The sequence below is a fragment of the Humulus lupulus genome, chromosome X (genome assembly GCF_963169125.1).
Source record: "Humulus lupulus chromosome X, drHumLupu1.1, whole genome shotgun sequence".
Classification (NCBI taxonomy): domain Eukaryota; kingdom Viridiplantae; phylum Streptophyta; class Magnoliopsida; order Rosales; family Cannabaceae; genus Humulus; species Humulus lupulus.
Genome location: NC_084802.1, coordinates 189,948,847 through 190,020,935, shown reverse-complemented (window position 1 = coordinate 190,020,935; position 72,089 = coordinate 189,948,847). Strand labels below are relative to the sequence as shown.

The 72,089-nt window shown below is 36.3% G+C and overlaps 3 protein-coding genes across 3 annotated transcripts; all 3 read right to left on the bottom strand.

Moving 5' to 3' along the window:
• Window positions 1-24,828: 24,828 nt before the first annotated feature.
• Window positions 24,829-27,550, bottom strand: LOC133803431 (uncharacterized). Its single transcript, XM_062241475.1, has 7 exons — window positions 27,335-27,550; window positions 27,052-27,121; window positions 26,890-26,949; window positions 26,114-26,228; window positions 25,823-25,938; window positions 25,543-25,667; window positions 24,829-25,294 (listed from the first exon to the last, which is right to left on the bottom strand). The coding sequence occupies exons 1-7, from the start codon at window positions 27,409-27,411 to the stop codon at window positions 25,171-25,173; spliced, it is 687 nt and encodes a 228-aa protein (XP_062097459.1). The 5' UTR covers window positions 27,412-27,550; the 3' UTR covers window positions 24,829-25,170.
• An 11,270-nt stretch (window positions 27,551-38,820) lies between these two features.
• LOC133807020 (uncharacterized) lies at window positions 38,821-39,595 on the bottom strand. The gene is made up of 2 exons (XM_062245137.1): window positions 39,055-39,595; window positions 38,821-38,971 (listed from the first exon to the last, which is right to left on the bottom strand). The coding sequence occupies exons 1-2, from the start codon at window positions 39,543-39,545 to the stop codon at window positions 38,830-38,832; spliced, it is 633 nt and encodes a 210-aa protein (XP_062101121.1). The 5' UTR covers window positions 39,546-39,595; the 3' UTR covers window positions 38,821-38,829.
• Window positions 39,596-55,816: 16,221 nt separating this feature from the next.
• LOC133806533 (uncharacterized mitochondrial protein AtMg00810-like) lies at window positions 55,817-56,358 on the bottom strand. Its single transcript, XM_062244621.1, has 2 exons — window positions 56,114-56,358; window positions 55,817-56,069 (listed from the first exon to the last, which is right to left on the bottom strand). Exons 1-2 carry the CDS (start codon window positions 56,356-56,358, stop codon window positions 55,817-55,819), a joined length of 498 nt encoding a protein of 165 aa, XP_062100605.1.
• Window positions 56,359-72,089: the final 15,731 nt, after the last annotated feature.

The following is a 72,089-nucleotide window of genomic DNA, read 5'->3' as shown; positions in this document are numbered from 1 at the left end:
ATTTCCTAGTCATCTTAACTAGCTTCCAAGTTAGTGGATACTTATTGAATACGTTCTCAAATCGGATTAGATTAGATTAGACTCAAGGTTGTGACTTGTTGTTTCCTCATTAGTAGTTCTCCCATGCGACTATCTATTGTTTCCGCACTAGTACATCTCCCGAGTGACTAAGTTTGATATTTAATTAAGAACATCCGATTTCAAACCCCATACAGTCTGAAAATGTCTCAGTCATCATAACTAGCTTCCAACTTAGTGGATACTTATCGAATACAGCCTCAAATCAGATTAAATTATATTAGCCTCGAGGTTGTTATTTGGTGTTTCCTCATTAGTAGTTTTTCCAAGTGACTATATGTTGTTTATGCATAAGTACATCTCTTGAGTGACTAGGTTTGACGTTTAATTAAGACTATCCAATTTCAAACTTCTATATTATATCAATTTCTTAACTTGTTCAATATCAATTTCACTTATTTAATTAATAATTATATAAAATTATATGTAGTTATTTAAGAAATGAAACTTGTAAAACATCGCCAGTTGAGCTTAGCACAAGCGGTTAGGTGTATTGGTGTTTTTTTTTTTTTTGCCACCACAGCTCAAATCCCTAGTGAATCTCAAATACTTTTACAATTTTTATACATATTTACAATTGTTTTTTTAAAGCAAAATTTGAAAATGAACTTGCCCTTTTGTACTTTTTTTATTAATTTTTAGAAAATTAGAACTAATATTGAATTGCAAATTTAATTACCAAATTTTTTTTGACAAAAATAACCACATATTAATTATTTGATGAAAAGTGTTGGGAGTAATCCTTCCCAGTGTATGTAGCCATTATTTGATTTTCTCATGTTTTTAGTATGGAACCTATACCATTTCCCAATGCTTTTCCTTTTTCGAAATTGGCAAATTCTTTAATTAGGTTTATGTATTTCTCGAAATTGACAAATTCTTTAATTAGATTTTTTTTCATCAAGGCAACTAGCTATAAATTACATTAATTTACATTTCAAAAAGACTTTTAAATATTACATTATACTAATTTTTGGCCACCAACACCAACATTGATAACTATTCTTCATTTCCCTCTAGAATTTGTTATACATAGGGTGGTTGAAACCATGGATGATCTCTAAGAAAAACTTGCAGTCAATGAAGATCCCACTTGTTCAAAACATGGCCATGAAGAACGCAGAGAAGACACACAAATGGAAGGGGCAACCCAGGATGAGAAAGAAGAAAATAATGTTGTACATGACAGTGACATAGAATTGAATGAAGCTAACATTATCTCATGAAAAAATTTGCTTGATTATTTTAGAATTACTAAATATCTTGAAGAAATACAAGAATCAGATCTAAATGGTAAGGGGTTCATAAGTATGGAAGAAGGAAAGACATTTTATACATTATATTCGAAGGTAATGGGATTTTGTATTCAAAAATAGTTGAGAAGGAAAAACGATGCTGATGATGTTTACATTAGAAGTTGGGTGTGCTCAAATGAAGGATTCAGAGAAAAAAAATGGCTCCATATGGAAAACAGAAAACACGACCCTCGTTCTATAACAAGGAAAGGTTGTCGAGCTTCTTTTAGGATTTACAAGAATATGTGTACTTGATATTGGTTCACTAAATGTTTTGATACTCATCATAACCATTTGTGGGCCTTTAACTTTGGTAAACCATTTTGTAAGAAATAAGGAAAATTATTTCTAAATTCTTTATCTGTGTATATTTTACAACCTAAAGCAGGATATATATAGGGTTTTTCATATCAATCTCCTTTAATGCATAATAAACACAATAAATGGTATTCCTATAAAATAGGAAACTATATAGGAAAAACAAATCAAGAGGATTTGATTTCTTAGCTGTCAACATTCCCCCTCAAGCTAGACTGTAGACATTGATGAGTCCAAGATTGTTTACTAGGAAATAAAATACTCGCTTGGATAACCCATTTGTGAGAATGTCAGCCAACTGTTGATCTGTATGAACATATCTAATGCTGACAATTTTTCCATCAATCTTTTCTTTAATATAGTGATGATCCACTTCCACGTGTTTAGTTTTGTCATGATGTATATGGTTATGTGCAATACTGATGGTAGACTGATTATCATAGTAAAGTTGAATGGGAGCTTCATACTCAATCTTCAATTCTCCTAATAGGCGTTTGACCATATTGATTCGCACACTCCATGGTCCATGGCTCTATACTCTGCTTCTGCACTGCTTCTTGCAACCACTGTTTGCTTTTTACTTCACCATGTTACCACATTACCCCATACAACTATACAATACCCAGATGTATACTTTCTATCATCAAAAGACCTAGCCCAGTCTGGATCTATGAATACTTCAACCTTCTTCCCGGTTGTCATTCTGATGAAAAGTCCTTTTCCTGGTGTTTGCTTGAGATACCTCATAATTCTGTATACTACATTGAGATGTCCTTGACATGGATCATGCATATATTGACAGACCAGACTTATTGCAAAGCAATATCAGGTCTGGTATGTGAGAGGTAGATAAGTTTCCCTACTAGATGCTGATACCTTCCTTTGTCAACTGGACTTCCTTAAAACATTTTCCTCTTGTCTCCAAGTTCAATTGGCGTTTTGCTGGGCTTACTGCCTAGCATTCCCGTCTCTTTTAAGAGATCAAGAGTATATTTTCTTTGAGATATAGAAATACATTTTTTTGCTTCTAGCAAATTCCATACCCAGAAAATACTTAAGTGCACCAAGATCCTTAACTTCGAATTATTTTGCCAACATTTCTCTGATAAGAAGCATCTCTTCAGAATGGTTGCCAGTGACTATGATGTCATCCACATACATGATCAATACTGACATTTTCCATTTTTCTGAGTGTTTGATGAAGAGAGTATGGTCAGTTTGACCTTGTATGTAACCAAGTCCCTTGACTACTTTTAAGAACCAATTAAACCAAGCTCGAAGAGATTGTTTCAGACCATAGAGAGATTTGTTTAGCTTACAAACTTTGGTTGTATTGGGAGATTCTTCAAAACTAGGAGGCTGACTCATGTACACTTCTTCTTCTAGCTTACCATTCAAGAACACATTTTTTACATCAAGTTAATGCAAATCCCAATCCGAGTTGACTGCTAACAAGAGTAAAACTCTGATGGTATTGAGTTTCACAATCGGAGCAAATGTTTCAGTGTAGTCAGTTCTATAAGTATGAGTAAAACCCTTAGCAAATAATCAAGCTTTGTACCTCTCAATAGATCCATTTTCATTATATTTTACTGTAAACACCCATTTCCACCCTATTACTTTCTTGTTTGGTGGTAACTCTACTAAGTTCCAAGTTTCATTTTGTTCAAGTGCTTTTATCTCTTCAAGGACAACTGTCTTCCATTGGGGAGTACCAAGTGCTTCATTGATGTTCTTGGGAATCACAACATTTGATAGACTAGAGGTAAAAGCTTTAAATGGGGATGGTAATTAAGAATAAGAGATAAATTTTGAAATAGGGTGTTGAGTGCAAGATCTAGTACCTTTTCTTAATGCAATAGGAATGCTTGAGTTTTTGAGGGAAGAGTACCTGGATCATTTGAGGGAAGCGGTGTTGGGAATTGTGCCCTTAAAGCAATTGTAGTAGAAAATTGTTTTAAAGAAATAAATAAATGAATTGAATTATTGTATATATGTAGCTTATGTACTATATTATTGCTAATAATATTAAGTAAATATCATAAAATTCCCAAGTTCATCTACGTGGTCTCAATCTCATATTGGTATGAGAGGATTGAGGTTGAGATGATGAACTTAAATAGTTCGCAATAAAATAAAGTTATGAAATCTTTAGATTAATTACTGCTAGTGAGGTCACTAGTATTATGAATACATGTGACCTAGATCCGGGTTACTAGTGTAGTAGGACACTTTAGTGGAGGTACTTTACATGCTGAGAGTATGTAGAACTGGACCAGATGTGATTTAATAATACTTGTTTAAATACCGTTTTGTAGTATTATAAAACATATCAACTGATGATCATATACAAACTGATCTTAATCCTGAAGTTACTATGAACTCCTATATATGTCATTTGATCCTTTGATTGACGTGTTATGGTTTGTCAGAATGATCAAGCTAAGAACTATTGTTTTGGGGAGTCAATGATGTATATGGCTGGGGACATAGCTTAACAGACATGGAATCTATACATTCTTATAGATTGAATGATGATTCCCTATTGGGTTTGTTTTTGGAACTGAAAAGGTTATTGCCGTCAAATTCATAATCAGATTATGAATTAACATTCACTAGTAAAGTCGATGGTACACTAGGAATCAAGGTATAACTAAAAGGGTAAAACGGTAATTTTATTCTCACTTAATTATGAATCATCAATAGATGATTAATTTGTATGTAATGACTATATCAATGGACACTTTATAGTTACAATAAAATATCAGTAAATATATGTCTTTAATTCTCAAGAGTCCAGTCCCATATTTATAGTGGAATAATCATGAGATTAATAAATATGATTATTGAATCAAAGAGTTTTGATTAATAATATTTTATTTATTGGAGCATGAAATTATTGGTCCATAGGTCCCCGTGACGCATCTATCAACGCTAATCAATGTAAGAGTTGATACAAGGGTTAAACAATGAATGAGCTATTTGAGAAAATATTTATTCTTTAGGATAAATGTATAATTATTGGATAATTGAAGTTTCATAATTTATTATTGAAGTTGTGCAATTTTTCGAAATTGTGTAGAAATAGAAGAAATTGATTTTAATCAATTATTTTATTTAAGTGTGAATAGATAAATATGGATAGTCAAAATTGGTTTTGATTATTATATTTATTTATAATAAGATGATAATGGGAATTAAAATTTTAAATTTTGAATTTTGAAAATTAAGTTGTTATCTTTTCCTTAAAAAGATGATACCTTATTTGATTTTCTAATTATTAATTAATTAGAATAAAAACACATGAAAAAATCAAATCTCATTTTCAGGAATATGCCACACGCATAGGGCTTGGACTGCTTTATGCGTGTGGCACTTCTAATGTAATCAGTTATTGGTTTTTTATTTTTATTTTTAATTAATAAATAAAACATTTTAAAAGGGGTTTTAAAATTGGAATGTTATACTTTGTCTTTTATTATTACTGTTGACCGCTTTTTCGGCCAACGACGTGAGAACGTCAAAAACGATAAAACCTTCAAGAGAAAATAAACGACACATACAATTTTTAAAAGAAAGTAAATAACACACAATTTTTATAGTGGTTTAGCCCCAATATGTTGGTAATAGCCTAATCCACTTAGAGTTGTGATTATAGATCTGCACTCAAGATCAGATGAACCTGAGTCAACTGAGTTTCTTCAGTTCAAATTACAAAAATACAAGAATTCTCTCAAATGCAAATAATTTCTCTCTCTAGAAAACTCAGATCCAAAATTTCCAAAAGTCCCTTTCTGATCCCATAAGCCATATATTTATAGGCTTAGGATCATACATCTGATATCCCCTAGAATCGGGATATTTTATTATTCTTATTATATTTAAATTACAAAAATATTCAAAATGTAACAGAACACCAAATCTGTGGGAAGAATGAAAGATTCCCGCGTATGCCAAGACCGATTCTTGTTGAAGCCGTTTCTGGGAACCTTGACGTAGTCTGTTCTATCTGGTTGATGAATATCACCTTCTGGTCGGCCACACCTCTACTGGGCAGTCATGCACTTAACTGGGCAGTCATGCACTTATCATGCGCTTAGCTGGGCAGACATGTCCTTAGCTGGTCGGACATGCACTTGGCTGGTAGGACATGCCCATGACCGATCGACCAAGTTCATGCCTGGTCGGACAAGGTCATTCCTGGGCAGACAAGTCACTCTTGGGCAGACAAGGTCATGCCTGGTCGGTCATGACACTTCTCAAGCCAGTCAAAATTCTTCAATGGCCTACTCGGCTACTCCTAAGCTAGATCACTTTATCACAACTCTGAATAGCCAATATATTTATTGACTTATTAATGTGTCTTTTACGGACCATGTACTGCCACTTGTCACCTCTATTGCCACGTCATCGATCTCCAATTTTTGGGGATAACAATTACTATTATTATTATTGATTTTTTTTATTATTATGATAATAATGTCTATATATTCTATATAATAAAAAATAAAAAAGAACAAGTTTTATAGAGAAAACTATCATCTTTTTCACAAAACAAAAACATTTTTCTCTCTAGCATATACTCAAGAGTCTTATGAGTTAAGAATACTTTTGATTCACAAAGTTGATCCTTGTTCTCTATGTGCCCACCCACATCTTGAGGTGTAGAGAAGGTCTTGGAAGATCTAGGTGTGAGTACTCTAGCGAGGATAGGAATATCAAAATATATACGAAAAAATTCAAGGATTCTTTATAGGCTACAAAAGGTGAATCGTTTCGTATTATTTTTTATATATACATATTATATATTGATTAACATATTGCATATTAAAAGATCCTCCTATAAAATTGTTTATATGAAATCTTTTTGTTGTATACAATACTACCATTACCGCAATTTCTACTGTGCACTAGGAACTGTTCCTAACAAGCAGTTCTATCACCGGATCGGGCTCTTGACTGTGATGAGGATTCATAACTTGTTTATTTCTTTCTCTTCTGGAATACACTTGAAGTTCTTTTATGCTTGTTTTGATCTTGAGGAAGTATTTCTGGTTCCAAGATTTCTTTAGAGGATTGATCAATTTCTGACTCTGAAGGAAATGGAGTATCTAGGGGTAATTCTAAACCCCACAACCACTGAGCTTCTTGCTCATGATGACTATGCTCCCCCTGAAGCAAGGTAAGAGTGAAATATGGAGAATTTTCGAAGAAAGTTACATCACAAGAAATGTATGATTTTTTGGTTAAGGGATAGTAGCAACGATAACCTTTTTTGGTAGGAGAATAACCCAAGAAAATTATCTTTATGTCTCTAGGATCAAGCTTACTCCTGTGTTGGGAGTGAATGTGTACATAGGCAGTGCATCCAAAAACTTTGACTAGAAGAGTATTGGTAGAAATATGTGGATAGAGAGACCGAAGAACATAATACTGTGTCCTGAACTGAAGAGTCCTACTGGGGAAGCAATTAATAAGATAGGCATCGATAAGCATAGCTTCACCCCAAATATATTTTGGAATATGCATTCTAAACATAATGGCACGAGCTACTTCTAAGAGATGACGATTTTTTCTTTCTGCTACCCCATTCTGTTGTGGAGTATTCACACACGAGCTTTGATGAACAATCCCATTCTGGAGAAGATAGGGACCGAGGGTGGTATTGAAGTATTTAGTACCATTGTCGGTACGAAGAGTGCGAATAGATGTTTAGAACTGTGTTTGGATCATTTTGTGGAAATTTTGGAAGACTTGACAAGTTTCGAATTTATGGCTAAGAAAAAAGACCCAAGTGATTTGTGTGTGATCATCAATGAATGTAATAAACCAACGCTTACCATGAGAGGTAGTTACTTTTGAGGGTCCCCATAAGTCAATGTGAATAATAGAGAACGGGTTGGATGCATTTTGTGAGGAAACGAAACAAGAGTATGTTTCGCAAATTGACAAATATCACATTGAAAATCAACAACCTTTTTATTGATAAATAAAGAAGGAAACAATTGTTTTAAATATAAAAAACTTGGGTGTCCAAGTCGACAATGCCATAACATAATTGCTCAAGAGTTTGAATAAAAACAGAATTAGAAATAGAACTTGAAGTCAAACAATGCAAAGAAGGTTGCTCTTTTGTTGGATTCTGAAAGTAATAAAGTCTGTCACGAATCCTAGCACTGCCAATCATCCTCCCCAATGATAGTACCTGAAATTGACAAGAATTTGACACAAATTTAGCAAGGCAACGATTATCAGATGTTAATTTGTGAACATATATTAAATTGAACTTTAATGAAGAAACATAGAGTACTGATTTAAGAAGTAAATCAGTAGACAATTTAACAGTGCCAATTCCTGCAATGGTGAGTAAGTGCTATCTGCAATCTTGACACTCGATGTAGTAGAACATGGAGAAAGAGAATCAAATAAATGAGATAATTCTGTCATGTGGTCAGTTGCACCTGAATAGATGATCCATGGTGTTTGGAAAGTGGAAGAAAAATTACCAGAGTGTGCAACTGAGGCACTATGAGACTCGGGACTAGACTTGGGTTTCATGTTAGGAAGATATCAGAGTAACCAGGGATTAGACCACTAAAGAGCTGCGAGGAAAGTGATGAGGTACCTCTAAGGTACTAAGGATTACAGACTGATGTTCAAATGAACCGATAATCTGGAAGTAGTTGGCTAATCAGATTCAGTCTTTGCTGGTTGCGTTGACTCACGTAAATCAACCTCTGGTTTAGTGTTTATGTTTGTCAATGGAGCTGTGTCATGGAGGAGTACCAAACAGACATTGACTGCTACTTCTACTATGGAGGCCGAGTTCATTTCCTATTTGAGGCTACATCGCATGATGTATGACTGAAGAGTTTCATTTCAGGCCTTAGAGTTGTAGATTCTATTTCTAGGTCATTAAAAATGTTTTGCGACAATTCAGCTGCTATATTTCATGGCTAAGAACAACAAAAGTGGTAGTCGAAGCAAGCACATCGACATTAAGTACTTAGTTGTTAAAGAACGTGTTAAAGAAAATAAAGCTGTCATTCAGTACATAAGCACTGAATTGATAATAGCTGATCCTTTGACGAAAAGCTTGCCACCTCATAAATTCAAGGATCATGTAGTGAACATGAGACTTGGTTCCCTTATGTAGTTTTATTGTACAACTAAAGTTATTATTAATGAAACTCTTCTTTTGATATTTTATCATAGTTATGCGCATCTTAATTTTATTTGAGAAAATTTTATCTCCATAAGACCTGAATAAACATAAGATTTATTCATTAAGTTGCATCGCCACATAGAATTTATTGTTGAGTAATAAATACATTGTAATACATGAAAGATAATACTCATCATAAAAGAAGACATATCACTATGATTCATGTGTTTGTTACGTAACAAGGATAATCATTGAGCTTAAGTAGTACTTAGTTTAAATGCAGACTAAGTGGGAGAATGTTAGAATATTTTATTAAATTAATTAGAGTTATCAAAAACCATAATTCTAATTAGTTATGATTAAAGTCAATATTTGGATCAATTGACAAATATGTCAACATTAATGCAGTTACTCAATATTAAGTTACCTAATATATCATATCATATTGATTGTCATATATTCTGACATCAATTGTAACAGAAACCTTGATGGAATGTCTCACCTATATAAATATAGGGTTGTGTTCCCCAAGCCCAATGCTCATTCTCATACTACATCTATAGAGTTAGTGAGAGCTTGGAAGTCTTTATCCTCACTACTATAGTTGTTTCTTTTCATTTTGCAGATCTAAAGCTATTAGATTGAGGTTAACGAAATCAATGGCTTGAGGTATACTCGAACGATTTCCTTAAATTTTGTGCCAATCTTATTCAGTTTCTTCAACATATTAGAATTATTAAGCATCTAGATAAATTACTTCACAATCTATACTAAAATGACGTTAAACTTAACTTACATTAGATTAAATTGGAGATGGCCATCCCTTGAGTAGGAATATACTTGAACCTGACCCACGTACTTAAACATGGTCCCACTGATCAGTTATAATTTAATTAATTGAACTTAGGAAGGAATACGTTTAAACTTACCCAAATCGAAAGATAGAAAGTGAGAAATAGTTCGATATTTTATGGAAATTATTCGTCTTTTGTTCTATATATTACTTTGTCCAAAAAGAAACAAAAAGAAAAAAATCGATAGAATATATGGATACAAAAAGAGAATAGTAATATTGTGTTGTATATAAGGAATTATGATCCATCCCAATCGATCGAAAATGAATTGCTCCATCCAATATATGTTTATATATGTATATTTTAATTTATTTGCTGGTTTGCTTGGGAAGGTACTTTTTTAAAAATATTCCCGTGACACTGTCTGTCTCTCATTTTCCCATGGTTGTCGCCTGGACCACATTGCAGATTTATATATTTATATAAATATTATTTTGCTCAAAATGTAGCCTTGCATACATATAATTATATGTATATCTCATCCTTCAATTCGCTTCTGACTCCTTCTATTCTAACACTATTGGTTGAAACAACGCCGGTTTATGCTGGCAATTATCATGCTCCTCATCAATACCATATTGAAAAAACTACCCTCTTTGTTTTTTCTTTTTCTTATGTCAACATCAAGCGTTTGATTTTAGTTGTTGATTTTTTTTTTTTAATTATCAACATTTAAAATATATAATAATCAAACTTTTGAGTTAAAAAAAAGTAGAAATTTGCCATAAAAATTACTCTTAAATCTCTACGTAAATTTTTGAGCAATAAAAATCTTTACCGTTACATATTTTATGTGATTATATGTCCCTCGATTGTTAAGTGTGCCAAGCGATACATGTGGTAGCACTTGATTGACGACAAAATTTACTTTTGAGAAATTTACAGCATAATTGTTTATGTAGTTTTGTTTTGTTGTACTTTGATACTTAAGTAAAAATTTTGTCGGTAAAAATTAAATAAAATAATTTATTCACTTAAAAAAATTACTAAAATCTAGTTAATAAAATATTAAAATGTTAATTAAAGTAAAACATCAAAAAATTAATCTTAAAAAAAATTGGGGGTTGTGCAGCCAATAACCCAAAATGCATCTTAGTTTTTGTTTTAATTCATCTTAAAAACAAATTAATTCATCTTAAAAAAAATTTAAATTCTTAGTTTTTTAAGATGAATTTTTTATTGTTTTTGTTTTAAAAAACATTACAATAACATTTTAATTAGATTTTGGGTATATAACAGTTGGAGTCCCTATTTTCTTCCTAATGTATCCCTTTAATCCCCAAATGAAATTTTGAAGCACTTAGGTCCCCAAATTCCATTTAATGTCCCAAGTTAGTCCCCATTACACATTTTCTGTTAAACTAAGGTTAATATTAGGAATAAAAGAGGAATTATTTCTACTCCTTATATTAATATTAAAAAAAAAACTAATGAAACCCAAAACTAAGATAATTATTTCTACTCCTCATATTTCATTACTTTTTTTTATTCTTCTCTTAGTCTCTTATATCTTTGCACTCTTTATTCTCTCCCGTGATTTTCAAATAATACTTTATAGCTCTCTACATTTTTGCTGTCATAAGAAATTAAAACAAAAAGAAAAAATATTAGAGAATTTGTTAAAATAAAAATTAAAAAATTGTTCATTATTTTTTTAAAAAATAATTAAAATTAGCATAAAGAGAAATTAAAGAATACAAAAAAGAAAGAAAAAAAATTAAGAAAAAGTGTTATTAATAAGTTGAGTTTTTTTCTTTATATAATCCTAGTATTAGCATCGTTCCTAACTAAAATAGCCATAGAAATAATATTTTCCATTTTTAATTAAATTTTCTTCTAAAAAATTAAACTTTTTTTCAACTTATTTTTAACACTTTTTCTCCATTTTTTCTTTACATTCTTTAATTTTTTTTTGTGTTAATTTTAACCATTTTTTTAGCTTGTCTTGGTAATTCTCTAAATATATATTATGTTAATTTTTTAATAATAAATAGGTGTCTTAATTTTATTATGATGCCCCCACAAAGAAAACTAACATTAAAAAGAAAAAAATAACGAGAGAGAAAATAGTTTTAAAGAAAATTTATTAAAGAAATTAAAAAAAAAAACTAAAATGACAACAAAAATGTAAAGAGCTATGGAGTATTATGAGAAAATAATGAATGCAAAGATAGAGGAGAATAAGTGTAGTGAGAAAAGAAGAAAAAAAAAGTTTAAAATAGGAGCATCAGAGGTAATAACATTAGTTTTGGGTTTCATTATCCTTTTTAGATATTTTTATCTTTTTATTTTAAAATTACTTATTTATCCCTAGTATTAACACTAGTTTGACAGATAATGTGCAATGGGAACTAACTTGGGACATTAAATGGAATTTGGGGACCTAAGTGCTTCACAATTTAATTAGGGGACTTAAGTGATACATTAGGAAGAAAATGAGGACTCCAAATGCTATTTACCCTTAGATTTTAGTAATTCTTTTAGTCAAATAAATTATTTAATTTAATTTTAGGCAACAATATTTTTACTTAGGGAGTAAAGTGCAACAAAATAAACTATATAAGTATTTATGCCACAATTTTTCTTAAAAAATAATAATAATAATAAATAACAATAAGTTAATCATCAATCTTTTTAATTACAATTTTTTAATAGAATTTTTTTTTAAATTTACTATATTTTATATCTTTCACAAGAAAAATTGGGATATACAATATATATGTGTTAACCACAAATTTGGCCAACAATAGTGGATCAAATAAACGACGTTAAAAACAAGAACTAAACTAGAATAAGAAACTACACAAAAAGTTTTATAGTGGTTCGACTTCGATTATAACCTACGTCCAGTTATACTTTTATTACTATAGGGAATCCAAACTCACAATTAGATCATCTAGAATAAACTTAGTATCGTCAGCCTGAAAGAATACAAGAAATAGTGTATAAAAGCATGACAGCCATTGATTCACTAAGCTCTCTATTTATAGGCTTAGGATTTTATAAAATAGGCCATGAGCCTTATTCAAATTGTGTAACAAACTATAACAAAATAAACGAATAATTAATACAATTACATTTTGAATAGAAATATCTTATAAATATCCCAATAATAATAGATTCTAAGGACTTTTTCAGGAACAATCGACAAGTTATGGCCGAGTAAGTATCAACCATCATGGTCAATGGTTTTGTTCACATGTTGATTACTACTTTGACTAAAGGTTCAGTTGTATGATAAATTTTCCTGCGATTCTTTGCCATTTGGTCGAGTATCGACTAGACCTTTTGTCTGTTGCACTGTTGTTTAACTGCCACATGTCCTAGATCCTTGCCACGTCATCACGCTAGTTTTTAGGTAAAACATTTGTCCTCCAAGTTTATTTTGATGCGACAAACATCAAATAAACTTATTCAAGCAACCATTGTATACGACCAGTCCCTTCTAACTTGTACTTTTGAATGTACTTCTTTTTGTCTTAGAAAGGTAAATAATCATAATGACGCACTTTCCAAGGAGAAAACTTACGACTTCACAACTCTCCATACACGAAAAGGTGATGCTGATGTCACCTATCTACTCGAGTATATAAAGCCCTTTCTCCTTTCACTTTTACCTTTGTTTTCTCTCTCCTCAAGAACACATTTTTTTAGCAAGAACTCCCTTATTTCGCTATCAATTCAAGGATTTTTCTAGCAATCTTCGACCCATCTCTTCATCAATCTTCATCCAAATAAGTTCTCATACTCAAATATTCTATTTTTTTGCTATTTTTCTTAAATATCATGCACATTCTGCTGTGATTTTTTGAAATATGGAAAATTGTAAAAATCGTGTAGTGTTCTTGAGTTTTTCTTAATTTCTTGATGAATTTGTTGGTAATTTAGGGATTAGGAGACTAGTGAAGTAGTTTTTAGGATATGTGGAGACGATAGGCAAATTTTGTTGTTGTAGAATCGTAGATTTGGACACAAAATTTTGTTGCTCGCTCTGCTATACGTAGACACCAAGCAACCCACTCTTCCTGTAACGCCCTATGTTGACCCAAACTCTTAAGTCTCCTTGTTTTGATGATTAACAAATATTTGATTATTATTTTTTACTCATGATTTGTTGATTTTGTAGCAAAAACCAAAGTGAATTAGCAATTCAAAGTCAAACTTATGACCAAGGGCAAAATGGTCATTTTACCAAATTTTCCAGAAATGACCCGAAATGGATTTCAAGACTCAAGAAACTCAAGATAAAGGTTTAATTTCATTTCTTAGTCTTGTAAAGTGATTGCAAGTTTAATTTAAGTCATAAGTATAAAATTTGGCTCATTCACGTGCTAAAAATGGTGATTTTTCAAAATGAGAACTAGACATCCTAAATTCACTTTTAAGAAAATACATCCCGATACAGTCGTAACGCAATTATAATTTTTGAAATCGGATAAACGAGCTAAAAGTTATAAAGAATTGAAAAACGGGAAAATAGGCATATTTTGAACTTTTGCTCACTGCCTGCCATCCGGAATTCCGGTTGGCAACCGGAATTCCGGTTGCTCCCAGACCGGAATTCCGGTTCCCCATCCGGACTTCCGGTTCGCGGCAGGCAGCTTCATAAAGTAACCCCCAACGGCTATAAACGGCTAGTTTTTTCCCAAACTCTATCTAAACTCGTTTTTCACTCAAAATTAGGTGTTGGCTGAGCATTTATTACATATATCAAACCTAATCCATTGATTTCAAAGAGCTCTCAAAGTTTAAATCATCCAAACACATACTCACACACTTGAGCCAAAATTTGTATTGATTTCTTCTAAGTGTGCTTGCTAATCACTCTAGGTTTCTCATTGTATCATCATACTTATAGAGTGATTTTTGCTTGTAATATCAAACACATTCCCATATTGTGATTGAGGTGAGGTTGGCACCGGTTTTGTAAACAACCCGGTTAGAGTGAGATTGGCACTTCAACAATTCGAAAAAGAGGTTGATAGTCCTTGGTGGTGGAAAACTATTGTAAGAGGTTTAGAAATACCTTGGTGAAAAATTCCCGGTTGTAAGGGTTAGTCAAGCCCGTTAACTTGGCTCGATAGTGGAACTCAAAGCTAGGTCCATAGCTTTGAAGACCAAGGACGTAGGTGGCTTAGTTCTACCGAACCTTGTAAAATTCGAGAGTTTGCAATTTCTTAACCTTAAACTCTTTACATTACAAGTTTGATTATTTGCTATATCTATTTGATTGCCATATCTATTTGATTGCCATATTATTTGCTTTTACTTGATAAATTTGATTTATTGCATAATTTGGCATATTAAGTTTTAAATTTCCAATTCACCCCCCCTCTTGGAAACATATCTTGGGTTAACACCCTAAACTCCAGGGACCGTTACAGTGCGCATTATAAACAGTGATAAATTTGCTAATCGAGTCATTTGGCCATAAACGTGTAACTAAGTATGATTAGCGGTTTAGGGATTAAAAATTTTGGTTAAGATATAATGTTTCATTAAAATGTTTACTGTATACATTGGGATCCCAAAAATATGATTTAAAGGTCTATTACAAGAAAATATTTACAACCAGCCGTTCTAAGCGGAAAAACATGGTCTAACCCTAGTTCCTCTTTCAACCCTCGGCCGTGGCGGTCGAGCAGCTGCTTATGTACACATCGTCACCTAAGCTCTCCAACTTAAGGATGGTCCAGCTTTCTTTTGCCTTTACTTGCACCACATAGCACCCGTGAGCCGAAGCCCAGCAAGAAAACTCAATATGCTCATGAACAGTAATAACATGTCATCAGATCATAAAGTGCATGCCTAGCAATTACAGCCTTAATCACGCATGCAAATAAGTTCACGTAATGTTGAGTATAAAAGATCAATCGATGATCATAATAATCATCCAAGGCTTTTAGCCCTAAATAGAAGAGTGACTGTTGTAAAAGTCACTAAGGTGGGTTCTGTTCCCATTAGCCATGTGACGATAGAGTCACCTGGGCTTTACAAATAAGTGATCATTTCACTAGCTTAAATGAGATAGGTATCTGATGAATAGTCACCAACATAAACCTACCGAGTGACCATAAAGTCACTAACGTGGGATTCTGTTTCCCTTAGCCATGTGACAAAACAGCCACCTAGGCCTTTGGCCCTGGCTCTGAGTAACTAGTCGTAGACTAGACAAGCCCTTATAATTTTCATCGAACTTAGGGTCGGTCCAACATTAATACCCCATATGAGTAATTCAATGTCAATGTCGATTAGATCTAATCTTTTATCGGCTCTGCGTTCATGACGCTAATGCCGCTTCTAACTCTTAGGTCAGTAACACCCACACACAAGTAAGCAATGCTACCAGGTATATATCATATGTCAAATATTCGAATACAGGGCATTTAGCATGCTTACTTAACAATTGATAGCATAATTAGGATCATGCACAAACACAAAGACTCAAGATCTGACCAACCTCATATTTAACATTCATGACACACCCTAACCACATGTTCCTCGTGCATCACATGCATCACATTTATACACTCGACATGCCTCAATAATAACCACACATGTCACATATATAGGGTGCAGTTTTCTTACCTTGGGTTCGAGCAAGAATTAATAAAAGAACGACCCTTGAGAATGATCAATCCTTTGATCCTTTAGCGGTCACCTAGTCATAACAAAATATGGACTCCCATCAATAAAATAAATCATAAAAAGGTTTATAATCTAAAACCTCACTCTCGGGACCAATCCTGTGCTCTCGGGACTCCCAAACTACCCAAACAGGGTAGTGGAACCATCCCCCGAGCCCCCAAAGTCATCCCGAGCCCTAAAATAGGCTTGCTAGAAAATGGATCAGCGCTGGGGCGCTGCCCCAAAACAGAGAGAGTCTCACTCTCTGCCCTGCCTAGCACTGGGGCGCCAACTGCAGACCAGTTTTCCCTAGTCTTCTTCCCTGCGATTTCCCCTGAAAACTAAGCTTCCAAAACTAATCCCAAATATCATCCAAACCTATATTTTAACCCCAAAAATTCATTCATACCACAACCTCATCAAAACCCAAAAAAACTTTCTCAAAAACTTCCATTGATTCTCAACTAATCATCTCAAATTTCTCAACTGAAAACTAAATGAAAAACAGAGTATAAACCAAAGATTTTCATGGCTGAATTCCGTACCTCTAGCTTGTTTTAGATCCTCTTCAATGGTTGAACCAAGGTCCTAAGCCCCCAAGCCTTGCTCTCCTAGCTTGGATCCTCAAAGGGAGTTTAAAAAAAACAAAGGAAGAAGAAGAAGGATGATGATCGAGAAGAGAGAGAGAGAGGATGATAATGATGCTCTGTTTTGCTTTCAATTTTTCTATAGCCTTCTAAATGAATAAAACCCTTAGGTAAAAAGACAATATTGCCCCTAGGTCAATTAAATCCCTCTAAAGACTTCCAAAGGTAAAATCGTCATTTCCCGCCTATCTCATTAATTATAATTAACACCCTTTAATTCTCGTTATTCTCAATATTCTCAAATGCTAATAATTCATATCTCGCTACCCTTTAATTCCCGGCAACGTTCTAATCACCAAATTATCCCGAGACTCACCCCAGGCCCCGAAACTAACCCCATTATGACTAGACCGATAATTTGCATTCCATGATCGTCTCTTGCCAAATGGCTCGAACAAATCCACATATAATGTGGTATTATTTATAACTCACCCACATGCATGAAAATACACAATCACGCCCTCAACGGGCCAAATTACCAAAATGCCCTTATAATAAAATGTGGACCCATATGCATGCATTTATCATCATATAATAATATAATTCACATAAACATGCATATAATCATTTAATAATATAATAAATCAATTATGTCCCTCCCAGCCTCTTAATCAAGGTCTTAAACCTTATTAGAAAATTTGGGGCATTACACTTCCTCTTCTTTCTCAAACCCCACCTCTAGAAGCCACTAATAATACCCCACCTCCTAGATCTTTGACCAAGATGTCTAGGGTTAAACAAGTTGGTCATAGAAAATGGAGAGATACTCATGTGGGTCGTAGGGCGACCAGTGGGGATGCATTAAAAGCTACAGAGGAAGATGTTCTTGAGGTGCTTCTTTCTCATGCTAACGTCAAACTAGGTACCAAGAAGAAACAAATCCCTTGGTACGTCACTCCGACTGGACATAGTGGTGGCGAATTGTAATGACCCAACTATTTCTAAGACCTTGGACCATTAGATCTACTATACATAGCTATTATTTTGGGAAAGATACATAAGAAATAATATAACTTTATTAAATATCAAAATATTGTATCAAATACATAATAATAGAAAATATGGCATGGGTACCTATTGTTTAAAACATAAAACATAATTTTAAACTAAGAAAAATTGTTTACAAAACTAAATGCGGAAAAACATGATTTAAAAGACTAAACATAAATAACTTCATCCTCAATCGACACGCAGTCCACACATTCCATCCATCCCCAACACACAAGCCAAGCTACCAAGAATCCTTCCGCCTTCCATATTCATTTCCTGCATCACACTAAAAATAAAGGAATGAGCCTAATGCCCAGCAAGGAAAACCTACTAAAAACATACATCACATACATGAGCATAAAACTACATCATATACTATAAAACATACATAATAAATCATAAGCATACACTAAAAACATATGACTATAAAAACATATATCATAAACATAAACATATGAACATATGACTATAAAGATGTATACCATATATGACTACACTGTTAATGGTCATTAAGACATGTGATAAACCATCTACGTTCCCTGTCTAATATCTGAGGTAGGTTAGATCATATGGTAGGTTTATGATAACCCATCTACGTCTCCTATCTAATATCTGAGGTAGGGTAAATTATAACCATGAAACATAAGAAAACATAACATAACATACTATAGCATAACTTATCATAACATATCAACATAACATATAAGCATATAAAACTATCCTATTTTCCTTACCAAAAATACCGGGATGATGAGAACAAGGTCAGGATTTTGGAACACTCCTAAAAACCATTAATAGAGAGGTGAGTTTTCTAAAAGAAAGAGATGAAGATGAATGAACTAAACCATCGAGAAGATACTTACCAACAAGAAATCTCAAGTTTGAAGAACTTAAGATGCCTAATCAAGAATAAAGAATACTGAGTTATGATTTGAGTAGAGAAAAACTATAAGAACTAATGAAACAATACAGAAAAGAAACTAAGAATAGGAATACCTTTGAAATTGCTATGACCGAACTACACCTCAAAACCGAAATACACACTATGAACCTTACTTCCCAAGTGTCTAATAAGATTAGAACGATAAAGCTTATAACCCCAACCCAAGTGTTTAACACTCTAAAGTAAACCTAGTAGCTTGTAGGCTCTGAACTCAGCTTGAAGAATAAATGAAAAGGCTTGGTACTAGGTCATATTTATAGAGTTATAGGAATAAAAATCTTCTTTTTGGCTTTGAATAAAAATAATGAATTTAATTGAAAATATTTGAATATTCTTTAGCCAAAGGAATAGGACTTGGTCAAATTGTTCAGAGAGAGGTTTAAGGAGTCAAAGCTTAATTTTTTTAAAATTAAAAACAAATAGAATCCTAATTTCTAACTCCCTAAATCTCGTAACTCTAAACTCACCTGCAGTAAAATCAACATATCTAGAGCTACAGAACTCCGATTTAGACTCTCTTTATACCGTTAGAAAACTAATTCAATTATCTACAACTTTCTAGAAATACTATTTTTCAAAATTCATAACATAACTTGGTCAAAAATAGGTCGGAAGCTACAGTATCCTAAAGTTACGAAAAATCTATTTAATTATCTAACCTAATCCACAAATAAATAAAATTGTGACCAATGTCATGCTCCTAACAGATTCTGGTGAAGACTAAGTCTTATATTTCCCTTATTTTATCATTAAAATAATAATTCCTTAATAATCATGCATATGACAAGTGTCATAATCCTATTGGCTCTATCTAAACCTTAGGAATAACTATGCTCATGACAAGTGTCATATTCTTATTGGCTCTATCCAAACCTTAGGTTATAATAATTACGATATTAATAACCAACAATATTAATCAAACCTTATGTTATAATTAATATTCTTAAACTATAGGTTAAACTTATAAAATCTACAAGTGTTACTACGAGTGTCCAACTAAGTCCCGGCTTGAACCAAAATCCACAGTCATAAACATACTACAACTACTACTAGCTATTACTATTACTACTATTATCTAACTAGCTAAGTAAAGTTCTTGGACTCTACACTAATCTCCCCAAGAAGTAAGGAATTCACGGGGTTACTTTGTACAAACCATCTCCCGAACAGCGCTCCAATGTCATTGAGGGTGCCTTCAGCGCCTGATCGAGGTACAACATTGAGGCTGGTGCCACTCTGCCTCTTCACGACTACTTCCAAGGGGTGCCCAAATATTCTAGATTGCTCCCTTCCATATATAACACCAGATGGATATAGAAAGCAATCGAAATTATATATCCTTTACAGTTTAAGGAAGTGGCCAATTTCAACCCCTCACGAGATCAATTACCTGTTTGATGTCAAATCCAACAAGAAGCATAATAATACAGGTTTCTTTCACTTCTGTCATCAAGACAGTTCAAAGACTTTCTTGGCTGATTCCACCTACAAGTCTAATGCAGGGAAGTACCAGAGAGAATACTTCCTAACGACGGACTTGGTCGCATATAATTCAACCTTCACTTGGGGAGGTAATTTTCTTACTACTATACTTCAATTATGGTCAATACGTCTCTATTCGCCTATACTTAGTACTATTCTTTTCTCTCTTTTATTTAGGTCCATGGCACTAACCACACCCCACCAAGGCCATGATGGATCGAGTTGACATCCTTACCAGCTTGACTGCAAAATAGAAGCGCTGCAAGTATTTGGGCACTGTAAAATCTCAGGTTGGTCGGTCTTTTCCAACCTCACAACGTTAGGAAGGATTCAACCACAGAGAGGTCCACTAAAGAAGGCACTAATGATCAGGCTGCCTCCGAGGCAAGAGAAAAATGCTGGAGAGGCCTGGTCGCAAGGAATTCTCTTCTTCGGGGGTGAAAATGGTAATAATTTCTGTAACGATTTACTTAACTTACTCCCCATCCCTACCGATATGTTTGATAAGGATGGTAGATTTATTCCATCGACCAATAGCTATAACTTAGAGTTTCTTGAGACAAATGACTCTTTAGTTAGCAGTAGAAGTAGCTTAGATAATGTAGCGAGTAACACTTGTAGTTCGGGTATTATTGCTAGCCACTTCACTTCTGTATTCTTTTTTGTATTATCTATCCCCAATAAACATGTTATATTCCATGCATATATGTCTAGGAATTCAAAATTTATGCCTTCGAAGGAGCTGCTGCTAGGTCCAAGCAACCAACAAGGAATGAGCCAGGGGGCTCTTGTTGGGGGTTAAAGGCTTATAACCTTGGTTTTGTATTACAACTCAAAGTAATAGTCACAAGTATTCTAAACTCTAATGGAAGAAGATTGTAAAATACATAAACATAAATAAATAAGTATAGAGTAGACCTTTGTAGATGTAGAACCTTCACACATAAAATCACAAGTCTATGATTTTATGTGAACAACAAATGTAACAAAGCTTGACACAAATGAAGATTTGTTGTCAAAAAATCTCTATTCCTAGCCTCCTCCTCCAGATTGCTTGAAGAAACAACAATGGAATGAGATTGGGATTCTGTAACGCCCTACTACCCTAGAGTCGTTACCATGTGATTGTTAAAATGTGTATTTGACTCGCTAATTGAGGTATTAGACCCAAAAGTGTGATTAAATTAAAGTAAAGACTCACTTAATAAAATTTCCATATAAAAGGTTTAAACATCCATTAAAATCATAGAAAAGTTACATTGGGATCCCAAAATTTTGTTTAAGACATATTTACAACTCCAAAGTCATTGTACAATTGACTTAGGTGACAAAATCAGAAATTTACACTGCGTTCCTCAAAAATATCCTAGCCGTGGCGGCAAGGTAGGCCAAACATGTATGCACCGCTCCATGCCCTCCAACTCATGCTTGGTCGGCCTTTCCCTTGCCCTTACCTGCACCATAGAGAACTCGTGAGCCAAGGCCCAGCAAGAAAACTTCACTAGCATAGCATATAACAATTCATTTCAATAAGTGCATAACTAAACAAACACAACAGACAATTCACATGCATCCATTACAATTGACAACAATGGCCTAAGTCGGTCAAGGTGCGTTACTAGGCACCAAGTTCACGGTCCTAACCGAGCGGGTGAGTACAACACCCTTAGATGGCCATGCCAAGGCAGCCTGCATTCAGCATGCTTATTGCCGATTCTGGCCCTTGCCAATCCCAACCCTTGCCGACCCCATCCCTATCCGCTCTATCACAAACACATGTATGACATAATTGTTACAAACATTTACACAACACTAAGCACAATACGAGCACAGATAATCAGGCCATGGCCTTCTCTACGTGCACAGACAGTTTTCTTACCTAAACTCCGCAAGCTCTGGGTAAGCGTCCTAGATACGATCCCCGTCAAACGTCCGGATTAGCCCTAAGTCACAATAATATGGAACGTCCATCAACCTTAGGCAAATAAAGACTTTCGAATCTAGTTCTAGCCTCTGAGACTTCGAATTCTACAAAATCAGGTAGTAAAATCCTTACCGAGCCCCTAAGTTTGAGTTCCTGAGCTTAAAAACCCTATTCGGCCAACACTCTCTATTTGAGCCGCGACGCTCCTCAGAGGCGCTGCGACCCTCCACAAATTAGAAAGCATTCCTAGGCACTTCCCTTGGCACGCGTCGTGGGGAACCCTGCCCAGCGTTGTGGCGCTAAGGCGGTTCAGCAAACCCCCCTTAGGCCTCTGAGTTCATGCAGGTTGTGGTGCTCAAGAGCAGCGCCGCGACGCGACCCTACAAATCCACAATCTGCCGCTCTCTTCTTGCCTATTCCCCGAGCTAAAATCACCAAAATTCAACTTAAATATGTACTAAAGCCAGAATTTAGTCTAGGACTCTTAACAACATAGCATGGGCATCAGAATTATCCCAAAAACTAATCACAAATCCATCCCCAACTGTAATGACCGAAATTTCGGAATAAGGCTTAGGGCCTTGATTAGGGGCCAGGATGAAATTTTTTGGAATTATGTGATACTTATGTGTATCATTATGTGATTATGTGAGTTATATCATAATATGACTTGATATGCATGTTTAGGTATATTAAATATGCATGTGAACCTATTTCTGATTAATTGGGAGATTTTCATATTTTGGAAATTTCGGGTATATTTGGCATATATGTGGCATGTGTGTGGTGCTTCATTATTATTTGGTTATGCTAGGGTTACTTTCCATGAGACGATCCTAGGAGATAAGCTAGTGGAAAAGTCACAACATGATTTATACTTTACTCGGAGTGAGTCAAGGGATACTTTAGAACGATTTCTTTTCTAACATGCCTTTTTGTAGAAGATCTCGTACTAGTTATTACAAAATAATAATAAGGAAATTTCACACTTTATGCATGAAATGTAGAATAATTAAAATACATGCCAGCATTAGTAAGCATCCCTAAAGTACGCCATTTGGTTAAAAAAAAACAGGACTTTATTGCTCCTCTCATTATTAACAGTCCCAATCTATCTCTCTCTTTCTACAAAGATACCACCACCATCCATCACCCCCTCCACACGATGAAAAAACGCATCTCAATGCTGCCACCACCATTATTATATTCATCACCATTGAAGTACCCCATCTAAGCCCTCTCTTCCTTTTTTTTTTTTTTTTTAATTTTAATGATGAAAAATCTAATCCAAAACTTAAACTTAAGAAAATATTGACTTAAGGCATTAATTTATAGATTTCAAATATTTTTGTACAAGATTTTTCGGTTTTATTTGTATTTTTTTTTCCAGATCTAGAACTTTGAAAAGTTACAAAAAAAAAATGATGTCTAACAATGTTGATGTGGTGGTGCCTTGAAAATATGGTTTTTAGGCCAAAAAGTGATGCCTAACAATATTGATGCGATGGTGCCTTGAAAACATAATTTTTTTGGCAAAAAAATAATGTCTAACGATGTTAGTGCGATGATGAATTGATAAAATGGTTTTTGGCAAAATAATAATAATAATAATAATAATGTCTAACGATGCTCATGCAATGCATGTACAATGCTCTACGATGAAATTTGATTAAAACTTTCATGAGGCATAATTTTTCATTCGGATATTAGTTTGAGGTAATTTTTTTTAATATAATTATTTTTTCGAGATCTATACGTTTAGAATATGTAGAAGTGCAATATTTAATTGTGTTGAATACAAATTTTTAGGCCAAAATTCTAAAATTTGTATTCAACACAATTAAATATTGCACTTCTACATATTCTAAGTGTATAGATCTCGAAAAAAAATATTGAAATTAAAAAAATTTACATAAAACTGATATCCAAGTGAAAAGTTATACTTTATGAAAGTTTTTATCAAATTGAAAAGTTATGCTTCATAAAAGTTTTTATCAAATTTTTTTTGCAAAAAGCCATGTTTTCAATACACCACCGCACTGGCATCGGACCAACATCGTTTTCTAGATCTGAAAAGAAAAAAATACAAACAAAACCCAAAAATCGTGTACTAAATTGTTTGAAATCTATAAATTAGTGTCTTTAAGTTAATATTTTCTTAGGTTTATGTTTTGGATTAGATTTTTTCTCATTAAAACTTAAAAATAAATGAAGAGAGTAGAGATGTCAATGGTGATAAGGATAATAACGATGGGAGCAACATTAAGATGTGTTTTTTCATCGTGGCGAGGTGGTTGTTGGTGGTGATATGTATCACTGTAGAGAGAGAGAGAGAGATTGGGACTGATAATAGTGACGGAAAATGAAGTCCATTTTTTACAAACTAGCATACTTTTGGGATGCTTATTAATGTTGGCATATATTTTAATTACTCTGCACATTCATACATTAGAGTGAAATTTCCATAATAAAATTTGAATTCATTTGGTAAGAATAGAATCTGTGAAAAAGAAGGCCATAAGTTGAATCTAATTAAACACTCGTGATCTTCGAACAAAATACGTTATTGGAAAACATAAGGCAAGTGAACGCCAATCGCCAGGCTTTGCAGTCACCAAGGAGTTCGAATGCCCAAAGATAAATTAGGGTGGTGGGTACATACATCTACAGTCTACAAGTAAGTAACTCTCACTACCAGTACATAAGCTTGCATTCTACGATTTAAATGAACCAAAACAGTTATCATCGGTTCTTCAAAAAAAAAAAATAACAGATATTCTCGGGGGAAAATCAAATAGAAAAAGAAGTCTTGATATCACCGGGTAAAAAATCCAGTCGTAGGATTCCTCAGTTTGAGGGTCTCTGACAAGCAGAAAAGAGCTGACAACTGATCAAAGCCATCACCAGAGAGATGGATAATTGGAAGCCAACCACTTTTGGGAAGTGCCAGCCCAAGCCTCGCTTAAGATAGCTGGAAAAACATGAACAGACATGATCATCACTTGTCAAAATTCCAAAAGGAGAAACAACCCAGGCCAATAAACCATTCAAGATGTGCGGTGATGCAGATGGCAGACACATTGTAAGTGGAAACTTTTAAAGTTTTTTTGTGCATATTTTATGAACTGAAAACGTCGCAGTTATGGCTGAAACTGAATAGAGAAGATGCATCGAGACACACGCACACAAAAAAAAATTATGATCATAGAAACACCAAACCTTGTGATAGATGGCATGGTTGCTACAATCCCTGCACATACGTATATTATGGGAATCAATGTCTTGGGTTTGTTTTTCCGAAGCCACATCAAGGATCCCAATGCAGCAAGAGATATGCTGAACACCTATAAACAAATAGGTAAAATACTGATTCTGAGGCGATGGAAATTTCACTCCAAAACAAGCATGAAGCTTATCTATAAAAATGAAAATGAATTCATACAGCTCCAGATTGTTAACTTCATATTACAGGTCTTAACAGAAGAGCAAATAAGTTTACCAGATTTGCATTCGCTTCAAGGCCTTGTAGGATGAAATCCCAAGTAAATTCCAATCCTCTGGCACCTACCCAAAGAGGTGCCAATCTATGCAAAACAGAATCAGCAAAAGCCCATCCTGTAAACAGCAAATTAACCCTAGAAAATATTAAAAGCTTTTCCTCAAGTAATAGAGACTACAAGCTAAGAGAATAACTTGATTTTGGATTTGGAACTCTTTTTATTTTATTATGTCCCTTAACAATAACATAAATTAACTGGTTTCTTTACTAAATTCATAAGGTCTTCCTTACCAAGTCCAACTGCTTGAAATTTATGGTTTTGAGAGATATTTCTGTGAGTCAACTGAGTCAATGCGAAGTAAAGACCAGCAACATCTATAAAACCAATTAAAGCTTTCAATGCTTCCTGCAAGTAAAATGGCAGAATTAGGTGATGTAACTCCAACCGAAATTTTATGAACAAGAGGAGTTATTTTAGAAGCTTCTAAGTACCCATTTAGCATCTTATTCTTTGAAATGATGACATGTGACCACATAAAATTTTCATAATTCCAATGTTCATCGTTTCTAGACAAATGAAAATGCATTGTAAATGCACACTTGAGAATTTAGGAGTCCAAAGTTGCGTCCAAGATCTTAATTGATCCAACCAATGAAGAAAAATAAATAAATCCAACTTTGAAGGATCAAGGGCCTCCAGTCCACCTTTCTGGGTTTCCTGGTCTCACATGGTCTCCCTTCAATCAATTACTTGGTGGCAAGTCAAGCACCTTCATTTCAATATAAACCACAGTCCATTTTCAACCTTAACTAAATCAATGTTACTGAATGATTTTTTTCAACAACCGTAATATCCGAATTCTGATATTGTATAACATATACTTTCAAGTCAATATCACAAATGCTAAATGCCAACTTAGTAAATAAACATAAAAGGCCCCTTCTATTAAAGCTATGAAGATCGAGCAACAAAGTAGAAGCTACATACCAAGATTACACTAGAAACATATGTGTGCGTATAAATGAACTATAATGCAAATAAAAGTATCCATCGTAGACTAAATTACCTGGTAAGGATCGAAGTTGTCAGTCTCCGACACCTTAAGAAAAGTTGCAAGAAAAACAAGCTGCCAACACAAATTGGGTATATAATTAGAGGCAGTCAAAGAAGATTGAAATAACTCGCATGGATGCGTATTAATTGAATATGATTAGCCATAAAAACAAACCTTGACTAAAGCTGTAACGAGATAAACGATAGCAGATTTAATAGAGGTACCAAGTGTATCATACTCGGATCTGCAAATCAGTTCTCATAAATTTTAGACAACAGATAAATCTTCGCACAGGAAAATCCTTTCACTCCATCACACACAGAAATTAAAGATTCCAATGTTGAATTGATTAAGGGGGTTCTCTTTCTTTCTTTCAGAAACAGTAAAGCTAAAATTTTGAAATTGCGGTAGATCTGCACAAAACAAAAATCTAAGGGCAGAAAAAGAAGAAACGTACAGAGGCGTGGCGGAGTAGTAGACCGCGTGAGGTCCGAACGTAAGAATCGCACAATTGAAGAAGTGAAACAACGTCATTCTCTCTCTCTCTCCCTGGGAACGCTACAGCAAAGACTGTCAGAGCAACTAGAGAGAATCGGAGCTCACACGAGAATAAAGGATTCAATTTCTATTTGCCTACTGTCTCTAATGGTAAGGCTGTGTATTGTATTCGAAAGGGTTATTTTGAGTGATAATCCCTAAGCACCCTTTTTTTTAAAAAAAAAAAAAAAAAAAAACTTAGGTTACAATCTTAAAATTTGACACTTACATTCTTAACCTGATGTATCTATTAATCTTTAGGTTTCAATAAGTTTCCATCTGATGTTTCCGATTCTAACCTTTAAATTATAATTTTGCAAACTATTCAACCCGAATACAACACTCAAACCAAACATAAAAAACCAACAAAATTCAAATCGCCCAATTATTATATTGGTCAGTTTGAGAATTATACTAACTCGCCCAATATAATCTAAATAAAACGATTATGAGTTTTTTTTTCTTCATTTATACATACATATATTACGTATACTATTACATATATTATACGTAATAATAAATATTATTTTAAAATTTTTAACAATAAATTTAGAATAATATTTTAAGGTTTCAATTTAGAATAATATGTGTAAGTTTGGAAGATGTATATTAAACATTTAGTTTGTTGAATCTAATTATTTGATCAATTAAAAAAAACTAAAGATCGGTTTGAACGGGTTAATCCGATCAAGCTGCCTAAAACATTGGACGAGTTAACTTTTTTCTTTTCTTAATTGGATGGGTTAGAGTTAGATTTTTTCAACCCAATTTTTACATTTGGTTGCTTAAAATATGTTATAACCTGACCAAACCGACCGATGAACACCCCATTTAAATTTTGCATTATTTTTTTTTTCCTTTAAATAAAAAAGAACTTTAAAATTCAAGAAAAAAATCATAATAAGGTATATACTATTTTATCTTGATGTGTTTTGCTAAGACATTTACTTACACTTATAGTTTCAATAATATCAAATTACATTATTGTATTTTATCAAATAATACAAAATACCTCTGTTATACTCATATTTCAACATGTTTAGCAAGCAAAATATAATGGAGAGAATTTTCTAAGTCTCCAAAGCTGCTTCAAAAAGTGTTTTTGGGCATACAATTAGGCTGCGACGAGCAAGCCCAACTGACCATGTAGGTTTTCTAATGAGTTTGATTTTGTATATTATGAGTCTCGTGGTTCAACTCGAGCAAAAAATTATGAGCCTTTAAGGTGGGACAACTTGCATCTTATGCGTGTCACAGGACTGTCGCAAGCTAAATATATTCTCCAACTAGAGGTTATACGCCAGGGTGATCTGACCCGAGTAATGCTTGAAGACTGACGGGGGCGATCTAGACGTTGTGTTATTCGATCTCTATCACAGATATTTAGGGCAATCTGGAGGATCTCATGATAGCCCAACTCGATGATGTAATCTCGAGCTATTTAATATGAGTTAATGAAATGTCTTCAGTCTTGTAACCTTCATCTATTGCTTGACTGTAGTACCTCAAACAAGACAATTTAGCTTGTATTTTTAGGGTACAACATATATAGATATATATATATATATTTGACTGTATACATAATTATTACTACATATAGGTATACTTTCTTAATACGAGATTTAAAAAACATAAAACTAATTACATTTTAGAGGTTATTCTTATTTATAACCAGCACAAATTTGGACCAAAATTTTTTATAGAACAAAATATTTTTCCCTGAACTATAGCACTCGTAGACTTTTACCCCCCGATTTTTTTCGCTTGTCAAAAATACCCCTGAACTATACCATTTTTTTGCCATCTTATAGAACTAAAAACGATAGAATGTAAAGCACAAAATAGGGACACTTTATGAGTTTTTTCTGGGTTTTGAGGTTGAATGGATAACAATTTAGGCCAAAAGTTTAATGGTTTCAGATCTGAAACTGGGTAGCTTAAGCGAAACGGATCTGGGGTGGTTTTTCATTAAAATCACCTTTCAAAACAAATGTTTTGACACGCAACTTCCGGGTGATAGTACTTCTCGAGATTAGGGCGCGTGAATTAGGGGCATGCGTGGGCACATGTATTAGGGTTTTAGATACGTTTTCAGCCTATAGAAGCTTTAGTTCGAGTAAAGAAGCTTTTGATCTTTAGGTCGCGTTCTCCCATGATCTTGAAACTAGGTTACATCCCTAGGTCACCTCTAACATTCGTTTTGTAATCAGACGAACTAAAACATTAAAAATGAGCAACAAGAAAAGAAAAGCTATCGTAGATTCCTCTTCCTAGGATAAACAGGTTGCTGAAACCCCCACCCCCCACTTTGGACCAGAGGTGGAGAGGGAGATTGAGATAAATGCCAACAACTTTTATGAGGCCGAGAGGATAGTCTCTCGTATAGTTTCAATGCCCCAAGTGAACAAAATAATGAGGGACCATGGGATTAAGACAGATTCCAAGCTTTGCGTGCGACCTGCACTAGAGGGAGAGTGGAGCTGCATTGCCCTGGAGGATGACTTCGCGGCATGGAGCGATGAGCACCTGAAAGCAAGCGCATTCCTCCTACTGAGTTCGTATTTCACGGACTTTCTAAATTTCGTGAAGCTAGCTTCATTCCAGCTTCCCCTAACACTTATCGCCTCATCGCAGGCTTAAGTATTTATTTCTTAAAAATGAATGGAAGGACCCCTCTCCTGAAGATGTATTATATTTCTTTTGCCTTAAAGCCAATCCGGACACCAGAATCGGTGGTGATGGTTTCTACTACTTCACCAGATTTCCAAAAATAGTCACCATCATCGACCTCCCTAGCCATTCAAATGACTATAAGGATCAATTCTTTATGTCAAATAGATTCCGGACCTACAACTTCCGTTATTTCAACCGGCCTCGTGAGTGTTTTTGCCTTAGCCTTATTAAAGTTTGTGTTTTAACATTTGCTTATTCTAATTACTTTACTTTCTTGTGCAACGATTTACAAGAGGTCCACGACTTCCTAGGTTTGTCGAGGTCCTCCCAGGAAGAGGCCCCTGGCCACCATAAAGGAGGTCCAGGAAGAGGAAGAGATCGCGCCCTTGGTGCGTAGGACGATCTAGATAATAACTCAAATCGGGCAAAGTTTGGGGTAGCAGTCGACACCTATGGCCAAGGGAACAATGATAATGATATTAACCGAGTTGCTGCTAGTTTTGTATTAGATCGACACAATCCAAGGAAGGTCGTGACTAGGCACCTTGAGGATCCAGACATGGACATCACGCTGCAACAATGTGTCAACCTCCTGGTCCTCCACCACAATCTTTCCTACCCTAAATATATAGTAGTTGTAGATAACACCTTCCATTTTAGGTCCAGCATTTTTTAGCAATATGGAACAAACATCTGACCCGAGTTATACCTTAGATTGCAGTGCCTTCACCCTGGGCTTTAGGCATGTCGAATATGAGCCTAGCCCAGATGAAGAGCTCGAGTTTGAAAGGGTTCCTGATGTAATTTTGTTCGGGTCTCCCCCACACGTAATAATCCAAGAGTTAGAATTCCATACCGTTGCTAGCCTAGCCCTCAATCTGGAGCTAATCATTGTAGTTTCCTCCTCTAGTTCGTAGGGTAGGATTCTTGTACTTTTACTTTTTGTTGTTTACATAGTTAGAATTTGTCTAACTCTTTTTCAATCATTTTCTAGAGGACGACATTAACCTCAAAAGTGCCTTTAAGACCAGTTCTGGTCCCATCGTTAAGAGGCATCGGCTCTCAAAGAAGACCACCTCCAGGGCTGGAGCTTCAACAGGAACTCAGGCCCAGCCAAAGGAGACCACACCCTCCCAACCACAAGGATGCTCCTCCCCCAGCTCCCTGGGTGACTGATTCTGCAGTTCCCCAAGTTATCCATGCATCTCCTCCAGTTTCCATCCCAGCTGCTCATATCGAGTTGGGAAAATTTCCCAACCATCTCTGAGCTTTGTTCTAGGGCCTTACCAGTCAAGTGGTCACACATCTCAATCAGCTCTTCGTTAAGGAGATGGAAGCGATTGAGGGAGAGGTCGCTCCATCCGTTTTGAACTCTGCTCTGGGGATGTGTCTGACCGTGAGTTTCATTACTTCTTTCTAAGAATTTATCCCATATTTTTCGTGGTCAAACCCTTCATTCATATTCCAATGTAGTCATGTTTTGTCCGAATCTGGGCTGGAGAACGGATTTGTTCCGCCCTTGCTGCGTCAGAGTAATCCTTGAAGGAGCTCGACAAGGTCAGGGACAAGTACACGCAAATCGATGATGAAACCCCTAAGGAAATGGAGCAAGCTCGCGAAAAGACTCGTCAGCTTGACGCGGAACTGGAAACCTCTCGGAACAATGAGAAGATTGCCAAGGCACGAGCCATGGAAGTGATCCAGAGCCGCGACCAACTTCAAGGGAAAGTTGAGGAGCTCCAGTTGAAGGTTAAAGGAGCTGATGCAGAGCTGGCAGAGTCCCTGGAACAAATGTTTTACAAGGTATGGTGCTTTAACCAGGAAGGTGACTTCTCCTTCTTGGACATCGAGCTATGGGGGCGATACCTCACCAAATTCCAGGATCAGCTGGTGAAAGAACCGGCCAAGACAGTGGAGACGACCGTTGAAGGCCTCATCCATTTATGCTTTATATGTTTTTCTTTTCCTCGGGGATATTTTTTATCCATTGTAATTAGGCCTAATAGGTCGGGACAATTTGCCTTAGGGCTCTATTCGAGGTTATTTATCCTTGTTTTATATTTACTTAACCACAATCTTTATGCTTTTTCCATTCTATTAATTTATTATTAAGCTTTTAAACTTTCTAAGTTTTTATATACTCGCATAGTTATAGGGATTGCATTTAGATCGAGGAATATGTCCGGTGGTTGACTAGTTAATTTCAGGCCGCGAACCTGGTTCTATCCAAAGGTTTTAATTGCTTGTTTGCATGTACCTGTTAATATTCAGGCCCAGACTTGGTTTAGTTCGAGGATTCTTTGTACCTGGTTTAGTTCCAGGATTTTTTTTGTTGCTTTAAATTTTCTTAACTTAGTTTGTATTCGAAATTACTTTGAAAACTCGATCTTTAACAAGCTACAAGATTTCCAATTTCCAAATTCTAAGTTATACAAAATTTTCTTTAAAATTTGCATAATGTTTCAAATACTATAATGAGGGTTATATGCCTCCAGAGCGATCATAATTTATAAATATTCTAGATCGCTTTTACACAATGAACTCGTACTAAACAAGATTTAGTGAAAAATTGTGGTACCGTGTTTAAACTACAGAGAAACCTTTTATTAATTCAAAGATAAATTAAAAAGATATGGCCTTTATAATTAAGCCTTGCAAAAATTATAACATAAACTAAATTAACAAATAGACCCTATTACTAATAGTATTTCTTTAAATGCAAGGCATTCCAAGTTCGTGGAACTGCCTCTCCATTTAGCCGAGATAGTCTAAAAGTTCATTCTCACAAAATTTCCACGATTTTATATGATCCTTTCTAGTTCGGTCCTAAAACACCATCTTTATGGTCTTTGTTGGCTAGGAACACCATTCGAAGCTCCAAATCTCCTAGTTCGTGCCTTTGTTCTTTGACCTTTGAATTGAAGTTTTGCGCTACCCTTTGTTGATAATGGGCGAGATGTATCTGTGATTCCTCTCGCCGTTCTTCAATTAGATCCGGTGATGCGTTTAGTAGGTCATGATTCCACTCCCGTTGATAGGTTATTTACCTATGTGATGTCACCAAGGTCTCGTTTGAGAGCATGGCTTCACTTCCATAGGTTAGTGAGAGTGGAGTATGCCCAGTAAAGGTGCGATGTAAGATTCTATAAGGCCAAAGTACTTGTGGGAGTTGTTCATGCCATAACCCTTTAGCATCCTCCAATCGTTTTTTTAGATTGGTCTTGAGAGTTTGTTCACTGCCTCCACCTAGCCATTAGCCTGAGGATATGCTAATGAAGAGAAACTCTTGATTACGTCGTACTTCTCACAAAATTTCATAAATATATCGCTATCAAATTGAGTTCCTTGATTACGTCGTACTTCTCACAAAAGTTTGTGAACAGATCGCTATCGAATTGAGTTTTGTTGTTGGACACGATCTTCTCGGAAGTCCAAAATGACATATTATATTTTTTTATCACAAAGTCTGGCACTCTCTTCGAGGTTATGGTTGCCAGTGGTTTAGCTTCAACCCACTTTATAAAATAATTGATCGCGCCACTGCATAGAAAACTCCTCCTTTTCCAATTGGCAATGAACCAATTAAATCTATCCCCAGATGGAAAACGGTCAAGGCGAGGAGATCATAGTCAACTCCATAGGTGCGACTCGAGCAATCATGGAAAAGCGTTAGCATTTGTCAAATCATTGAACATACGACATCGAGTCCTTTAGTGTAGGCCAAAAATAACCCTGCCTCAATACCTTCAAGGCCAAGCTTTGTCCCCCAGCATGATCCCCACAGAATCCTTCATGGACTTCTTTGAGGATAGTTTGGGCTTCTTCGGGTAGAACACATCAAAGGATAGGCATGGAATGACCTCTTCTATAAAGAACTTCCTCGACAAGAACATAACTCGGGACCTGGTACAACAATTTTCGTGCGTCCTTGCGATAGTTTTCCAGTGGTGAGGGATTCCACGATTAGGGTCATCCAGGTCGAGCCTTAATGGATCATCTCAATTTTTCTCGACTATTCCTCTATGTTGGGCTTGTCTAGAAATTAAACTGGGACTACATTCAATGTGCTCGCCTCTTTGGTGGTGGCAAGTTGGGCGAGAGCGTTTCCATTTGTATTCTGCTCGTGTGGAACCTATTCGATAGAATAGAATTCCAATTCTGGCAGTTCGTTTTTTACTTTAGCTAGATAAGTTGCCATCTTGATTCCTCGAGCTTGGTATTCTCCTAACACTTGGTTCACCACGAGCTAAGAATCACTAAAGCACTGGATAGCCTATTATTTTAGCTTTTTGGCGACCCAAATTCTAGCCAGCAAAGCCTCATACTCAGCCTCATTATTGGATGCGTCAAACCTAAATTTGAGAGTCGTATGAAAACGATGGCCTTCGGGTGTGATCAAGATTATTCCAGCCCCAAACCCATGCTCGTTTGATGATCCATCGACGAAGAGCTTCCACAATTCTTGAACTGGTTCTCTTATACGCTCATCTTGGAAACCTGCACACTCAGCCACAAAATCAGCGAGAGCCTGGCCCTTTATGGTTGTTTGTGGTTTATATAAAATTTTGAACTAACTGAGTTCGATGGCCCACTTTAACAAACGTATCGATGCTTCAGGTTCTTTCAAGGCATGCCTTAAAGGTTGATCGGTTAAGACGTGTATGGTGTGGGACTAGAAATACGATCTAAGCTTCCTTGAGGCCAAAATCAGACATAACATGAGCTTCTCGATCAAGGGATATCAAGATTCAGCTCCCAGAAGCCTCTTGCTTATATAGTATACTGGTTATCGTACCAAATTTTCCTCCCAGACTAACACAGTGCTAACCGCATTCTCAGTTATTCCCAGGAATAGGTGTAAGTTTTCCCCAGCAACAGGTTTTCACGGGATGGGGGATTCAGCTAGATGCATTTTTAAATCTTGAAACGTATGCTCGCATTCTTTTGTCCATTCAAATCATTTATTTCCCCTGAGAAAATTGTAGAAGGAAAGGCACTTATCAGTGGACTTTGACATGAACCGTTTAAGGGTTGTGACTTTCCCAGTTAGGATCTAAACTTCCTTTCGCAATCTGGGAGAAGACTTCTCTAATAGCGATTTGATTTTCTTGGGATTAGCTTCATTCCCGCTCGAGTTGACAATGAAGCCTAAGAACTTCCTCGACGAGACCCCAAAGGTACAATTTTAGGGATTTAGCTTCATATCGTACTTTCTTAATACATCAAGACATTCTTCTAGGTCGAATACATGGTTATTGGCATTTTTTTATTTGACGAGCATGTCATCAACATACACTTCCATGTTTTTCCCGATTTGGTCAGCGAACATCTTGTTTACCAATCTCTGGTGAGTTGCTCCAAAATTTTTAAGCCTGAACGACATGACTTTGTAACAATACACGTTGTGCTCGGTCATGAAGTTAGTATGCTCTTAGTCAGCAGAGTTCATCACGATTTAGTTATATCCAAAATACGCGTCCATGAAGGACATGAGCTCTTGACCCACTGTGGCATTGACTAGATGATCAATTCTAGGTAAGGGAAAACAGTCATTTGGACATGCCTTATTGAGGTCGGAGAAGTTGATGCAGGTCCTCCACCTTACGTTTGGTTTTGGAACTAGGACGGAATTGGCTATCCAAGTCGGGTATTTCGCCTCCTTGATGAATCTGCATTTTAAAGGCGAGCTACTTCTTCTTCCAAAGCTTCTCCTCTACTGCTTTGTAGGTACATTCTTGTCCAAATCTAGCATCTTCATGATCACACTCGGACTGATTCCTACCATATCAGCCTGTGACCAGGCAAAGACATGGATGTTTTTCCTTAAAAACTTCACCAGATCCTTTTTATGTTCAGTAGTGAGATTCTTTCCAATCTTTACAACTATTGATGTTGTTTCTAGATCGAGAATTACCTCTTCTAGCTCCTCCAATGGTTGAAGCTCAAATCGGTCTTCGCCTATCCTTGGGTACACTTCTTCTTGTTGGGCGACCTCATTTAATGCCACCTGAGGTTCTTCCACCTCCACATCAACTACCATTGCCTAAGGCTCCTCGGATTCTTCGATAACCTCCATGGCTTGCTACCTAGGTTATGTAATGCCCTACTAATCCAATACTGTTACATTGTGTTTAAAATGATGCTTAACTCGTTAAGCAAGTCATTTGGACTTAAACGTGTAATTAAAGTTAATTAAAGGGTTAGGTATTAAAAAAATTTCCAAAAGAATATTACTTTTCATTAAAAAGCATCATTATGTACATGAGATCCCAAAAAAGAGTTTATAAATAAACACAAAGGTAAACAGGTTACAAAATGGCCAACCTAAGTGGAAAAATAAACTGAATCCCTAGATCCACAAAAGAAGTCTCGACAGTGGCGGTCAAGCAGGCCACATATGTACACGTTGCCCCCGAAGCTCTCCAACTCATGGCTGGTCCAGCTTCTCTTTGCACATACCTGCACCATGTAGCACCCGTGAGCCAAGGCCCAGCAAGAAAACTCAATTCAACATAACAAATAATCAACTGGATATAAATCATGAATAGCATGCTTAGCAGTTATAATCGAACTCAAGCAAGCACACAATATATTTGCGAGGCCATAGGGTCGCACGAGCGCATATCGCACTCCTGGATTGGCCAAGCCATAACAACATGCATTCCACATGCTAATGTCGACCCCGACTTATAAGCCGAGCTTTCCAGTCAAATACAAACATATATGCATCTCACATACAATACAATTATACATAGTTCAATACATTCACATGTAACCAGGTATTCAAAGCATGGTTATAACCACATTCAATAACCGGGACCAATGCCTAATCTCAATACAAGTGCAGTTTTCTTACCTCGAGTCCTCGACGATTTAATAAGGTGACCCTTAGTATGATCATTTCCCCCTTGAGCCTAGCGGTAATCCCTAGTCACAATACATTGAGAAATTCCATCAAGAACTAAAACCAATAAAGAACTTCAAGAACAAGCCCTAGCCCTCGGGACCTCATATTCCACTAAATCGAGTAGCAAAATCGTTCTCGGGCCCTCTGATTTGGTTCCCTAAGTGCTCATTTGGCCTGTGCCTCTAAAGATAAGAGCAAGAAAAGGAAATCTGAGAATGAAGCTGCTAAGGGTCCAAACTAAAAGAAACAACAGAAGGATTCAGATGGTTGTTTCTTTTGTAACAAGCTTGGACATGTGAAGAAAAATTGTGCCAAGTATCATGCATGGCGTGTAAAGAAATGTATGATTCTTACTTTGGTCTGTTCTGAGGTTAATTTAGCTTCCGTACCTAGAAACACTTGGTGGATAGATTTTGGTGCTACTACTCACATAAGTGTTTCTATGCAGGGTTGCCTGAGCAACTGAAAGCCAAGTGATGGTGAAAGACACATATTCATGGGCGATGGAAAATCAGTGGAAGTGGAAGCAATTGGGAATTTTAGGTTGTTGTTAGGAACTGGTTTTTATTTGGATTTGAAAGACACTTTTGTTGTACTGTCTTTTAGACGGAATTTAGTTTCGGTTTCTTTATTGGACAAATTTGGATATTGTTGTTCTTTTGGAAATAATCAGTTTAGTTTGTCTTTAAATTCAAATATTGTTGGAACTGGTTATTTGAATGCTTATGACAACCTTTATTTATTAGAAACAATTGTATCCTATAATGAAACCTTGCATGTGGAATCACGTGGTACTAAACGCAAATTAAATAAAGCAAATTCAGCGTCATTATGGCATAAATGCTTAGGTCACATCTCAAAAGGTAAAATTGAGTGTCTTGTGTCTGATGACATTTTAAAGTCTCTTGACTTCACAGACTTTGATGTTTGTGTAGATTACATCAAGGGAAAACAGACCAAAACCAAGAGATTAGGTGCCAACAGAGCTTTAGATGTCTTAGAATTGATTCATACAGATATTTGTGGGCCATTCCCTACGGCATCTTGGAATGGTCAACAATATTTTATATCATTCATAGACAATTACTCACGTTATGGGTATCTATATCTCATTCATGAAAAATCTCAATCTGTGGATGTGTTCAAAGCTTATAAAGCTGAAGTTGAGAATCAACTCAACAAAAGGATTAAAAACGTCAGATCCGATCGTGGTGGTGAGTACTACGGTAGATATGATGGCTCAGGCGAACAACATCTAGGACTGTTTGCTAAATTCCTAGAGGAATGTGGTATTGTCCCACATTATTACACCATGCCAGGCTCACCTAACATGAATGGTGTTGCTGAAAGACGAAATAGGACTCTTAAGGATATGGTAAAGAGTATGATTGCTCATTCTACCTTACCTAAGTCCCTCTGGGAAGAAGCTTTAAAGACAGCAGCTTACATTCTAAATAGAGTACCAACTAAAGCAGTTGCAAAAACACCTTATGAGCTTTGGACAGGTCGAAAGCCTAATCTAAAACACTTTCACATCTGGGGATGTCCAGCTGAAGCAAGGCCTTATAAGCCACATGAAAAGAAATTGGACTCCAAAACAGTGAGCAACTACTTTATTGGTTATTCTGAGCGATCTAGGAGCTATAAGTTTTATGATCCCATAATTAGAAATATTTTTGAGACAGGAACTGCAACATTTTTTGAGGATGTTGAGTTTGGGGGGAGAAATAAGGTAAGAGACATTGCTTGATATTAGCTCGATAATAGCCCATGAAAGTTATAAAAAAATGTGAACAAGAAACTGTACATGTAAAGACTATGTATATATACAATCATCAAGGTAACAAATTTTGGTACCACAAGTCTGTGGTCCACTTGTTCCTGAACACCTCCATATTTTCATCGCAAATAGTTTCCAATGGAAGACCGACCATTAGATGCTCAATATGCTTGACAGCATACACACCACAATCCCCACTGTAAAAAAAAAGTAAACATTAAGTGTACATTACTATAATTTTAGTTAGAAACAAATTTAGTATGAAGATAATGTTTGTTACCTTCTCTTTGACTGAGTGAGCTCGTGTTTCTGTTTGCGACGCCATGTGAACTGATGCGGCCTCTTTCCTGCTAATGGAATCTTCAACATCAAGCTATCAGTAAACAGTTTACTCTGCATTAACAGAGAAGGAAGCAAAAAGCACCATGGACTCATAATTTCGTCAAGCTTTGCGTCACTAATCACCGAGTTGTCCGAATCGTAAACAGTCAGGGTCCAACTAGAAATGGAAGCCTCAATGGCAAACCAATGTTGTTGTCCATAGTTCTGGCACCAATATACATCCTCAACTCCTCCCCAAGATGCCAGAAACTGCTGCTCGATGCCGGTCAACATGGGCATAACGTTAGAATCCCAAGTATACTTTGTTTTGTCGGTTGTTTTCTTGTACTGATCATATCGGGCAGGTATCACTTGTGAGAAATAATTGTTCATCACAATTGCATTCTGTCGATATATATTGGGAAAATACTTGCGACGCATACGAAGCATGTGTTCTGCCGCATCAATATTCTATAAAGAGAGTACGATAAAAAAAGTTAGCAAAGACCATCATAAATTGCTACCGTCGAGCTCCATCGAGCTCACATCAAACTACTATCGAGCTTCATCGAGCTCACATCGAGCTAATCTCAAACAGTAAACAACAACCCTATTTTAACATACCTATCGAACTCCTATCAAGCTCCATCGAGCTCACATCGAGCTAATCTTAAACAGTAAACAACAACCCTATTTTAACATCCCTATCGAACTCCTATCGAGCTCCATCGAGCTCACATCGAGCTAATCTCAAACAGTAAACAACAACCCTATTTTAACATCCCTATCGAACTATTATCGAGCTCCATCGAGCTCACATCGAGCTAATCTCAACAGTAAACAACAACCCTATTTTAACATCCTTATCGAACTTCTATCGAGCTCCATCGAGCTAAGCTCAAACAGTAAACAACAACCCTATCGAACTCTTATCGAGCTCCATTGAGCTCACATCGAGATAATATCAACAGTAAACAACAACCCTATTTTAACATCCCTATCGAACTCCTATCGAGCTCCATCGAGGTCACATCGATCCTGGAAACTCCCATCAAGCTCTTATCGAGCTCATATCGAGCTATCATCGAGTACATATCGAGTCAGTAAAAACAAATGGCTTACCCCATCATTGAGCCACGACTGGGGTGTCTTCCACGTCAGAAACCACGCTGGACCGTGATTCCCAGTCTTTACATCCCTCGGGGTCTTGTTGGGCATGTCTCCAAGCAGCCACTTGCACATTGTCCTATACTGTTTGGGATCTGGCTTCTTGAGAGGGTCCAGCACCTGTGTAGCCTCCTCTGCTGGTGCAGCTGCATCACTGCGAGGTCTTTTCCTCGTGGGATCGGTGTAGTCCTCAAACCAATCTAGCTTGCGTCTTTGGCATCTAGTCCTCTGAAATTGAACCCTAGCAATATCCTCAGGGTTGACAATAATGACTCCCGGAGTCCCAGCATCAGGTGTCACAATGATGGTAGGAGGCGTGGTTGGATCATCAACATAGTCTAGAGGAATATCCAATGACTCTGAGTCTGAATCTTCATTGGAGCCCCTCGGTTTCTCCTTAATAAATGTCAGGATCTGACTGACTACGTCCAAGATCACTAACTAGTTCTTCAGGAAGGTCTCCTGTCGACCCTCGACTCTGTCCAACCGCTCAATCAAGTCGGCGATCTCATGGGCTGAGGCTGAGGCTGGTGTTGGGGTTGGTGTTGGAGCTGACGCAGAGGCTAGGACTGATGTTGAGGCGAAGGCTGAGGCTGGGGCAACAGAAGGGGTGGGACCTGCAACCTCCTCTCCCGGGGCAGCATCATCAAATATCTTGGCTGCCTGAGAAACTATCTCCACAATTTTCTCAAAAGTTGCATCCTCCTCCTCATCAGCCTCCGAGGGATCCTGGCCAAGCCCTGGATAAAGGGGAAGATCTCCCTTTGTCAAAGACAAATAATAGTCTTTTTCTTCTAGTCGAGGCTTCAACATTGGAAGGACAATCAACTGCAAACAACATAAAACATTTGGTTAACTCAAATAATGATAAAAGATAAGCATATAGATAAAAAAAAAATATAACTTACATTCTTCTTCAATAACATCAGTGCGATGACGGACTTGGTGAAATCCTTGTTCCTCCGATGCGACCAACTAAGCATCCTCGGGACCATGTTTCCCGAGCTCACAACAAGCTCTGTCGCAAGCTGCTGGATAGCCTCATATGCCCAGTACTGTAAGGTCGGGGCATAACCATACATACTGTACTTGGACTCTTGCTGCACCTTGGCATCATAGTTGGCATTTTGTTTCACCATGTCCTTCTTACAAGACTGCAATAACCTCCTATAAGAGTACTTCCCCCATGGATAACTGAAGAAGTACTCTATGTCCTCAACAATTTTCAGAATATCTCGCCAAATGTGCAACTTGCCCTCAATGGCATTCAGAACCCCCTCAACAAACAAACATAGACCAAGCTTGTACACATCTTCCACAACCGTACAAGTCTTGAAAACATGGTCCACCTATGAGAGCTTTACTTTCTCAGCATCGTTGAAATACTCCTTTATCAACTGGTCGCTGAGATTACGCCCTTCCAACTCTTCTGGTGACAGGAAGGTACTGAAATTCAACCTTGTCACCAGGGCAAACTCTCCCATGCCGAATCTACAAGACTTCGACCCCAAGAAAAAATGCACCTCATCTTCGTTGTTGCTGGCGATTTTCCTCAGCAACAGTTAATGCACCAAGACTCCGGAGAAATTAAACTCTGAAGCCAAAAAGAACTGCTTGAAAGGGGATTCCTTAGCCCTTTCAAGCAGCCCGAGCTCCAAAAACCTAGTCTTAATGTGATTTAAAGTACTACTACCTCGATATGTCACTCGACCAGGAAAGTGATCACTGAACGGAACAGGCAACTTAGGCATTTGCAACAACACATGAAAAAAAAATTGGTAAGAAAACAGAATATTAAACATAATCAGGAAAAAATTCAAAAAAAAATTCATCAAAAAACTAAAATAAACAGAATGTTAAACAGAATAAAAAAAAAATTCATGAAAACACTTAAATAAGTTGTCATCGAGCTCTATCGAGCTGCAACATACCCTATCGAGCAACTATCGAGTTCCATCGAGCAATATCAACAACCTAAATCTATCGAGCCTATCGAGCCAGTGTCGAGCCTATCGAGCTAAGCAAAATTTGTCTACATAAATAACCATCGAACTACAGTCTAGTCTAATATCGAACCATTATCGAACCTATCGAGCCCGTGTAATCTAATACCACAGATCCACCGAGCTCCTATCGATCCACCATCAAACCGTTCAAACTGCCCTATGAGCCTACTATCGAACCATAACCGAGCCTATCGAGTTAGTTTCATATATTTCCATAGATCAATCGAGCTTCTAGTACCAGAGATCCATCGAGCTCCTATCGATCCACCATCGAACCGTTCAAACTGCCCTATCGAGCCTACTATCGAACCATAATCGAGCCTATCGAGTTAGTTTCATATATTGCCATAGATCAATCGAGCTTCTAGTACCAAAGATCCATCGAGCTCCTATCGATCCACCATCGAATCGTTCAAACTGCCCTATCGAGCCTACTATCGAACCATAATCGAGCCTATCGAGCTAGTTTCATATATTGCCATAGATTAATCGAGCTTTTATCGAACCTTTATCGAACCTATCGAGCCACTGGTTCAAACCCAGAAAAAAATTCCCACAAAATCGATGAACCCATCCCACAAATCACAGATTCAACAACAATATAAAGCAAATATGGACTTGGGTTCAAGATTTTACCTTTGTTTTTAAAACTTTGAAGGAAATATGCACCGTGGGTCTCGGGTTCAACGGAAAAATGGGAGTTCGTCGTGGGTCTCGAGATTGATGGAGAAATGGGAGAAGGTGGGGGCTCGAAAACTCGACGGAGATGCGGGCTCAACGGCTCGACGGAGATGGTGGCTCGACAGCTCGACGGAGGTGGGGGTTCAACGATTTTTTGAGGATTTTTGTGAGAATGAGAGAGAGAAACCGAGAGTGTATAGAGAGAGAAGGCTGAGGTTGAATTTTTTGGGTGTGGAAAAATGAGAAGGGTATTTTGGGTATGAGGGAAAAATTTAGCATCAATTTGAAAAAGTTAATAGTGCTAAGATTTTTTTGTAAATGTACATATTAGTATGTATAAAAAGTGAAATTTCCCTTTTAAAATATGTATGTATCAATGCTTAAATAATAATAATAATAAAAATTAAATGCTAACATTTTTTAGCACACTCTATATTCACATATGTCACTATTAATATTTAATGGTTATAAGTAAATGATATTACTTTTTATACATTATTGGAAGATTTATAAAAATCGCAGCTAATGTTATATATATAAGCTTACATTACACTTTTCGACCTTGCAAACAACTGAAGAAGAAAAAAATCCTTGTAACCAAATAAGATAATATAAATAATTTTTCATTAATTACATGAATGGAATTACAATAGTTACTCTAGTTTCTTCAAAAATCATATTCTAATATAAATTCTACTTAATTGGAATTACACAGAAAATAAATGATCTAATTCTAAAGAACTCATCAACTACAAATGTTGAGTATTTTTGTTTCAAAGAAAGACAATCTCACTGTACCTGCACATCGTAAAAAATATAATTTAATTATTAGCAAATAAAGAAGTAAATCATTCGATTAGAATAAAAAACTTATCACCTTTGTCACAATTGCATTGGCATTAAAATCATAATAATAATTTATAGTGTTATTTCAGCCATTCGTAGATATCTTAAATTTATCCAAATCTAGTTAGAAATAAAATTAAGAAAATGCAAATATTTGAAGATCTCTAAACTAGTCGTCCAAGTTGTCTTGCCCATCTGAAACTTTAGTTTTACTAAAAACAATTAGTTGTGGAAAGATAGCAGAGTTTGAACACAACCTTGTACCATATAGCAGAGTTAAATAAAGGACACCATAAATTTTTGAGATGAACATATGAAGCATTGTAATATGAACATGCACATACACACACTAAACAAGAGTTATTATAAGCTAAAAGAGAGGATCCTTTGTAAAAGGAATGAAATGAAAAATGATATACAACCAAAACCAAGCACCTTTAAAGCTACCTACACATCATCCAGCAGAGATAAAGCTCACAAGAGGCAATAACTGAGCCAATGATACCTGAAAGGGTTAGAAACCAAAATTGTCTTAGTAACTATAAATATTACGTTAGAACTCGATGATAGCTCAATTGAGTTGCTTAAGCCCAATGAACTTATTATATTAGTAGTTCACCAAATCAATGCAATGTTTGATATACATATATATATATATATATAAATAGTTAAAACGCTGCTTGGGTGATTCACATCAATAGCTTATAATTTAAGCCCATCACAGAAAACATCATGTAGTTTCATTTATATATAATAATGTGGTGTCAAAAATGTTGGGGAGAAAAGGTCATTCATGTGAATTCATAAAGTTTGTCACCGATTTAAACTTGTAAACTATAAGATAGACATAAAAATCACAATAATAAAAGAAAAAACGGTCAGCCTTTAGCTTTCATTAAACGCCCAGAACCGTCATCTAGACCTATTATATATTGTATAAATATATATATATATATATGTATATCATTAATCCCATTAAAACAAGGGAGACAGAGAGGTGGAGAGAACGAATAACCCCAAAATTTTTGTTCTAGAAATTAATGGTCAAGTGATATCAAACCCATATTGACAAACAAATACTACAATACGAATAGCTGAATGACAGGGAAGTTGCTCCTATTATGGTTCCTAAATCATCAACAATATTAAATGGAATTTTATCTTTTTATGGTTTTTACACCTTGGACAAAAAAAATTATTTTTTATGTTAACTGACCTTGAAGATGAGAAGAAAAGTGTGGGATTAGCAACACAAGGCGCGGAGCTAAACCATCTTCACTCACTACTAGATCAAGTAGACCTGAACAGAAAAGCTCAAAATAATGAATCCCCTTTACTGCAAATAATTGAGGTATTTTTTTAGATAATGTGCATTTCAGGAACTAAGTGATTACTTAAAAAAAATAAAGAGCAATTAGACTAAGAGATATGAGGATTTGAATCATATTCTTGATCGTGGGAGCTTTAATTTTTGCCTAAGCAATAACAATTAAATAGAGCAATATTGTTAACTGCTATTTTAAAAAGTATATTGTTCACTGAGACTATGCATCTTTTCTATCTCCTCTACCTTTTCTCTGTCTCAAGACTTGTTCAAATATCTGTACCCTCCAGCCACAACAAGATTTACTAGCTCTCTTAGCTTGGTGCTCTTACCGTAGCACTGTACAAGTCCTGCTAAGTTCTTCACTTTATCAAGTCTTGTCACTTAAGAAACCACTACATCAGAGTTAATAATAGTAGTTTTAAGATTTCTCTTTTAGTTAATTAGCAATACAAAAATCATGAATTTATTGTGAAAATAACAGCAAGCTGAAAGTTTAGCACAAGGCATCACCTTCCACAGTCTACATTTGTCAGACAAACCTTATATTTCTTCCTCTAGTGCTTCAGTTGAGCTCTTATGAGAAATTGTACAAGTTTCCATGAAACCACTTGGTTGCTCATCTTTTTTTTTTTAAAAAAATACTCAATGGCCTCCCTACAACCATGGCTATCGATGCCAACACTTTTAGGGACCAAAGTGTAAAACTCCAATTTCATATGACATAGTGGCTAAGTGGGCTATTGTTAATCCAAACCAACAACAATAATAATAACTAGTAGAATAATAGTAAAGAAAATGATTTGGGACACAGAATACTACAAATCTTGTATAAATATTCATTTATTTATATAGCTTTTATAATTCGATGTGCCATAAACTAGAACACATATAACTTATAGAAATAAACACATGAACATGCAGTAAAAATGTGCAGAGGCAAATATATATATAAATATATATATATATATATATATTAAATAAGCATATAACAACACACTCAATAAGATTAAGATAGGTTTAAAGAAAAGTGAGCACTAAAGCTTAAGAATATATCTTAATTTAATAGAGTAGCAAGCTGAGATAAAGTGAGGTGAGTTATCAATTATGGCTTCTGCGTTTTAATGGTTTAAAACAGAGGAAGTCTTATTTAGTTTTTGGAATACTAATGCAGTCAAATATGATATTAATAACTCAGTTATTTTTCTTTTCGTTTTTAATATGGAGCTTGAAAAGGTAAAATGCAACATTCTCTTGTTAGCTCATACAAGCTTGATTGATACTTTTTATTGGCTTAGCATAGTCATTGATGATTGCTGCTTATTATAACCATGGAAATGTGTCCCTAAAACTAAACTAATATGGTGTGGTGGATCTAGGCAAGTTACACCGTTAGTGCAGCAGAAGCTGTACACATATGATATACAAAGTACCCAAATAAAACCATATAGCATTGAACACATATTTTCTAGGAAATTGTTAGGTCCCAAATAAATTCACACACAACACATAGAACACTACAAGAACAATGACCAAATAAATAGCATAGTATAGCTAATAATCCCAGTGGTATTCGAGAGACCACCACTCTCCCCAAAGAGATACTACTCCTAATTTCAGATTCATACAATGGATGTACTCTCCATCTCCACAACCCTATTTAAATATACTCAATATGGGCTCCTACACTTCCCAAACCACTTACCCCTTTATTATTCTTGATTACAAAATATAACCCACCATCCCCACTACCTTATTAATGTTTAATGTCTATTTGCTGACTCTTGGGTTCTTAACAGAAACCAAATCTATCCTATCCTTATATAATTAGAAGAAGAAAAAACTGCCAGGAAACTCAAAATTCTAACATAGGTAAACTCACATATAAAATATATTACAATATTAAATTTTTAAGTTTATATAGAACATGTGCGAAGCACATACCAAACACTAGTTTTAAATAAAAAGAGAAGCATATATGTTACCAAACTGTTGCACTAGATTTTAGGAGTTTCAAATATTCTTAGTGACAAGAGCTATTCTGTTTTTTTTCCTATATTTAATTGAATGTTATGCCTATTTCTATCTTAAAAAAAAATTTAAATAATAATCCTCAAAGATTCTAATAGTCAAATAAGGCTTAAAAGATGTGGTCTTGTCATATGTTGTAGTAGTTAAATATATGAAATAGGCACTTTTCCAAACACTTTAACTCTCGAGGGAGAGACACTTTTCCACACTCCCGAACAGAACCCAACTGAGCATAACTTAACCTCCAAAAGGCCGATTTGCAAGAGAATACTTCATTAACGTCAGGTATCCAAGCCCTCCGATCTTCTAAAACTACTGGTAAAGCCACCCTTTCTAACAAAAGTAATAACTGAGAGAGACTGGTGACCTCCCTATCGAACAGATTCCTTCTAAAACGCAAATCCCATCCCTGAGTTTGGAGGCCCGAATCCCCTCCTAAAACCACCATGTCCCTAATCAAACAATTGTTGGACATTGAAATCAAAAATAAATCTGAGAACTGATTCTTTAAAGGTCGAAGTATTCACAGATGCAGATTGGGCTGAGTCAATTGATGATAGAAAATCTACACCGGGGTATTGCACAATTATATGGGGAAATGTGGTGACATAGCGAAGTAAAAAACAAACAGTGGTTGCAACAAGTAGTGCAGAAGCCGAGTATAGAGTCATGGCCCATGGAGTGTGCGAAGCAATATGGATTAAACGCCCATTAGGGGAATTGAGGATTGAATATGAAGCCCCCATTCAGCTCTACTATAATAATCAATTTACCATCAGTATTGCACATAACCCTATACATCATGACTGAACTAAACACGTTGAAGTGGACAGACACTTTTATTAAAGAGAAGATTGATGGAGGAACTATCGGCATCAAATATGTACAAGCGGATCAACAGTTGGCTGATATTCTCACAAAAGGGTTATCTGAATGAGTCTTTGACTTTCTAGTAAACAAGCTTGGACTCATCAACATCTCCAGTCCAGCTTGAGGGGGAGTGTTGACAAATAATAGAAAATCAAAGGAAATCAAATCTTGTAAATTGATTGTAGCTGTAAAACTAATAGTTTCCTTATTTAGAAGATTTGTAATTATCTTTGTAATTTGTAGTTTATTCTGTAATTAAGAAGATTAGGTGTATAAACCCTATAAATAGGATTTTATTTTACTAATGGAATATACAGAAAAGAAGAAATAAAAATTTCTCTTACAAACTGAGAACACAATGTCTGGACGAGTCACAGTAAGATAATTCAACTTTCCGGATAACCTGCGATATTTTTCAGAGTCTTTAAATGGTTCCCCATCTCTTGTAAGGTGCGTAGCAGGATTCATTGGAGTACTACAAGGTTCTGCTCCCAATTTTCTTGTCTCGGTCAACAAATCAAGTACATATTTGCTTTGAGATAAAAAATTACCTTGTTTACTCTGAGTTACTTCAACTCCCAAGAAAAACTTGAACACCCCCAAATCCTTCGTGTGAAATTGGGTATGAATGAAAGATTTAAGAGATGAGATTCCTCTAGTATCATTTCCAGTAATAACAATATCATCCACATACACAACTAACAAAATGATACCGGCAGTTGATCATTTATAGAATACAGAATGGTCTGACTTACTTTTCAACATACCAAATTTCTCAACAGCCTGATTAAATTTACCAAACCAAGCACGAAGACTTTGTTTCAAACCATATAAAGATTTTCAAAGACAAAAGACTCGCCCTAAGCAACAAACCCAGGAGGTTGCTCCATATACACCTCTTCCTGAAGGTGTCCACGAAGAAAAATATTTTTGATATCTAGCTGATGCAAAGGCCAATGATGAGTAGCTGCCATAGAAATAAACAACTGAACAGATGTCAGTTTAGCAACAGGAGACGGGCCTTCAAACGAGCAATTGATCCATCTGGATTGACCTTAACTGTGAATACCCATTTGCACCCTATGGCCCGTTTTCCTGAAGGTAAATCAACCAAGTCCCAAGTACTATTTGCATCTAAAGCATTCATCTCTTCTATCATTGCATCATGCCAACAAGGATGAGATATGGCTTCACAAACAATTTTAGGAATCGAGATAGAATCAAGGGAAGCAATAAAGGAGCAAGAAGAAGAGGACAAGTGATTATAAGAAACAAAAGAACAAATATGATAAGTGCATTGGCGTTTACCTTTAGGTAGCGCAATGGGAAGATCATCGCTTGGGTCCGAATCTGATGACGAAGAAGCAGGTGCAGGACATGAAACGGGAGGTGGACACCTGGAGTACACTTTAATAGGAGGCGGAGGCATGTCAAGAGCTATGGCTAAGGCAGGTGGAGGAACAGGACACTTGTCAGAACATGTGTTAAGGGCAGAAGATGTGATAGAATATACCAACAAATCATCATCCTCCCCCTGACGAGTAGGAGTAGATGAAGACGAAAAATAGGGTGTGTTTTCTACGAAGGTAATATCAATGGAGACAAGATATTTGTTAAGATTAGGACAATAACACATATACCCTTTCTGAAGACGAGAATAACCAAAAAAGACACACTTCAATGACTTAGGATCTAATTTGGTAACATGTGGACGAACATCTCGAACAAAACAAATACTACCAAATATCCTAGGAGCAACTGGAAACAATGATGTAGTTTTGTGTGAATAATACTTCTAATCTGATTTTATTGATGAATAATATGGCCTATATACAAGGAAAAAATACAACCTAAACTTAGCTGTCAATTACAACCTAAAATTAGTTGTACAAAATGTATTTACAATGATATTTCTACACTCCCCCTCAAGTTGAGTTGTATATGTTATACAAACCCAGCTTGAAATTAAATTCTTCAAAAGTTGTTCTTGGTAGGGCCTTTGTTAGGATGTCGGCAATCTATTTCTTTGTAGGAATGTAGTTGAGCTCAATGATCTCTGAATTCACCTTCTCATAAATGAAGTGTCTGTCTATTTCAACATGTTTAGTTCGATCGTGGTGAACCGGATTTTTAGCAATGTTAATTGCTGCTTGACTATCACTGTACATTTTAAAGGACTCGGGAGAGTCAAACCTCAATTCATTCATGAGCCTTTTGATCCACATCCCTTCACAAATACCTAAGGCCAAAGCACGATATTCTGACTTTGCACTAATCCTTGAGACCACAGACTGTTTTTTACTACGCCAAGTAACTAAATTACCCCATACATAGGTGCAATAACCACTAGTTGATCGTCTGTCGGACAGCTCTTCAACCCAACTAGAGCTTGTGTAAACTTCCAAGTCTTGGTTGTTGTGTTTTTTGAAGTGCAAACCAAGACCTAATGTCATTTTTAGATACCTTAGAATACGATACACTGCTTCCAAGTGTTCCTCATAAGGATTGTGCATATGTTGACTAATAACGCTGACATGGAAGGCGATATCAGGTCTGGTATGAGAGAGATAGATTAGCTTTCCTACTAATCTTTGATAGCTCCCCTCTCTACTGGAGCTGAATCCTCTCTTCGATTAACTTTCAAGTTTGGATCCATGGGAGTGTCAACCGGCTTGCTCCTAATCATTCCAGTTTCCTTTAGAAGATCTTGGATATACTTTCGCTGAGGTATAACAATTCCTTCTTTCGATTGGGCTACTTCCATACCAAGAAAGTATTTGCGAGTTCCTAGATCTTTGCTTTCAAATTTGGAGGCAAGAAGTCTTTTGAGATCTGAAATTTCTCCCAAGTCATCTCCAGCTAAGATTATGTCATCCACCAGACAATGAGAATTGCTAGCTTCCCAGTTGACGAGAACTTGAAAAATAGAGTATGATCAGCCTGGCGTATATCCATGTTTGACAACTAACTTCGCAAATTTGTCAAACCATGCCAGATGTGATTGTTTCAAGCCATAAAGAGATTTGAGAAGTTTGTACACTACTCGACCACTGGAGTGTTTCTTCATCCCTGGTGGAATTTCCATATAGACTTCTTCGAGATTCCCATTCAAAAAAGCATTCTTCACATCCAATTGATATAAAGGTCAGTCACAATTTACAGCAAGTGATAATAAAACTCTTACTATATTAAGTTTGGCGACGGGAGCAAAGGTCTCCTGATAGTCAACACCATATGATTGAGTAAATCCATTGGCAACTAATCGACCCTTGAATATGTTGATACTCCCATTTGAATTATATTTGACGGTGAAAATCCACTTGCAACCAACTGTCTTCTTTCTTTGAGGTAACTCAGTGAGAACCCAAGTACCATTTTTCTCAAGAGCATTCATTTCTTCGTCGACTGTAGTCTTCCATTTAGGATCTTTCAAGGCTTCATAAATGGCTGTGGGAATCTGAATAAGATCAAAGAAGAGACAAAAGCTCGGTACATAGGTGTTAGTTTCCCATAAGCAACATACTTTTCAATGGGGTGATTGGTACAAGTTCTAACACCCTTCCAATGAGCAATAGGTAGGTCGAGATCATCAATAGTAGGAGAAACTAACTCATGAGTCATAGAATCCTTACCTTCATGATTTTCGAGGTTGAGAGGGCTTTAATGAGTGTTTGAGCAGTTCTTGTCTTGCATGTTGACCTCTATATTTCCAACTTTTCTCCTGCTATAAACACGAAGTTCTTTGTTACCTATATCAAATTGTGCTTGAGTTTGAGGTGGTGGTAAGTTTGAAGGAGTGTTTGGGTTTTCTGAGGAAGGTGAGGTTGGATTGACTATAGAGAAGGACGGGTTGGGTGTGTTTTCTGGACTGATATCTGGTTGGATAGGAAAAGAAGGTAAGGAAGGACCAGTTGATTGATTTGGTTGGATAGGAAAAGAAGGTAATGAAGGACCAATTGATTGATTTGGCTGAATAGGAAAGAGGGCAAAGGCTGAGCACTTTGATGTTTGTGTGTCACAACATTAGGTTGAGGAAATGCAGCTTGATGATCTTGAAGAGTTTCCCAAAGCTGATATTCCTGTGAATGCTCCCCCTGAATACCAAATTTGGGAAAGAAAAATTGATGTTCAAAAAAGGTGACATCCATAGTGTTATAGATCCTTTTTGTAATTGGGGAGTAACATTTGTACCCTTTTTGAGTGTTGGAATACCCGATGAAGAAACACTTGTGAGACTTTGGATCAAGTTTTGTTCTTTTGTGATCATAAATATGGACAAAAGTTGTACATCCAAAGACTTTAAATGGAAGGTCGGAGGAGAAGGCGGAGATATGAGGGAATGTTACAAGTAACAGATTTCTGGAAGCTTTGAATTGTAGTACACGGCTAGGCATACGATTGATGAGATAGGTGGCTGTGAGTAAAGCTTCCCCCAAAACTGTTTAGGAACATGATTTGAAAACATGATAGATCTAGAAACTTCAAGAAGATGTCAGTTTTTCCGCTCAGCCACTCCATTTTGTTGCGGAGTATAAACACATGAACTAATGTGAACAATACATTGATCTAACAAGTATGGACCAAGAATGGAGTTAAAATATTCCTTTCCATTATTAGTTTTCAGGATTTGGATTTTTCGGTGAAATTGATTTTGAATCATGGAATGGAAAATTTTAAAAATGGAAGCAGTTTCAGATTTTTCTTTCATAAGGAATGTCCATGTTGTCCTAGTATGATCATCAATAAAGGATACACACCATCTAGATCCATTAATATTTGTTACTCGCGAGGGTCCCCAAATATCATTGTATCATCGAAAAAGGTTGTGAAGGTTTGTAAAGAAGACTGGGATAAGAGTTTTGAGTATGTTTAGCAAGTTGACATACTTCACAATGAAAGAATTTTGGTCTTTTGTGGACAAATAACTGAGAAAATAGGTTTTCAAGATAACCAAAATTTGGATGTCCTAGTCGAAAATGCCACAACATGACAAGATTTTCATTCGAAACAGACACAAAATTGAAAACAGAATCTAAATTGGAATGGTTACCACAACTGGATTTGTGAACTTGTTTACTTGTAGGAGAATCCTTGGGCCATCATGCATTTCAGCACTGCCAATCACCTTCTCCGAGCCCGCAACCTGAAATTCACAAAAATTTGGATAGAATTTAGTGACACAATTTAGATCTCAAGTAAGTTTGCTTATTAAAAGAAGATTGCAATTTAGTTTAGGGACAAACAGAACAAATGAAAGGAGAAGGTCATCTGACAACCTAAAATTAGCTGTACAAAATGTATTTACAATGATATTTCTACAAATGACTTATCATGAAAAAGAATTTTATATGGGATCTCACCATTAAGAATAGAGGATGGCAGGCGATTAATAAGAAAACATGTTGTGGAAACGGCATCGGCCCAAAAATGTTTAGGAACATGCATTTGGAACAAGAAGGCTCGTGTAGTTTCAAGAATGTGTTTGTTTTTCTGTTCTGCTACACCATTTTGGGATGCAGTACGAACGCAAGAAGTTTCATGAAGCATGTCATTAGAGACCATATAAGACTGAAAAAGAGCAGATGTATATTCATTGGGATTAACACTTCGCAAAGTACGAACAGAAACATTAAATTGATTTTTGATCTCAACACAAAATGCACAAAATATAGAAAACAACTCAAAATGATTTTTCATTAAATATAACCAAGTTACATGAGAATAATCATCCACAAAAGTAACAAAATACCTGAATCCAGATTTAGACAAAATAGGAGAAGGACTCCAAACATCAGAATGAACTAATGCAAAAGGAACACTAGCACGCTTATTGACTCGAGGACTCGAACTAGGACGATGATGTTTGGCAAACTGACATGACTCACAATCTAATGAAGACACCTTACTATATTGGGGACAAATTTCTTGAGCAAAGGAAGGGATATGGCAGTGGATCAAGAACATACAGGCCGCCAGATTCATGTCCTTTACCAATAATCTTATTCGTCATTAGATCCTGAAATAAACAATGATCGAGAAAGAATGAGATGCAACAATTTAGATTACGAGTCAGATGAGTAACAGAAAGCAAATTAAATGATAAATTAGGTAAGTCTAAGACTGATGGCAAAGTAAGAAAAGGTGTAGGAATAATAGTATCAGATCCAAGAATAGAAGATGGTGACCCATTAGCTAAGGTAATAGTAGAAGTGGGACTAAGAGACTGCAAAGTGGAAAAGAGACTGAAATTACCTGTCATGTGATCTGTGGCACCAGAATCAATGACCCATTTTGAGGATGTGAAAAGAAGGCATGCATTAAATTTACCTTGCTTCCAGAATTCGGTGTTCGATTGTCAGGTCCTTGTGAATTGCCTCCTCTGTATCCACTTGGAGTACCAAGTTTTCCATGGTGCATAATTATTACGACTAACCAAAGCGCTATTAAGAGAAATAGATGGAGTAGTTTCCATGCGAAGAACACAACTAAAGATATCTTGTAAAGAGGAGACATCAGAGAAACAGATGGAGTAGTTTCCGTGCGAAGAACACGGCTAAAGACATCCTGTAAAGAGGAGACATCAGAACCAGAAAGAACCTAAGCCTTAGCACACTCAAATTTAGATGAGAGTCCAGCTAGAAAGCTCATGATAGCCATCTGCTCTCGCAGGCGCTGTTGAACATTCACATCAGGACTAAATGGCAACAACACATTAATATATTCGTACGTCCTCTTAAATGCCATAAAGTAGTTCATAAGAGACAGATCTTGTTTCTCCGCATGGTAAAAGGCTTTGCAAACATCATACATATGAGATATATTGTCTTTTCCAGAATACAAAAATTCCAAGTAATCCATTAGTACTTTAACCAATTCACGGTGATTGATCAAGCTAATTACCTCGATGTCAATAGAATTCCGAATTTGAAGAAACAAACGAGCATCCTCCCGTAGCCACATCTTTCTTGAATCATCTTTTTCTTCTAGAGGATCATTAATCAAAAGATCATCTTTTTCAATACTTCTTAGATAAAGCTGAACCGTCTTACTCCATTCCAAATAATTCGAACCAGTCAATTTATGGTCTGTGATTTTAGACATCACGGGAACCACATCAGATACAACTGCTGATTTTGGATCTGAATTTATTTCTACCATAATCTCAAAAGCGAATATTGAAAAAGACAAGCAAAAGCGAACAAAGAAAGAACACCCAAACATGAAGTGAAAAGTACCAAACCACAAACGGAAAAGAACCACCAGAAATAGAGGACAGAGGAGGGTTGAAAAAGGAGCAGAAACTAACCGTTTCCGGATTCACGGTCGGACGCGCCTACACGCGCCGGCGCGTGGGGAAGATTGCGACGGTGAGGGGCAGCGTGTGAGGCTCGCGCGGCGATTCTGATGGCCGGACTTCGAGGTTTTGACGATTGGCAGCTGGGCAATCCTTCTGTGTGGGCAGTGAGAACTAAAACACACTCCAAATAGGGTTACCGAAAAAGGAACCCTGAAATAAATAAAGAACCAAACTCAGACACAAACCCTAATTTTGGGATCAACCTTAATTTTGAAATTCGAACCCTAATCAAATTGCTCTGATACCATTTAGAAAATGATGAATCAATTGTGTATATTATTCAAGTAAATAATATGTATTTATACAAAATTAGAGAGGCTAAACTAGGAAACTAGGAGAGAAATTAGGAAACTAAGATAATTACAATTAATCCTAATTTCTAGCTAATTTACCGCTAATATATTCTAACAATCTTCAACTCTTCAAGTAGTCTTTTTATTCAAATGACTTCACACACTACATGGGCCATAGCCCTGTACTCTGCTTCTGCACTGCTCCTTGCAACAACAGACTGTTTTTTACTTCGCCATGTTACCAAGTTACCCCATAGGAGAGTACAATAACTAGATGCGGATTTTCTGTCGTCGATTGTTCCAGCCCAATCAGCATCAGTGAAAACTTCGACTTTTCGATCACTCGATTTTTTGAAATATAGCCCAATTCCTAGTGTTTGCTTGAAGTATCTCAAAATTCTATAGACAGCATTAGATGTATTTCACAAGGACTATGCATATACTGATTTACGAGACTAATAGTGAAGGCAATGTCTGGTCGAGTGTGTGAGAGATAGATAAGTTTTCCAACTAGTTGCTGGTATCTTCCTTTATCAACCGAATCTCCTTCGAACATTTTTATTTTGTTCCCAAATTCAATAGGAGTTTTACTAGGCTTGCTTCCTAGCATTCCTGTTTCTTTTAAGAGGTCGAGAGTGTATTTCCTTTGAGACACGGAAATACTCTTTTTGGTCCTTGCAAATTCCATACCCAGAAAATACTTTAATGCACCAAGGTCCTTAACTTCAAATTATTTTGCCATCATTTTCTTGATAAGATTCATTTCTCCAATATCATCATTAGTAACAATAATATCATCATTAGTAACAATAATATCATCAACATAAACTATTAAGATAGTTACTTTCCCTTTCTCTGAGTGCTTAACAAACAGAGTATGATCAGTTTATCCTTGAATGTACCCAAGATTCTTAACCACCTTTGAAAAACGTTCAAACCAAGTTCGAGGGGATTGCTTTAAGCCATATAGTGACTTGTTGAGTCTGCATACAGTCTTCTTATTGAGAGTTTCTTCAAAACCTGGGGGTTGACTCATGAAGACCTCTTCTTCTAAATCACCATTTAGAAACACATTTTTTACATCAAGCTGGTGTAATTCCCAATCTAAGTTTACTGCTAGTGAGAGTAGGACTGATGGTGTTGAGCTTGGAAACTAGAGCAAAAGTTTCAGCGTAGTCTATTCCATTAGTCTGTGTAAATCCTTTGGCCACCAAACGTGCTTTGTATCGCTCGATAGAACCATCGGCTTTATGCTTGATAGTAAACACCCATTTGCACCCTACAATGTTTTTATCGGGTGGCAATTCCACTAGGCTCCAAGTGTTATTTTGTTTCAGTGCTTTCATCTCTTCAAATACAACTGCTTTCCATTCGGGAACACCAAGAGCTTCTTCAATATTTCTGGGAATAAAAACACATGACAAACTGGAAGTGAAAGTTTTGAATGAAGATGATAGATTAGAATAAGAAATAAATTTGGAGATAGGATGTTGGGTACAAGACCTAGTCCCTTTTCTCAACGCAATAGGGACATCTAGATCAAAATTAGGATTTAAATGATAATTACCCGACACATTTGAAGATGGAGCTTCTATTACTAGATCTAGCTCTTGACTATGATGAGGATTCATGACTTGGTTATTTCTTTGAGAGACATTTCTTCTAGTGTAAACACGTAGCTCTTGTTGTTGTTGATTCAACTCAGGAAGACTTGTCCTTGTTTCCGTGATTGGATCAGGTTGACTATTTGGAGTGAGAGTAGATGAAGCTAGAGTAGAACCAAGAACGACTAAACCATTAGGAAGAGGAGTTGGAGTAGAAATAGGGACAACTGAAACATTCGAACGAGAAGGAGATGGAGTTAGAGTAGGAAGATCTAGCGGTAATCCTAACTGTAGGGTGTCCCACATCCACTGAGCTTCTTGCTCTGGATGAGTCTGCTCCCCCTAAAGCGAGGGGGGAGGAAAATATAGAGTATCTTCAAAAAAACTGACATCGCATGAGACATTTTTTTAGTGAGAGGACAGTAACACCGATATCCTTATTGAGTGGAAGAATAGCCAATAAAAATTGTCTTAATAGCCCTAGGGTCAAGTTTACTACGATCATGAGCATGGATATGGACAAAAGCCACACGTCCAAAGGTCTTTGCAAGAAGAGTATTGGTGGAAATATGGGGATAAGAAAGATTAAATATCAAATCATATAGATCCTACAACTGTAATCAAATCATAATAATTTTATTTTTATTCTGATTTGATTTCCTTAATAAATCTGTTGACAAACATCTTGTAATGTGTCTAACTAAAGAGAAAGGTAAAGGGACAAAGATAAAGGGTTGGGACTATCGTTCATTGAGGCTCAAAGATGGAGGTTGCATCCGAGAGAAGTGGTGTTGTTAGAGGTTCAATCTCTACAAAAATTTTTTAGCTAGGGTTAGGGAAAGTAGAGAGGGGGAGCAAGAAGAAAAAGAGAGGGGGAAAACAAAGTTTCCTGCGTATAGGATGGAAAAGAATATAACACACATGATCTCATTTGCCGCTATTTTTTTCTTCAGTTGCCGCGTTTTAATTTAATTTTGTTTAGCTAACCGCATTTATTTTTTATACGTATATGACAATACTTTTTCAACAGTCTTATAATGATGTGATATTGAAAGGGGATTTTGGTGTAGTGAACATAAGATGATATATCAACCAAAAATACATATGCAAATATGAATATATTACCTTGCAAAAGGAACAAAAAGGCTCATGGTGAAGACAACGTCGAGTATTAGCAAACATAGAAGAAGAGGATTCGTCACTTTTCAAAGGAGAACGGTACCAACGAGCACGATCTAGAAACATGTTCGACCTCATTCGATTAGGGGACAATGAGTTTTCATTAAGTCTTTTTTTTTTTATCTTTCCACCCAAATCTTTAGTAATCTTTCTTTTTTTTTTTCTTCAATTCATTTCTTCCTCTCCTACGTGTTTCTACTCCCACTCTCTTATAATTTTTTTTCTTACTGTTTTCTCTTACCATACACGATTTTTTCTTCTATTTATTTTTAACTTTGAATGAAGAACAACAATATGAACAATGGAGTTTTTTTTTTCAGAACAACATGTGTATGTATTATGAAAATCTAATTTTGTAAACTTTTCATTTTTTTAAATGCACGTCAATTTCTAAATATAAATTATCTCTCATTGGTTGGAATCACCATTGCTTATGGCAAAAAAAAAAAATTAGAAATTAATATAGAAAAAACAAATCTTACTTGTTGGTGAATTGCTATATCAAGTCACTATGTTGCCACATCATCATAATTGTTGGTACCCATCCATGAGTAGTAACCATTGAGAAGTCTTCCATACATGTATATATTATAAATATAATTATATTTATTTTAGAAAAATTTTATTGGTTATCTTATGAAGTTATGATCCGCCCTTCCACTATATCCTAAAAAATCCTAAAGAGACATTTGATTTAGTCTGCCGCCTCCATCTCTCAACACTTGCCTTCCTTCCTTCTCTGATTTTCACCTCACAAGTCACATAATTCTCTCTGAAACTCGTCTCTTTCCTTCTCTCATTAATTTGTAATGTTGATGACTTTATGTGATATTGTTAATGAGTGAATGATGATGTTTAATTTTTAATATAATTTTGTATGTTTTTAAGCTAATTTAAAAATCAGGTTCAAAATTAAAATAACTAAACCAATCCAATTACTAATTAAATTGGATTGGATTTTGAAGCTAAATTAGATGAATGGAAGATGATTTCCGACATTCAACTTTTAATTGGATTGAATTAGCTGGGTACAAAAAGATTGGATTGGATTCCCACCCCTAACAATGTTCCTAATCTCCTCGATAATGCAGTTTATTAGACCACAAGAAAAACACCTATACTACCTTAAATATGTAACTCAATCATAAATGCTAGATTTCCATTGAGATTGTACATGGCAACCTAATCGGAACAATCACATTAACTGTCATTGTGCTTTAAAACTCTAGCAAGTCCATGCCACTAGGATTGAAGACATAATCTCTTTTAGGGCAAAAATGCTAGTATTTCATCCTAGGAGAACAATTAAACAACTTCAACTTTCACTTTAAGCCCTTCAACGGAGAAACAACATATCACACAGTTTCACAATCCAATTGTAAGTCACACATTTCAACCATCCAATTGCAAATCACACTTCAATTGCAGACATTTCTTTGTCAATTCTCATGACACTAGTAAGGTGAGCTACGCTCTAGAACCGAATTCTAAGGAAGAAACAAACATATTTGAATATTTCAAAAAGAAATTTACTCACTAGCATTAGATAATGGCACCATTAACATGTACTGCTTCTCTTATTTAAGTCTATTTTTTATGCTCGAAAATGAATGAGAAGTCTGATATCAAACAGGTATAAACTATAGATCCAGAGAAGAAAGGCAAACCTAGGTTAATACAATCTTCCTCTTGAGCAGCGACTGGAACTTTCCTCAGAGCTCCATCAGAAGAGATGGACGACAATCGGAAGAGATGGCCAGTACTGAGGAGACCGAAGAGAGGTTAGAGAGAGGGTAAAATATTACAATATAGTCTTATACACTTACTTTTAAGAATAAAATAACACAGTTTGTATTTTATTAGAATTAGTGACTAATAATTAATACGATACATAGTTTTATCCAAACACGATGTTGTATTTATTTAAATACAATACAGACTCCTTAGATGGGGGTGCCAAGAGAAAATACAGACCTAAAAACTGGTTCATAAAATTGTAAAGTCACTTCATCTTGGAGGCAGTGATAGTTGAAGGAATTTTTGTAGAGATTCTAACAAGCAGGTACAATCTACATAAAACAAAAAACAAGAAACGAAAAATGTTATCCATTGTCAGATACCGTCGACTCTGTTACTTCCTATCTTGCCTCTCAATGTTTTAGCAGAACTCATTGAAAACTTTTATCAAACACATGACAGCCACTCTCAAATTCAATAAGAATTAACTTTAATATTTTATATATCCAAATCATTTCCAAGAAAGATATTTGATAAATGAGTATTGTAAAATTCAAAGAAAAGCTCATTACACTAGAAATCTAAAATAGAAAATACAAAACTTGACCCTTACGTAGAGGTTAAAGAAACTTACCACATATATTCATCCATGGAGATCGACTAGAAAAATACTCCAGAGAAAGTTGATCAGATCTTTGTCGATTGGAATGAGGCTGTGAGAGAGTTTCGTTGAGTGAGAGTGTAGAGAATATTAAGAGACTTAATAAAATATTACAATACACCCTAATACCATCTCTTTTTCAGTTATCAATAATGCAGGTTGTATTGTATTAAAATTTATGTATGATAAATTATACAATACAATATGTATCCCAAATATTGTATTGTAATAAAGTTAAACAATACAAGGTGCATATACGGTCCACCAAACTTATCCTAAATTAAGAATTTAAATTGAAAACAGATTATATCTCCAGTTAAATTTTTGTACAAGGCAAAAACCTTGTTATTTGTCTCAATCAGATTATACTCTTCCTCTTCTGCTAGATCTTCAACCACATACTTACGAAAACATATCAAATAGTATTATGAAAACATCAAGTCTCTAACCACGTTAGCAAAGTACAATTGCTGGAAACCAAAGTCTGCCAGACATATCAAATGCAACAACTAGAAAAGTAACTTAAACACTAAACAATTGATTGCTTTTCATTCATGATCAATTTCCTTTTGTTGTTTCTTGATATTGGAGAAGTGATTGTAGTCAGAGGAGTAATCTCTTAGACAACCCGAAAATTTTTAAAATCCAAGCAAAATGAGTTGTTCACAGGACTACTGGGCTGACACATCAAATTCTTCCAAGTTGTTGTCAACTGCAAAATGATTCCAACCAGAAGAAAGCACCGCAGATTTGCGAAGCTGGTTGTAGTTAAACCTGGTACGCCATTCTTTCTCTCCGAATTGTAGAAATACATCTTGGTTTTCCAAAGAAATATATTTCATCACCCACTCATATAAATCTTCCAAACCTTTTTCATTGATTCATAGTGATGTGTGTGGGGTCTTTCACATGTAAACATTATAACGGGACAAAAATGGTTTGTATCTTTTATCAATGATCATACTAGGTTAACTTGGGTGTTTCTCATGAAAACAAAATCAGAAGTCAGTGAAATTTTCAAAAAATTTCATTCAATGATTCAAACTCAATTTCACACTAAAATTCAAAGCCACAGATTTCTTCAATTCCATTCTCGGTTCTTAACTCGCACAACAAGGTATTCCACACTTAAGCTCTTGTGTCGATACTCAACAAAATGGGGTCGCTGAACGGAAAAATAGACATCTCTTAGAAGTTGCTCGTTCTCTCATGTTCTCTACGCAGGTTCCCAAATATTTTTGGGGTGAAGCTGTTCTTACAGCTACCTATCTTATCAACCAAATGCCATCTCGGGTACTCAACTTTCAAACTCCATGCCATACAGTCTTGCAAGCATTCTCTCATACAAGGTTCATTAGTCTTCTTGATCCTAAGGTCTTTGGCTGCATAGCCTTCGTTCATCTTCATTCTCAAAATCGTAGTAAGCTAGACCCTAAATCTATCAAGTGTATATTTATTGGTTATTACTCTCATCAAAAGGATTATAAGTGTTATTCTCCTATAACTCTAGATGTCACCTTTTTTAAAAACATGCTTACTACAAATCTGAGATTCAGGGGGAGAATGCAAGTGCATCTCATCTTTGGGACACTATTCCAAGTATCAATACTTCATCTCCTAGTGTTCACCACGAGGGTTCTTCCACCTCTCAAGTCATAGACAATCAAGCTTCATCTAGTCCTTCGTCTAATCTCTTAGGTTCCCAAATCATCGAAAACTCTTCAGATCCATCCATGACTCTTGCTCCTCGTCAAGGACCAGAAAACAAAGAAACTCTTGTCTATACTAGAAGGAAAAAATCTGGTACAGATATAGAGCACACAACACATCTGGAGGACCACCATGAATCGGAACCAGATCCTCACTCTCCAGAAACTCATTCAGGTTTAAGAAATTCTAACCACGATAATATTGCTCAGATAAATGATGATTTATATTTGCCAATTGCATTGAGAAAGGGAGTTCGTGCATGTACTGAACATCCTATTGGCAATTTTATGTCCTATAAAATATTGTCACCATCCTATCAAGCGTTTGTCTCTGTTATTGATAGCATACAGATTCCTCACACAATCCAAGAGGCACTGTCTGATTCTCGATGGAAAGAGGCTGGAGAAAATGAGATTAATGCTTTGGTGGAAAACAGTACTTGGACAATCACAAATTTACCACCTGGGAAGAGATCTGTGGGTTGCAAGTGGGTCTTTACTGTTAAACACAAAGCAGATGGAAGCATTGAGAGGTTTAAAGCTCGCTTTGTTGCTAAAGGCTTCACTCAGTCCTACGGAATTGATTATCAAGAAACTTTTGCGCCTATTGCCAAGCTTAACACCGTACGTGTACTGTTATCCCTTGCTGCAAATAATGATTGGCCTTTACATCAACTTGATGTGAAAAATGCCTTCCCGAACGGTGACCTTGAAGAAGAAGTTTATATGGACATTCTGCGGGCTTCGAGAACTCCTCCAATCGAGACAAAGTTCGCAAACTCAAGAAATCTCTGTATGTTCTTAAATAGTCTCCACGGGCATGGTTTGGCAGATTCACTAAATCAATCATTCAAAATGGGTATACTCAATGTCAAGCAGATCACACTTTGTTTATCAGAATCTCGTCAGCTAAAAGGAGAATGGCTCGCAATATCAGTTGTGAAAAGGGTCAATGGCCCTTGAAATATCTAGGATTACCATTAGGAGGAAACCCAGAGAAGCAAGTTTACTGGGAGCCAGTTATGGCAAAATGTGCCAATATGCTTGATGGGTGGAACAGTGCTTATTGGTCTAGAGAGGGTAGATTGACTCTAATTCAATTTGTCATTTCGTCTTTGCCAACATACTACCTATCTTTGTTAAGAGCGCCCAAAAACGTTATAAACGCTCTAGAAAAAATGATGAGGGACTTCTTTTGGGAAGGAGGTGATATGATGGGCTCAGAACACATGGTGGCTTGGGAAACGGTGTGTAATCCTAGATTCTATGGTGGCTTGGGCATAGGTCATTTGGAACTGAGAAATAGAGCTTTCCTCATGAAGTGGCTGTGGAGATTCCCCATGGAAGATAAGGCTTTGTGACATAAAGTGATAAAAAGTAGATATGGGGCTTCTGATAACTTCTGGGATTCCAAAAGAGGGGAAAGAATGTCATACGAAAGTCCGTGGAAGAGTATTGCGGCTTTATACGATGATTTTCTAAGATTGGTTCGTTTCAAGGTTGGTAACTATAGAATTTCAGAAAAATGGTAGGAATTATGTTTTTATTGAGATGAATATGTTACAAATATATAGGCTTTACATGATATTCTAACATAAATACAAAATCAGATCACATTCTAAATATAGAAACTAAATATATATACATAGCTAATATGTTTGATTTCCTATCTGTCAATAGTAACGGTGAGAGGGTCAGATTCCGGGAGGATAAATGGGTAGGAGATGAAGCCTTCAAGAACTTATTTCCGGACTTGGCACTAGTCTCTAAAGCTCAAAATAAAAGTATAAAGGAAGTGGTGATTGAGACTGAAGGCTTGTCAGCTTCTAATCATGGGTGGAACCTCCACTTTAGAAGGAATTCGAGAGACAGGGTGATGTCAAATTTGTTGACACTGCTCCAGATCATTGAGCAAAAACCAATATATCGAATGTTGAAGGATTCAAGAGTATGGATTCTAGGGTCCTGTAGGATATTCTCCTGTAAGTCTGCTTTCTAAGAATTTGTATCAATTCAGCCAATGGCAGAGGAAGGTTGGGCTAAAATGGTGTGGAAAAGTTGTGTTCCCTCCAAAGTCAAGGTATTTGGTTGGTTGGTAGCAATTGAAAAATTGAAAGTTCATAAGAATTTGCAAAAGAGAAGACCTTATCAGTCTTTGTCACCAGGATGGTGTGTATGTTGCAAGAACAGTGTGGAATCTCTTTCCCATTTATTCTTGAATTGCCCGTTTAGTTCGTCTCTATAGAGTAGTTTGCTGAGAGAGTTTAGTATCCAGTGGTGTATGCCCCCGAATTGCAGACAAATGTTGTCTTGTAAGATGCAAGGTGGAACAAGGACTGCTAGACTGTGGCCGGCTGCAGTTTTAGCTATCATGTGGGTTGTGTGGTTAAAAAGGAGTGGTAGGATATTTTAAAACATAGAAAATAAAGCAGAGGACTTGTGGGAGAAGATCAAATTCTGGGTTGCATCCTGGGTTTACAAAACCAAAGGTTTCGCTGAACTGTCCTTCCAAGATCTCAGCAGAGTGGGGTTGTATTTTGCTCCAAGACTCTAAGTACTCGGTTTAGGAAATTGATGGTTATTTGTACTATTTTATGTATTGAAAGGATTATGTTTCTTAGGACTTTTATAATTGCCCTTTGTTACTATAGTTTTTTCCTCCGCCATACGTGATGCTCCCTAATAAATTTGGGAAGAAGTCAGTCTAAGACATTTGACCTCTGTCTCTTTTTCAAAAAAAAAAAGATTGATTTTTGCATCAATTTTTACAATTGTGTATTGGAGCATAGTGCTAAAAAGTGTGCCAAATATACCACATATTAATTTTTTGTGTCAAATATAACACAATATTTACATCACCCATTGGAGATGGTCTAAGGTACCTAAACATGGCTCTAGGAAGACGATTGTACTTTAGAAAGACTCAAAACAGATGTGTAGAATTGTTTTCTGGTAGGGGTGTTCATAAAACCGCCCACACCGCACAAACCGCCTACACCGCACCGCAATTTGCGGTTTAGAATCCTTCGCGGTGTGGTTGCGGTTTGTATTTTTGCCAAACCACGCGGTGCGGTGCGGTTTTAAATTTTATAAATGCGGTTCAAACCACACCGCACCGCATCATTATATATATTAACTTTTTTATATTATTTTTTTTCAATTTTACTACATTTAAAGTTAATGTATAAATATTTATATAGTATACTATAATATACACATTATCTAGAAAAAAAAATATAATGTTTCATAGGATGCTAATACATTCTATTTCAATCTAAACATATTCCTCCTTAATTAAAATAATATTTACTTTTATATTACATTTTTTCTTTGTTATTAGTTTGTTATATTTTTATTGCTTTGCTTAAAGTTTATTTTTTTTGAAAAAGAGACAGAGGTCAAAGACTGACCACAACTCAAAATAATAAAAACCCTCACTTGTGGCGGAGGAAAACCGTGGTTACAAATAAAACAACAAAACATCCCCAAAAAAAACACAACTAACCCCAAACAACTAAACTTAAATCCAGAAATTGGCCCAATCTCTAATAAGATCAGAAAAGAGAACCCCCTCAAAAAATTTGTTTCTATACACCCAAGTAGCCACCCAGAATTTTATCTTATCCCAAATAGTGTCTACAGAATTAGATATATCTTCAAATAGTCTATTATTTCTCTCTAGCCATAAGGTCCAAAAAGTTGCCAACACGGTAGTTTGCCAAAGACGTGAAACTCGCTTGCCGCCCCCTAACTTAGAGAGAAACAAATGAGTACAGTTAGAGGGCATACACCAAAGAATACCAAACTCAGCTAAGACTTTTCCCCACACTTCTCTTGAGAAATGACACTCCAAGAATAAATGGCTAGTGGACTCCCCTGCCTGCTTACAACAAACGCACCAAGCAGGGGACAAACAGTGATAGGGTCTTCTTTTTTGCAGGTTGTCTTGAACATTAAGTTTATCATTGAAAACCAGCCAGCCAAACACTTTAACTCTTGAAGGAGAGACACTTTTCCACAAAGACTTCCCCCACTCCCGAACTGAACCCAACTGATCATAGCTTAACCTCCAAAAGGCCGATTTGCAAGAGAAAACTTCATTTCCATCAGGTAACCATGCCCTTCGATCTTCTAAAACTACCGGTAACGCCACCCTTTCTAACAAAAGAAATAACTGAGAGAGACTGGTGACCTCCCTATCGAACAGATTCCTTCTAAAACGCAAATCCCAAACCTGACTTTGGAGGCCCGAACCCCTACCTAAAACCACCATATCCCTTATCAAAACATTTCTGGCCAACGAAATCAAAAATAAATCTGGGAACTGATCCTTTAAGGGAACACCGTTAATCCAAATATCTTCCCAAAAGCGGATTCGATCCCCCTTCCCCACCCTGAAACTAACAAACTGAAGATATTCCTCATAAAGGGAGGAAATATCTTTCCACGGGCCCCGAACAGACAACCTCCTCCCTCTACCAGTGTCCCAAAAACCGCCATCCCCACCATACCTACTCAGCACCACTCTATGCCACAAGGTGTTCCTTTCCATTGGAAAGCGCCACAACCACTTCATAAGAAAAGCCTTATTCCTTGCAGCTAAATTTCCAATCCCAAGACCCCCGTGATCCCGAGATTTACAAACTTCTTTCCACGAGACCAGATGATCTGACTTAGATTGATCGGCCCCTTCCCAAAGAAAGTCCCGCATCAACTCTTCCAACACATCCACGACCCCTTTAGGGATACGAAATAACGACAAATAATACACCGGAATAGAAGAAAGAACCGATTGGATAAGTGTCAATCTGCCTCCCCTAGAAAGGAAGGCACACTTCCACCTATCCAACCTCTTAGCACAACTTGAAACCACGGGCTCCCAAAAACCTTTATTGCGGGGAGAATCCCCCAAAGGAAGACCCAAATACTTCATAGGCCACTGACCCGCCTCACACCCAATCTCCCTAGCACGAAGCTTCACTATCTCCTCCTCCAAGTTAATCCCCAATAACTGGCACTTCTGCAAGTTAATAGAAAGGCCAGAAACTTCGCTAAAAACTTTCAGAATATCCAACAGGGCCGACAAGGAATCATTATCGTCCACAAAAAAAACCGTGTCGTCTGCGAACTGAAGATGGCTGACTTCCACCAAATCTTTCCCTACTTTGAAACCTCGCAAGGCGCAGACGCTCTTGGCCTTATCTACCATCCTGCCCAAAACATCAGCCACCAAAGTAAACAAGAAAGGTGAGAGGGAGTCACCTTGGCGAAGACCTCTAGAACCCTTGAATTTCCCCCTCGGTCTCCCATTTAAAAACACGGAGAAAGAAGTAGTAGACAAACACCCCAGAATCCACTTTCTCCAAACTACACCAAAACCTTTCTTATTAGCTTTGCTTAAAGTTTATTAGATTGTTGTACATTTAATTATTTTGTTAAACACTCTATGGATATGAAATTTATTATGAATCTTTCTTAATTATAATATTTAATTGTCAAATTATTTGGCGATAGGTATAAACCACCCACACCGCACTGCACCACACAGTATTTTTGCAGTGCGGTTTATGCGGTTTGAGGTCTATGCAGTGCGGGTTGCGGTTTGGAAAATTGTTCAAACCGCATATGCAGTGCGGTCCAAAAAATTAGAGAAAAACCGCACCACCCACACCACGAACACCCCTATTTTCTGGTGCTGATTGGGTAGGATCAATAATTGACAGGAGATCAACTTCAGGATATTGCACATATGTATGGGGAAACTTGGTCACATGGCGAAATAAAAAACAATTTGTTGTCGGTAGGAGCATTGCAGAAGCAGAGTTTAGAGCCATAGCTCAAGGAATATACAAAGGAATGTGGTTAAAGAAATTGCTTCAACTACAAATTCCTTTGGAAGAGCCCATGAAGATGTTTTGTGACAATGTAGCAGCTACAAGTATTGCAAAGAATCCAATTCATCATGATCGTACAAAACATGTAGAAATTGATCGACGTTATATAAAAGAGAAGAGAGAAGGAATAATATCCTTGGGGCATGTTCCAACTGACTCTCAGACAGCTGACATTCTCACCAAAGCACTACCAAGGAAGTTTTTTGAAGATTTGAGATCCAAGCTGGGTATGCTTGATATCTACAACCCAGCTTGAGGGGAAGTGTGGAAAACTATATTTACAGCTGTAACGTGACTTTATTTCCTCAAATAAAAGGATTGGGTAATAACCCAATTCTAATTTATCTATATTTCCTATTTTGTATATTTGACTTTTTTTATTTACTAGGATTTGATCTTCCTTTTATACTACTGTAATAGCCCAGTTTATATAGCTGTAGTTTTTCAGCAATGGAATAATAAGAAAAAGAGAGAAAAATACGTTCACCTTTCTCTCTGTTTATCTACAGTTTCCTAATTTTAGGATTAATTGTTAGCATTTATTTTATTTATTCACTACAGCGTATATATAAATATATATATATATATATATATATATTTGGCTTGAGTGCATTCTCACAGCCACATATATCATAAACAGAACCCCCACACCTAACTTGCACAATAAAAACCTCTGATGACATACTATATATAAATACAATTGAGAAAATGCTCTATTCATCTATTTCTGATTAAAGAGTATATATATATACTCAAGCTACATTTAGTAGATGTTGTTGTTTTCTTTCAGCAATGGCATTTTGTTAAGGTGTTTCAACACATGTAAATTGGTGTAAAATTCCTCTTTGAAGAAAACAAATCAGTAAAGGATAATTCTGGGCATTGTCTAATCTGAAGCATTTTATAACAGTGGCAAACTGTGTGGAAATCATGTTTAAAAACTTAGGCACAAAGTCGGGAGCATCAAATTTATGCTTGAGGAGGTATATCCAGGTGAATCTTGAATGGCCATTCACAAGAGTAAGAAAGAATCTATGATACAAATGTGAAGGAATATGATGAGGACCCCAAATATCACAATGCACAATATCAAACAAGTGCTCAGCAAATTGATTTTTATTAGGAAATGGCAATTTCTTCTATTTAGCCAAAGGACAAATATAACATGGAGAGTGTTTATGTAAATTGGAAACATTGCAATTCAAAGTATTGCTTAACAAATCCAAACATTTAACGTCCTGATCTATTATGCAAGTTTTAGCAGTAATAGAAAAAACATGAAGACTATGAGCTTTGTGATCCAAGGTGTTGAGACCATTTTGAGAGCTACCCTTGCCAATCATCCCCTAGGTGATTGAATCCTGTATAAGGTGAAAGACAGAGGTGTAGCAGTGGTTAATGTACTAACAGAAATGATGTTATATTGAAAGGATGGACCATATAAAACATCTTGCAAAGTAATACTTGAAGTGAGTTGAATATTACCACATTGATGCACATGTACATAATGAAACATCGAGCAGAATGAGTTTTGTGGGGGGAATATCACATAATGAAAGAAACAATTTGATATTTGTACATATATGACGAGTAGCCCGAGTCTACAATCCAAGACGCAAGATTGGTATTGTGTGAGTTAATAAAAGTAGACAAGATAACCTAAATCAGGTGGTGTGTGCGGGTTCAGTATTGGAGGAGCTCAAATTTTGGTTGGCAAGAAGAGCAAGCAATTGCACATATTGAGATGAATTCATTACGATAGAAATGTAGTGCCATCATGAGTAGTGGATGAGGTACCTTCAGTAGCATTGAGTTAATTGACTGAGGTGTTTGGAGTGTGTTGAGGCTTGTTGTAATCAGGGGGTAGCCATGTAACTTGTAGCATCTTTCTTCTGTATGACCAAGTATGTTACCGTGGGTGCAGAATGGTCTGTTTCTGCAATGGGGATTGAAAGATTTGTTCTTGAAAGTGTCGGAACGAGATGATGGTAGATTATCACAGAAATATCAAAGCTAAAACAATGAAACAGTAAGATTAATCATCTCAACAGCCAGCTTTTTCATTGAAATACCATGAATTCGAGAGCTTGGTTCTCTCCAAATACAGTTTACTTATAGACAAATTCCACACCCCCTCAATACTAACCAAACACTATTTATTCTAATGCTCATGGGCTCCACCATATCTCCTACACACCCAACAATACCCCTCTCTAACTAACTCTGCTCGTTCCCTGCTGACCTGGCATTCTTTTTGCTTCTACCCCTCCTGGCATATACGCAAGTCAGTGGTGGCCTAACATTACCCCAGGCCCAAAGACACACCTTGTCCTCAAGGTGGAAGCTTGGAAACTGCTGCTGAATCGTTGTGAAGTTCTCCCACGTGGACTCGAACTCAGGCAGGTGCAGCCACTTCATCAACACCTAAGGTTGTTCTTTATGTGTCCCTGGTCTCGTATCCAAAATAGCTTCAGGTTCTAGGAGCCACTCCAACTCTGCTGTCAAGTGCTTGGGAAGATTGGTGGCTGTTTGGTGATAACCCAAAGCTGGTCTAAGCATAGATACATGAAAAACAGAATGTATCTTTGCATCAGTAGGTAGCTGTAACTTGTAGGCAGTCGCTCCTATCTTTGACATAATCTGAAATGGGCCAAAAAACAGAGGTCCCAACTTCTGATTCTTACGTCCTGCCAATGTTCGCTGCCTATATGGCTTGAGTTTCACATAAACTCTATCCCCAACCATATACTCGATGTCCCTCCTTTTCTTGTCCGCTTGATGCTTCATCTTTTGTTGGGCACAGTGTAAGTTCATTTTCAGTAAGTCCAAAATCTCATCACGAGCCTACAAATTTTGTTCCACAACAGAGACAATTGTATGGTTACCTTCAAACCGAATGAGTGATGGTGGATCCCTGTGATACAATGCTTTGAAAGGAGTCATTCCAGCCGAGGAATGATAAGAAGGATTGTACCAATACTCTACCCATGCTAACCATTTTACCCATTGGGAAGGTTTAGAACTCACGAAGCATCGAAGGTACGTTTCTACTATAAATGGAGCTGAGAAATTTGGCAAGGCCATAACTGGGACTTCGCACTTAGACTTCTTCAACGTTAGGAATGCTTCTTGTGCCTCCTTGCTCCAACTAAAGGCATCCTTCTTTAATTGGTCTGTTAACGGACATGCCAGCTGCCCATAACCTCTAACAAACTATCGATAATAGCCAGTAAGGCCGAGAAACCCCCGTAGTTCCTTAATAGTTTTCGGTACTAGCCATTGTGACATTGCTGCCAATTTGAGTGGGTTGGCTGAAACCCCTTCCGCTGAGGCAATGTGGCCCAAGTATTCAAGCTTTGATTGAGCAAATAAACATTTCTTCTTATTTGCATATAACTAATGATGGCTGAGGAGATTTAGGACCAATTCTAAGTGTTGTAAGTGTTGCTCCAGCGATGCGCTATAAATGAGGATGTCATAAAAAAAAAACTAGCACAAATTTTCTCAAAAACCCACGAAATATGTTGTTCATCAAGGCTTGGAAAGTGGCTGGTTCGTTGGTAAGACCAAATGGCATCACCAAAAATACGTAGTGCCCTTTGTGTGTTCGGAAAGCCATTTTTTCTACATCCTTT

Bases quoted from the DNA above. Each gene is read 5' to 3' on its own strand.
- LOC133803431 (XM_062241475.1), bottom strand. From the start codon at position 27,411: ATGACGTTGTTTCACTTCTTCAATTGTGCGATTCTTACGTTCGGACCT. The intron at 26,950-27,051 runs GTTTGTTTTTAT...TTGTGTTGGCAG, and splicing joins TCGTTACAGCTTTAGTCAAG to CTTGTTTTTCTTGCAACTTT. The intron at 25,668-25,822 runs GTAAACTTATTT...ATTTGTTTATAG, and splicing joins TTGAAGCGAATGCAAATCTG to GTGTTCAGCATATCTCTTGC.
- LOC133807020 (XM_062245137.1), bottom strand. From the start codon at position 39,545: ATGCTTCGTATGCGTCGCAAGTATTTTCCCAATATATATCGACAGAAT. The intron at 38,972-39,054 runs GTAACAAACATT...TTTTTTTTACAG, and splicing joins CTCACTCAGTCAAAGAGAAG to TGGGGATTGTGGTGTGTATG.
- LOC133806533 (XM_062244621.1), bottom strand. From the start codon at position 56,358: ATGGAATTTGCAAGGACCAAAAAGAGTATTTCCGTGTCTCAAAGGAAA. The intron at 56,070-56,113 runs GTATATGCATAG...TGCTGTCTATAG, and splicing joins ACTATTAGTCTCGTAAATCA to AATTTTGAGATACTTCAAGC.